Here is a 72,089-nt window from a genome sequence, read left to right on the forward strand (position 1 = left end):
CAACTGTTCTCACCCTAAAATGTGTTTTACGTTTAGCACTCGAGGACAAATAATAGTGAGTAGTTAAAAAGAAAAGAAAGGGCGCTGATATATATAAACAACCACATGCAAGTGTAAGGAAACAATGGAGACATGAAGGCAATAGTGAAGGTCCCTTCTCCTAGAGGATGAGGGACATGAGACACTGTATCATCAACCTCTCCACTTCGTCACATGCACATCACGTTTCCTGCAAATACATACACCCATCCATTTCAACTAATATTCAAGTAAACTTGCAACAAGTCATCTCCTTGTTAATCGCAAGATTACTACATGACACGATGATATATGGGCCAAGTTCCATAAACATCGTAGTTGACAGCACAAGGGTTTGCTATATGACACGTATAATCAAACACAAGAGGCCATTGCATTATGTATATTTGATTCATTTGTTCATGCATTTTCGCAACTTATGAGATGATATATGACCTGATATAATATCAAGATACTATTTGTCTTCAGGCAAAATCCTAGATGATGTTCTCAGAATCAGGTGGCAAGAAGTGTTGTGATAGATGTGTACCAAATGTGTTTGGTGTCAATTATAGGTTACAGAGAGCAATGCTATTATGCTAGAATATCAAGTTGAGAGAAAAAATTGCTATCAAAATAACAGAACTGATACTTATTTTCCAAAAGAAACGTAGGATACTTTCCGGAGATCTTATTGTCTCAAATATAAATTTTCAGTATACAAAATTATCAAGAGCAATCCATAAGAGTATTAGGGAAATAGCATCCATAGATGAGGCACAACAGACACTTGTCACCTAAGCAGCTTCTTTTCTGCGAACTTCAACCGCAAGTATCTTGTTATCGAGGCACACTCAGTCCCAGTTCTGATAGCAAATTTGTGAAACAATTAAGCAAATATTAGATTAAGATGTGATGCACACGAGTCTAGCATACATAAAATTCTTAACACAAAGACATTTAGTTTATGCGGTAAACAATTGGATAAAGCATGGAAATCATACAAGCATATATTGATCAATATAAAACATGAATTGGTCTTTAATGTTGTTCTGCCATGACTAGAACAACATATTCCGGTGACTGAAGAGCTGGAATTGAGTCAATTCTACAAGTCATAATTAAGCTGGAATTGAGTCAATTCTTGGATATATTAACTTTTGTAGTTTAATATAATGAACTGCTATACCAATAGTGGTTTCTCACTTGCATTGGCTATAGTGTATAGAACTGGTAGAAAGACCGGGTTGTTTCCCTTCTCCAAATCTATGGAAATAACATTAGATATGTTTATGATATTTACCTTTACGTAAAGAGTACTGCCATATTTCAGGAGGTAGCCCATTAAGCATGAGTTACCTCTAGGGAAGAAAGGTCGTCACCCACTTCCCCTTATCCTTTACTAAAGAAAACGATGCACATATTCATATATATTATAACTTCACAATGATATATAATTGCTGCCAAATTTCAACTGCAATTATAGCACTAGGGCAGGTCCTCCTAAACTTACCAGGTAAGCACAATAATGCAAGTAGAACAGGAAAACTAGTCACCGCAAAATATTCACTTGTACTCGATAATTCAGAAAATAATTGTGTTGGTAATGCTGAACTACAAAAAACTATATGCTTTCGAATCATGTGTTTTCGAGTAAAAATCTAAGGGCCTGTTTACTTCAATTGTTTTCCAAAAAATTTTTGTAAGAAAATAGAAAAAACTAAAAACATGTTCAAATGCAAAATTTTCAAAACAAAAAACTGGAAAAATAGAAAACACGGTTTTCCCGTGTTTTCCAAATTATAACTACAGATATAAAAGTGTGGAAAACAACATTTTGATGTTTTCTAAACCTAGAAAAGTGAAAAACACCTAACCCACTTCGATGATCGATCCCTATCAAATAAATTTTCAATACTATAATATCATATTTTTAAATTAAAAAGTATAATACATATTTGTAATTAAAAATTTCAAAATAGTTTAATTTAACAATTATTTTGTTAGCTTGTTTAAAATAATAATTATATATATTTTTTAATATTAATATTTACATTATAAGAGAGAACTTAATAATATAATAACTAATAACTTATATGTTAGAAGAATAAAGAAAAGACTCGTGACTAAAACTTAGTTATGAGTTATTTCATTAAAATTTCTTCAAAGTTTTTGTATATAATTATTAATTGGATTATTTAATAAAAGCTACAAATATATTTAGAGTCATATAATTATTAAGTTTCATTATTCAACTTATTCCAGGAGACTGTTTTTATATTTAATTTGTCATATTTAATTATATTTTATCTAAAAAAGTTATTTTAAACATGTTAAAGAAATATGTATATACAATTAAATTGTGAAACTTTAAAATTATTTTACAAGTTACTCTTCAATATATTTACTCAAATTATCTCGTCATTTATTTAATATTTTTAAGAAAATAGAAAACTGACCATATATTATTTTGGCATCTGGAACACATTTTCTCAGTTTTCAACTGTTTTCTTAGAAATGAAAATTTTAGAAAAACGGAAAATAGAAAAGTGGAAAAAAAATTCACAAGTAAACAGCCCCTAAGCGTTATTAATTTCTTTGGCTTCCTAGGTACTATAAAATACTCCCTCCGTCTCACTGGATTGTTTACGTTACTTTTCGACACGCTTTTCAATGCTCGTTTAAAGTATACTTCCATTATATTTTTTTTTAAAATTCTGAAAAAAAGTTTCATGTTTAAACTTTTATTCAAAAAAAAAAAATTTAAGAAAAAATATTATGAAACTATACTTTATTGAAGCCTCGAAATACGTGTAAACAGTGTACGTAAACTATCCAGCGGGACGGAGGGAGTATAAATTATGAATTGGGGTTTACTATTTGGTGAGTTGAGAAATAAAGCCTATTATTCTAATTTTTAGAAGGGAACAAAACATAGAATTAAGGGTGATCGCGGTGCGGGCGGTGCGGTTTTTTGCTAAAGTGGAACCCCTTTCCTCTGCAAGTGGAACAAAAAAGCAGCACGTTGAAGCAGATCAATCTCAATTTTCCCAAGTGATATTTCCTCATTTCGTAAGAAAGGGACCCATAACCCATTTAAGTTGTTAAGACTTATGAGTCAGTTAAGAATATATTAATATTTAAAATATATGTAATCCATGTGAAACAAAGGAACAATTTCTAGCCCACCTATAAATTCTAACTGTATGATATACTATATGGACTAAATTAGTACCCACTACCCTGGTTAATATTTAAGCTTGGAATGTCTGTTGTGTAACTTCAGTGCCAGGTGAGAACTCTTTATGGACAACAGAAACACAAAAATATTCACAGGTACTGTCCCAATAAAGTAATTGATGCTATATCTTATATTAAGGGAATGCTATACCGCTATTACCCTAAAGTGCTACTATATCAGTCATTATTTAACTTGTCTCATCTGCTATCACCAGAATACAGAAAAAGATAGTGAAGATTTTATCATCCAAAGGTAAGTAAACTGCGAGCTGTTTCCCTGTGGTCCTCTCTCTAAATAATACATCCTGAAGCGTTTTCACTTAAAAGTATGTTCTAGCAACAATGTTTACTTCATATTTTCTATCAGACGAGATGACCACTGTACACTGCGCGGCTACACCACCTCGGATTTTACGTAATAAAAGTCTGAAGTTTGAGGAAGTAAAAACTTGTCCTTAAGGTGGCTTGGTCTTCAAATGTTATGGAAATTTCTCATAACAAATATTTTTAGAACCATTTCCTGATAAAACTTGTGAAGGGTTAAATCAGATGATATGGAAACTACTCATACCAAACAGACAAAAGAACCCAATTGCCAATTATTTAAGCAGCACGAACTGGTCAGCTCTACAAGTTTACAAGCTCAGTCAGTTGCAATTGTTCTAAGTATTATATTCAATTTCAGTTAAATAAAGTTTCAACAGACAAAAGTTGAAATCTTAAGGCAGCTCAGAAAGTCTCACCCTCCAAAATCTAGTTCGGTAAGACCCTACATATAAACCCTCCTCCATACTTGTACTAAAGACATGAATCAGGGGAGATGAAGCTCTACATCGAACAAGTCAACAAGAGAACTTCTTTTAAAACTTCACAAAGTGTAGATCTGGTTCTCAAAATGCTATTTTAGTATTTTTTTTGCTCTAATATTTAAAACATGAGAAACCTTAATGTTCAAGTTCAGCTTTCTTTTGTGAAGCTAAGTTTCATTGACTATTCTAAACGAACAAGGTAATTTAGCACTTCCAGTTATACTAATAACAATTAATAATGTAATTTATCATGTTGGTTTCATAGTTTATTTATCTAAGAAGTTTGTCACTTCCATATTAAGCATTGAACATATAACATACAAATTTAAATTGTTACTAAAGTTAAATAAATTGTTGCTTCTTTTTAGTAATAATATTCGCATCTGTTTGACGAGGCTAAAATAAGGCATAAACGTCCTTACTCTTTTATGAATCTTTCTTCAATCACTTATTAGCTTTCTTTGAGACCTACATTTAACTTCTTTCGAAAGAGGAGGGGGTGGGGTACCTAGACCAACTTCTGTAGCATTCTTCTTCATTTGCCTATAAATAATTCCATAAAAAACCTTGTCATCTTTCTTATGTATTAACCAGTGCACACAACTGCCTGGTTGTACTTGTATTATACTATCTATCGAACAGGCCAAACCAAATTTGAGTAAAACAAGTGGAAAGTAAAATGCCCAAGAATTTCAAGAGCACGAGCAATCAAACGACAGCCATAAAAAACTCGAAAACGCAAGCATTGAAACACAAACACAACTAAAGTTCACAACTTTAGAGAGAAAACATAGCAAACAAGCCAATAAAAGTAGTAAGCTTACAGAGATAGATACATTACAAAAATACATCAAACTCCTGGGTTTGCACTGCAAAGCATACCCTGAGACAACGATCTGGACCCCTTGGAATCGATTCCAAGACACGACGTCAATCGAGCTGAAGCAATAGCAGAATGGAGCGGCAACAGAGACTGGAGAGCACCCATTTGAGCTAAAGGCCTGAAAATCAAGAAAAAGTGTTAAAAAACAAATCTTTACAAGAAAATTGAAATGGGGTTGTTGAAAATGAACATTTTTTGCCTTAAAATTGATGGGGAAGAGCGAGGAATGGGAAAAGATGAAAAGGGTATGGAAGAAGAAGGCTTGGAAATGGATTGTTTGAAAAGGGTTGAAACTGGTCTTGAAATTGAACGAAATCGAGATGCCATTTTGGGGGTTTAGGGTTTGGTTGAGATTTTAGATTTGTGAAAAATCAAAATGAAAGAGCTGAAATAAGGGTTTTGGAAGGGGTTTTAGCCTTTTAATTTAGGGGCTGTTTGTGTAGGGAGAAAATGAACTTCAAATTTGGCATCTTTGTTTTTTTTTAAATCTAATATTTGACATTTTATCATTTTGAATTGAAAAACAACTCAAGTTAATATTAAAAAAATACCCTAAATGAATTTTCAATAAACAAGTAAAAAATAGAATAAAGTTCTCTGATTGCATTTATTAATTATAATATTCAAACACATAAAATTTTATAAATTGTAAAAGAAAGCAAATCAAACAAACCCTTCTTATTGCTGATTGTTGTTTCTAAGATTTCATTCCAGGCATCAACAACACTTTGTTGATGTCACTTTGTTGATGTTTGGTTTCTAGTTTCTACAACATGCCATTTGTTTAGCTGTAAAGGCCATTCTTTGGTCAGAGACTATGTATTTTTTAATTTAGCAAAAAAAAAGACTGTATTTTTAGAATTTTATAGATGCATGCTGTGTATATATATGAAGATTCTTGACAAACCAAACTCCAGATATAAAAAGAAGACAAGGATGGAGAAATCTTGGAAAATAAGTGCGTTTCAATTCAAATGTGGCTAATGGCCGGTTCTTAAGTTTTAGTACCCAACTACACATACAAACAGAAGTGATTGATATCTTGGCTACCTATTGATCCTTTACTAGTATCATCTACAGCTGATGAGCATCTAACGAGCCACATGCGAGGGGACTAGTATCAGGATGGAGGAAGAATCCTCCCGCAGATTGAATTATCTTGAAGGTTGCCCAATGAAGTACTCAGAGGAGCTTATAAGAAGGAACACTGCCAGACCAAGGCGGAACCATGATTTAAAAAGCTGTCAGATGTCCTGATACAATGTCATTTACTCATCAAAGCAGATGCTGTACAAAGTCATTTACTCGTCAAAGCAGATGCTGTTTCCCGGTTACTGAATCTACTGCCGACTTAAATCCTGTTTGGCAAGGGAAAATAATTGCTTGAAGTTGGTTAATATGGATTCAACATTAACGATCCTCATGATAATTTCATCTAATTTAACTTTTTTACAGTGATTCATTGACATAAATCATAAGAATTAGCAAAAAAACCAATCACAAGCTAGAATCCCTTTTCCATTTTTTTGACCATTGCCCCTACCGATGACGAGTTACTTCTACAACTTGCAGGGCACAATACATAAAAAGTTCTCCAACTAAAAAAATAATTCTTAAGCAAGTCATCAAAGAAGCAATTTTTGATTCCGATGATTAAAAAGTCAAAAGGTTAAAGAAAATCAAGCTCATAAAAAAATCTGAGGGAGGGAGGGAGGGAGGGAGGGAAAAGAGAAAAGGAGAGAAAGATAACTTTGCCGATTGAATATCCTTTAGTATTATTTTGATGAGAATTTAAGGTATATTCTAGTCAAGCATAATGAAGTTCTTAACCCCTAATTCATATCAGAGAATTTAACTAGGAATATTTGAGTAGTCTGTACATCAGTGATTTAGTGGATCACTGGATCTTGGTCCAACTGTGCACCATCTTAAATATATTTTTCCCCATCCTACAATGCTGACTTGAAACAAGATGATACAATTAGCAAAAAGAAACACAAGCTGAAATACATTTAGTAAAAAAACAAGCTGATTGACAATGCATTAGGATTGAAATGTTTGAACCCGCATCACAATTTACAAAGAATATCTTATAAATCTAATTGTATGCTGGTCCTTTATTAAATTGACCTACATCTAAACTACAGAGTGATGTGAATATATCATAAATATATCAGGAGTATCAAGATTTAAGAAAATTAATTTCAGTGACATCAATAAGTTCCCAAACAACTTAATTAGTCAACACTCATGGACTTTGCCAGCATAAACATTCGTGATTAGAGGGGAAAACTAGTCAAATAAGCAAAGAAAGAAAAAAAATGCAGAGGAACAATATAAGCAAAAAAGACCATGAAAAACATACCTGGTCCAATAGCGAGCACCGTTTTTGACCCAGAAGATACCTGTACAAAGAAGTAACTTTATCATCCTTGAAGTGTGAGAAAATTTTGTTCTCTAGATTAGTTTTTGAAAGGACACCAAACAGACCTACCATGTATAGGATCTAGCGACCTTCAAGGCTTAGGCCAAGAGTAGGCTGGCCAGTTTATTTCTGTTTTTATTGAGTAATAAAATCAAGGCAAATGACATTTAGGTAAAGGAGTCAGAAATCAAAAAAAGAAACTCATTTGGTCAGTGGTCTGTAGATTATCCCTCTGCACTTTAAATTATACCAAGGTACTAGAATGAACAGGGAGCTTACAAATACATCCCAGTTTTCTCTGTAGTCGACATTAAAAATATTTAGATTTTTTAGCTTTAAAAATGTACCTTTTATAAAAAATGCATTTTGTTTCTATATAGCCTAGTCATCCAAGGTAGTTTGTGTTAGCAATTGACAAAGAAATTATAAACACTATAGATATAACATATAACTGGTAACTAGAACCAAAAATTTCAGTGAGAAAATATTGTAGTTTGGAATTGAGACGAAGACATGCAAGATTAGAAGCTTTCTGAATCACATATCTTTGCCCACTTGCCACTGGAAATGGAAGTCCAAGTCTTGTCACTTCACCCTCTATTTTGTTGGCATAACCAAGGCTCAATATAAGATCTCTGGATGTTTGTTTGAAATAGAATGTATAGAAATATTAAAGTTATAGTGCCACTCACCAGACCTCCTAAAATACTCCTAGCCTCAATCTCATTGTATTAGTACCTAGCACGTTACTTGCAAGGTTAGCTGTTCACCCCCCACCTTGTAGAACACTGATCTAAAATGGATCAATTAGAGAAATTCATATTCCTATGAAACACGGATTTAGCACTAGATATAACGTAAACAAAAGCACAGATGCTCAATGGATAATATAACTTCTCAGTAAGAAGTTTTCGTATATTTTTCTGTCTCTAGTGCCCAGAATTCATCACCAACTAAGTCGTAGCCTTTTAGTAGGAACTAGGAAGAGGTGCAAGTTGAAACTCATACATGCTTTCGATTTGAATAAAGTTTGTGATCTTGTAGGACAGACGCATGTGTGGAAAACATCATGTTAATGTATACATGCAAGCCAGTAAGCATCAACAACTTCTTATTCCAAGAAGCTGCATCTATTACTAATATTTTCAAATTTCAAGTGTATATCTAAAAGTATGTGTCCTCATTTTAAATGTCATTCACTAACTGTCAAAGTTCAACACTATTGAGGTCATTTATAAAGTCTATATAACATAGAAAAGATACCTGTGTGCGTCCTGCATCAGCAACCACGTATGTTGGAAGACCAATGTTTTCAGCCATTTCCTTCAGCTTATTCCTATTGATAGTCACAAGCAAACCGATAAGATGGGAGAGAGATTAAATATAATGCATTAGATACATGTCTAGTCAACAAAAGTCACAAAAACAAGATGCTTACATCTCTTGTTGATTCTTGCAAGTTACAACTATTTTTGCTTGCCCACAATGTTCCCATTGTCGTACGAGAGCACGTTGGCTGCATTATTCACAACTCCTTTATCTTAGAAATAAATATGTATATCTAGTACTGTCAGTATCATCAATTAATTTAATATAAACATGATATGAAATCATGACTTGCACATTCAATAGGTGAATTAAGCATTCTGCACAAATGAAGATTGTCCTCAGATCCTTCCCACAACTCCACAAGATGTGTCTATATATTAAATGAGTTGGTAAAGTAAACAGCTATAGTCTGTGGCAGGAAAATAGGCAATGCGCACATAATAAAGAGTAGTTTAAGTTTGTAGTGAAACATAAAAACTATAACTAGTTTTAAGGTAAAGGGAATGGAAGAAGTTAAGATGATTCAAGTTCATACAAGTCTGCCATATCAATATCAACAGAAAGCAAACAGACTAAATTGGAATACAACTGGTTACCTCTGAATAAGCTCCGAGTATAGGCCAGTTGCAGCATCTACAAGTTTCAAATTAAAAAAAAACGTAATGACAAAAAGCATTTTAGCGGAGTTCCATAAGCATTACAGAAAACAACTATTTGATATTTTTATATGTTGAGGATCTTACGAGCACATTGAGACGCAATCTTTCCTGATCCCATCTTCAAATCTTGTCTAACTACTAAAACCTGCAACAATGGTTCCAATATCAACATGGTAGTAAACTTTCTGACAACTACTACCAATCTACGATCAAGTAATTATTCATTTAACAAGTAAGCAACTACCTAAAGCAGCTACAATGGCAACAAAGCAATGGATAGTCTCACTATCATGAAAATTAAATATATCACTCCCAACACTATTAAAATATATAAATAAAATAAACAAAACTTGGCTAGAATATAATGTTAAAATTGTGGACTTCGGTGTTCTTAATTTTCTGTACATTATACACAGCAATACCACACACTTCCATACCGATTAATTTTAACACTTTCAGTTTCCTAGAAAGTCATCTGTCATAATTATATAACTTTAAGGTTTATTGACGCAATTTGTTGATCACCTGCCTTCCAATAAAATCCAATGTTGCCATTTCGATACAAAAACAAAAACACCAACTTTCACACACACAAAAACATACTACAAAGAACAAAAAGATACCATCTTGAGCTCCTCATTCGGGTTCCTCAAGGCCAAAGTTGGCTGCTTTCGGTGTTTCGTAAGCGAAGAACATCCCCCAATTGCATAATCTTTAAGGGGTTTTGCTAAATCAAACAAGAATCCAAATACAAACCCAATTATAAGTCCTGGTATAAAATTCTCTGGCTTGAAATTCACAGCTAACCATTCTTTCCCCCTTCTCTCTCCCTGCACATACACACATACATTCATATATAAACAACAGTTAAAGTTATTACACAGCTAAAATCAAGAAAATTTAAGGCAATTACGCCAGAAACTTTAACTAAGGAGCATGAAAAAAGTTGAAATAAATGAAATTTAAGTGCATTTAGAGGTACCCTTTTTATAAAGAATAGTTAAAGATGTTAAACAGCTAAAATCAATCAAGAAAATTTATTTAGCAAAAAAAAAATCAAGAAAAATTTAAAGCAATCAGGCCATGAATTGAACTAAGGAGCATGAAAAAAGTTGAAAGAAGTGAAATTAATTGTGTTTTAGAGGTACCCTTTTGGATAATTGAGAGGAATTTGCAGGCATTAGTGTAGATTTGCGATTAAAATCGGAAGATTGAAGATGAAAAAAAGAGGAGTGTTGGATGAGGGGAAGGAGATAGTAGACCAGTGAAAAACAGAGTTAGCCAGTTAGGATGAGTAATACGACACCGTTCTGTGTTATAGAATCAACATAGATGGAACACATAGAAAAATATAAAAAAAAAAAATCTATCTATACTGTGTTGTAGTATACTTACTTTAGTACATTTTAGTACATTATATGATAATGGACGAAATATTAAAAATTTTAATATGATACTGAAACTATATACTAAATTTACATAATTAACTTTATATATATATATATATACACTTTTACAAAAAGTAATTTATATAAATTAGTTTTAAAACAAATTTTTTGGTTACATAATAACCAAAATAAAAAATGCACGGATTCATGCGTGCACCATGCATATACATAAAATAATCATAGATCATATTATAATATACCGAACATTGAAAATTTATGAAATAAAGTACAATATACTCTGAAACCTTCAAATAAGGACACAAATACATAGATCCCAAAATAATCCCTAAAATTTACCTCATGCCCTAACAGGACACCATTAATTATTAATTATAGAATGGGTCATTCCGTCTAGGCATACCTTAGAGCATCTTCAATCATATTCACATGTTAGCTAAAAAGTTAGGTGACACAATTATATATATATATATATATTAGCTAAAAAATATAGTAATCCAACCATGATATTTGTTAGCAAAAAATTTAGATATCATCAGCTTTTTGTTAATTTCTGTCTTATTTTAACATAACTTTGCATGTCAATAAACACATATATTCATATTATATTTATATTTAGTATATATATAAGTGTGTGTTCAATTTTTTATTTCATATTTAATATTTTAACTTTATGTTATAATAAGTGTCAAAATATGATTTTCTTATTGACCAATTTTATTAATTATTTTAATAAATATTACATATTTATAAAAATATTAATAAATCTAATCTAATATAATAAAATAAAATATACATATAAAATTTTATTATACATATAAGTATATGTTTTTAACACGTATAAGTGTCTAATTATAATTATATAATTATATATTCAATATTTTTTCATTAAATAAATATTTTATTTTTACTTATATTTAATTAAATATTTAAATTTATTTTAACATGTAAAATTTCCATATATATAAAATAATTAAAAAATACATATAACATACTATTATTGAATTCAGCTAATCAATATAGCATATATCACTGGAACAAATGACCTTACACATTCAACAAATTTTTAGAAGATGATGATTTAGCTAACCATTTTAGCTAATATATTTGGAGATGCTCTAACCACGAATATCATATTTTTGAAATGCATATGAAGAAAGACTTTTTCGACAGAATACCTGTAACATATGTTAGTAATAATTTTCTATCATCTCCTGAAATCATGATCCGTCCATAAAATATGTTTAAAGAATTTCCTCAAAAATATGTCCAAGGAATCTTTCCGAGAACCTGTACAAAGAATCTTCCTCCATTTTTGTCCACCAACCATTAGGACGCACCCTAAATCGATGGCTTGGACTCGTCCTAAATCCGTCTAAAAAAATTTTGAGACATAAATTTATCAAAGACATTTGTCCAAGAAAAGGTCCAAAAGTTACAATTGATGTATATCGAACATTTCAGGGCACACCCTAACTTGTTCAAGGGTTATCGCTAACTCTGTCTGCGAAACCCATTTTCTTGACGTCGGCAATAACTCATTTCCTTGATGGTCCGCCCTTGACCGTCCGACAAAATCTAGTTTCTTGACGTCGGCCTAAGTTGAGTTCTGTTGACACAATTTTAACATGAATATTTTGTTGTATTAAATTTTGCTAATAACATAAACTAAAATTTAAACAAATTCAAAATAAAACATACAACTTTTGAAACAAAATTAGTAAATTAAATAGAACCGTAAAAATAAAAAATTATAATTTACACTCAATTATACTTATATTCGTATTATATAATATGCATAAGTGGGATTTTATCCAAAAAATTTGATAGTTATGGTACTTGTACTACTAATTTAATATGGACTGTTAGATCTTTAAATAAATTGATCATAATCGCTGAATTTAAAATAAAGAAATATTCTACAACCAAAGATAAGTAGGTATTCTAAATTGGATAGAACTTTCTACCCTTTGAATGATTTAAACAAAAAAGAATTAGGTCTTCTAAACTGAATAGAATAACAATGCGAAAATCGTAATTATTTACTTTTTTCAAATTTCAGGTAATATTTTTTTTGGACAAAAAATTTAAACCATCATTGAATTAAACATTACTTCGTGAGATTCATGTGGGCTGTAAAATCGTCAAAATCTGATTTATAGAACTCAAGATACAGTCGAACGAAACTCGTTATTTTTTTTATTTGTTTAAACTTCAATTTGATTTGTTTAACTAATTCTAAATAATAAATATTTGTTAAATAAAATATAAAACATACGTGCAATGCACGCCGAAAACTTAAAAATTTGGTAGTCGGTTATTTGGTACCGTATTTGGGTCAATATAATACACATGATTGATTACTTCTGTATTTATATTATTCATGATACTTTTTCAAAATTTAAATAGAGATATTCGTTCGTCAGTGTAATGACATTGAAATAAGACAAAATAATATATATTATTCATCTTTGTCAAAAAATAAACTTAGACTATTGATCGATGTTTAAATAAATTTAAAATCAAATTAACTATAATCAGTTGAATTTAGTCGAATTTAGTCGGTATAGTGTATTTCGGGCTAAAACAAAATAATTTATACCATGATTTAGCTAAATAAATTATATTATTGAACTTGTAATTCGTCAAGCGGAATAATGGTATCGGGGTAAAACATATAAATATTTGCTATTCATTGAGGCTAAAAATTTATATAATTAATTTATGGCAAATAAAATTAATAATAAAATTAAATTTGACCGGCTAAAATAAATAATATGTCCCATTGATCCGAGTTAGGGTTGTAAATGAGCCGAACTCTTAAGTGTTCATATTTCAACTCGTTAAAAATATATCAACTCGAACTCGAGCTCGTACTTTTATCGAGTCAAAATTTTTGTTCGGGTATCGAGTCATTAAGAAAAAGTTGTTCACGAACAGCTCACGAACTATGTTCAACAAACAACTCGTGAATATTTTTTACGAACATTTGTTTACAAATAGCTCACTTAACGAATTTGTTTTCACGATTCCCGAATTTTTATATGAGTTTCACATAGTTCTTTTTTAAAATAAATAAATAATAATATCAAATCAAATATTTGAAAACCTTACATACCAAACAAGTAAATTTGAGTGTTTATCATTCAAATTTTGATTATATTTTGATCTAGATAAAAACAATGAATACATGCTAAATTAAATAATTATATATATAAATATATATTATAATTTTACTGCAAAATATCAAAAATTATCAATTTAATAAAAAATAGATGGATTAAATAAATTAGTAAATTTATTTTAAGATAAATATTTATATAATTATTCACTAAATTATGTGTCATATTTGTGTTAATAACTTGTTTACGAGTTTATATAACTAGTAATTAATATATTTATTCACGAGTTATATCAACGAGCGTGTTTACGAACATTACTCACCAACTTGTTCATGAATTATATTAACAGACTTGTTCGCAAATATTGTAATCGAAGTTATTCGCGAAATTTCGAGCCAAACTGTGTTGTGCTCAATTTTTGCTCATTTACAAACCGATCTTTAAAATTATGTTCATGTTCGACTCGATTATAGATCGAACCGAACACTAGCTGAACTTTTTTCGAACCCGCACCGAACTGTTCTTGAGCTAAATTTGATCAGTATAATGGATCTCATGATAAATTTATTTAAAATAAAATTATATATGATTCATATGCTACCGAACCTTAATAAAACTTATCGTATAAATTAAAAAATAATTACATTTCATAAATATATATAGAAATAATAATAATACTATATATTTCAGTTATTAATATTATTTTTTTAAAATTTAAATACCTTTAAATAAAAAAATCATATTATATTCATGTACTATATAGTATGCATGAAGGTTATCTTTCCAAAATAGTTATGATCCATGTATTACCAATTAAATATGGGGACTTTGCGAAACGCATTCGCGAGTGCAAAGCTGAGTTAAAACACTTAAGAGGCAAAAGTGATATGCAGGCTATTCGGAATTACAAGGAAACTAGGAAAAAGTTATTTTTGTTAGAGAATGGCCCGACCATTCTCTAACAGTAGGCATCCCGAAAGAGCCCTCCATACCAAGTTAAGCACCTTCGGAGGAGCCTTTATTCTCCAGATCCTCTTCCAGAGGTTGTCATTGTATTCCGTGCGCCATAGACCTTTTTGAACTTGAAGCAATCTATACGCACTCTTCACAGAGTAGTTTCCTGACTCTTCGAGATTCCAGAATAACTTATCCTCTTCTACTCCATTCCTCAATACAATGTTTTTTATATATTGTTAGTCACGGTCATTGAATAAGTCTTCTATGATTTCATTATCCCAAGCTTTATGCTCCATAAGCATTAAACCTGCAACATTGTTGTGCTGTAAAGATTGGGAGATGGTAGTAACATATGGATTTTGGTCATTCACCAACCATGGCTGGTTAAGAATATCATTTTTTGCCCCGATCCTATCAGCCACCTCGGCCCAGCCTTCACTAGATCCTTAGACTCCCATACACTTCTCCATACGAAACTTGGATTACTACCGAGCGCTGAGTCCGGAAAATCGGTAGAGGGAAAGTACCGAGCTTTAAACATTCTGCTTACTAGGCTCTCAGGTTTAATAAGAAATCGCCACCCTTGTTTACCCAGAAGAGCAAGGTTGAAATCTCTCAGATTACGAAATCCCATACCTCTAGCCGTTTTATGATGACTCATTCGATCCCAACTCATCCAGTGGATTCCTTTCTCCTTATTAGGCTGCGAACACCACCAGTAACGCGCCATGCTTTTTTCTATATCCTTTGTTATCTCAATGGGTAATAAGAATACACTCATTGCGTAGCTCGGTAACGTTTGAGCCACCAATTTGATCACAACTTCTTTACCACCTTTTGAAATCAACTTACCATCCCAACTTGCCACCCTTTTGTTAACTTTGTCTTTCAGGAATCCCAAGATAACTGATTTATTCCTACCCATTTTGTATTAGGAAGTCCCAAGTACATGCTTCTTTCATCAGCTTCCACCATCTGTAAAGTCTCACATACTCTAGCACGACATTCAGAACTTGTGTTGTAACTAAAAAACACAGATAACTTCGCTCGGTTAACCTTCTGGCTTGAAGCATTTCCAAACACTTGGAGCATACTTAATACTCTACCCACCTCCTCCTCACTCGCCTTACAATACATATAGTTATCGTCAGCGAATAGCATATGTGTTATACTTGGAGCCTTATTGCACACTTTAATACCACTTATCCACTTGTGTTCTTCATTCCGTCGAATTAAAGCTGATAGGCCATCAACACATAAAATAAATAGATAAGGAGAGAGAGGGTCTCCTTGTCTAATTCCCCGACTTGGATGAATAGGACCCATATTATTTTGACCATGAGTAATTCTATATGAAACTGAAGTAATATATTGGAGAATAAACTGCACCCATCTTTCAGAGAACCCCATTTTCCTTAAAATGGCCCGTAGATAGTCCCACTCCACCCTATCATACGCCTTACGCATATTTAACTTCAGTGCCATACATCCCTCTTTCCCCCTTCTCCTTCTTTAAATAGTGCATAACTTTGTACGAGATCATTACGTTGTCTGATATGAGTCGTCCCGATATAAATGCACTTTGGTTATCTGAAATACATCCCTCAAGAACCTCCTTCATTCGATTAGCAAGAACCTTTGTAATAATCTTAGCCATGACATTACAAAGCGAAATGGGTCTTAAATCTCCCATCTTTGTAGGACTTCGCTTCTTTGGAATTAATACCACATTTGTTTCATTCAAATTGCTCGGCATCCTACCTTGCACAAAGAAATCTTTCACCAGTGACACAATATCCCTTCCAAGAATCGCCCATTGTTTTTGAAAGAAAGCTGGCGTCATACCATCTGGTCCAGGGGACTTTGTCTTGATGCATTTAAAACAGGGCCCCTTTTATTTCCTCCTCTGTAACTTCTTTCAGTAGATCATTATTTTTCTCCTCTGTAATCATCGTTTGGACACAGTCAATCACTTTCTCCCAATCATTATGCTCTGTACTGAATAAGTCCTCATAATACTTGGTGATCAGCTCTGACAAACCATTGCTCCAATCTTTCCACTCTCCTTCATCATTTTGCAGCTTAGTAATCTGGTTTGTTCTGCATCTTGTATTGGCCATAACATGGAAATACTTGCTGTTTTGATCCCCAGATTGTAGCCATAACTGCTTCGATCTCTGCCTTCAAAAGATTTCACGTTGTTCCAGGATTAAAAATTGTTAAGGAACCAGTTACTCTAAAACCTCAAGGTGTTAGAGAATGGCCCTTTCCAGGAACTTATATTATTCTAATACTCCCCCTCACTCGAAAGCCCATTTATGGGTCGAAGAGTGGATCACGGGCGCCCATCTTTGGGGCATAACTTTGCCTTTTGTGTCCCTCATAAATTGTGAGAAATATTGGGGGTGGCAGGGATCGAACCTGAGTCCTCTGCCAGCCTGAGCTCTGATATCATGTTAAGTAACCAGCTCATCTAAAACCTTAAGGTGTTAGAGAATGGTCCTTTTCAGGATTTTATATTCTAACATTCCCCCTCACTCGAGAGCCCATTTATGGGTCGAAGAGTGGATCACGGGCGCCCATTTTTGGGGCATATATTTGTCTTTCGTGTCCCTCATAAATTGTGAGAAATATTGGGGGTGGTAGGGATCGAACCTGAGTCCTCTACCAGCCTGAGCTCTGATACCATGTCAAGGAACCAGTTACTCTAAAACCTCAAGGTGTTAGAGAATGGCCCTTTCCAGGATCTTATATTATTCTAACACCTACCTACAAACAGCATGCTTCAGCAAAAACATGTTCCAGTGGTTGCTTGTTGTCCAGTTTGTAATGGAGAGAATGAGTCAATTATTCATTCCTTAGTTTCATTTCTTGTTGCAGCTCAGTGTTGGCATAAGGCTTTTCCTGAGCTAAGTGCAGTGGTCGCAACCGATTTCTTTTCTTGGCGGGGCCAAGCTTTATCTAAACTTGATGCATGGAAACGTGCAGAGGCTGTAACTCTGCGTTGGACAGTGTGGAAAGCAAGGAACGAAAAATTTTGGAATCAAAGAAAGGCTCGAATCGACGCTGTGGTATCGTCAGCAGCACAATACCTTAAACAGTGGAAAGAAGGCCAGGGTAGGTCTAATATTTTTCTGTCTCAGCCTTTCTTGGCAGGTGATGGTGTTAGTCTCTCGGTAAAACCTCAGGAAGATACAATTAAGGTATCAGTTGATGCAGCAGTGTTTTCGGACTTTTCGGCGTTCGATATAGGTATGGTGGCTAGAAATTCGAGTGGTCATCTAATACAAGCAAAGGCAAAGCTTTTCCAGGAGATGATTACACCTGCATTAGCCGAAGCTATGGCCATCAAAGAGGCTTTAAGTTGGACGAAGCAAGAGCAATGGAAGAAAGTAGTTATTGAATCTGATAGTCTGGTAGCAATTCAGGCAATCAGAGGTCAGGTGCCGATGCGCTCCCTCCTTGGTAAGGTTGTGGAGGACTGTAGGAACCTTGTCAAGGGAGCTAGTACAACTTCGTTATTTTTCGTCAAAAGGTATGCTAATGAGGCTGCTCACTACATTGCGAGAGAGTCTTATTCTTTTCGAGATCGAGTTCTTGTTGGGAGTTCTGTTCCCGTCGAGTTTATGTTTATTTTACAAGTTGATTTAGCTCATTAATAAAATTTCTACACCTTTACGTCAAAAGAAATATAGACCTTTAGATGTTTTTGAGATTATACGTACAAATGTATAGTTATTATCATATTATATCATATGAAAAATTTTAAATAAACAAATTCTGTATTTTAAAGATGCAATTCAATTTATATTTAAAAAATTATAATATTTTTTAAAAAAATCTCTGCATTGCACCGATTGAGCGTGATTCCGTTCTTGTTAGGTCTAATTGTGTAACCTAGTATAAAAAACGGGTTAAATGGCATATTGGTCACTCAACTGACCGAAAACTTGCAGTTGGGTCACCCAACTCAAAAAACTTTCAATTACATCATTTTACTCTTAAAAAATTTCATCCAGTCACTCGCCGTTACATTCCATTAAAAACTTGAGGGAATGCTGACTAAGCTTGGTGACTTGGTTTAAATAAATTTATTGTGGCATGTACAGTCAGCTGATGCGGCATTTTTATCACTCAACTGACCTGAAACTTGCAATTTGGTCATTAAACTGAAAAAAATATCATTTATACCACTGACCATTATGTCCATTAAAAATTGAAAAAAAACCCCGAACAAACATGTCTCCTACAACGACATTAAGGGCCCTCCTATCATATCTATTTACAACAAATACACAGATTATTATCAATGATTTTACTCACAGAAACTAGAGGTGCAAATGGGTCGGGTTGGCCGCGTTAAATACAACCCGACCCAAAGTTTGAAATTTTATAACCAGATCCATAAAAAATAAAAATGCAACCTATCCCTATCATTTGTTCGTCAGTTTGGATCGGTTTGAATTAAGTTGAATGGGTTATTAAAAGTCATTTAAAATAAATAATTGTTAAATAAATGTATTCATGATAAGAGAATATCGTGCAAACATACGAGTCCAAAAATAAAATCACGTTACAAGTTATTATAGAACAATGCTGGGATTTTGAAATAAAATCTCAATAAAATTTTGAGAACAATTTTCAAAATTTTGAAAATTTTGGATTTTTTTGAAATATTTTGAGATTTGTAACGATTTTAATATGGGAAATGAACGACATATTGATACATTTATTTATTACTTTTATATGTTCCAAAAAAATTTAAGAGAGAAAATAGTGGTTGTAGGAGAGCTCTTCGTTCGTTTTTTTTCGATTTTTAATGGATGAAATGATAAGTGACTTGAATGAAAATTTCTTCAGTTTGATGACCAAATTGCAAGTTTTGAGCCAGTTGAGTGACCAAAACGCCGCTTCATCTGACTGTACATGCCACGATAGATTTATTTAAGCCAAGTTACCAAACTTAGTCAGCATTCCGTTAAGTTTTTAACGGAACATAACGGCGAGTGACCTGGATGAAAAGTTTTAAGAGTAAAATGACGTGATTGAAATTTTTTTGAGTTGGATGACCCAACTGCAAGTTTCCGGTCAGTTGAGTGACCCAAACCCCATTTAAACCAGAAAAAACACAACAAAATGTACAGATAATCAATTAAATAATGGACCAGAGTAAGTAGAATAAGAATTGAGTATAGAAAGTAAGTACGTGCCTGTTTGTGAACTCATTCTTGAGCCCCATGCCCCATTTATAATTTAAGCAAGTTTTAGTTTTAAGTGTTATGTTTAACAAACTAAGAGAACATTATGTAATCAACTTCAAGCCAAGAAAGTTAAAAATCCTACCATTTACTAATTTAATTTTTCATTTTTATTCAAAATTTATTTGTCCATCTCATTTTTTTAAAACTGTAATGTATTAGCTTAAAATTGTGTGATATACACAATATTTTTAACAATAAATGATCTTTTCGAATTTAATTTGATGAAATTTTTAAAACATAAAATCTGTTTATTTAAATTTTTTAAATAATGGTTAGTTCTCTTTTGATTATAATTTTTTTATCCCATTTTAATCGTATAATTTTGTTTTATCCACAGATCACCTGACCAAACTAAATCAAATTAATTATTTTTAATTTTGTTTTTTAGTCCAGATCAACAAAATAATTTTATTTTCGCCGAGATAAATAATGTATATTATATAGTTTTAACCCGATGTCATTATCCTTATTTTTAAATATTTTTTCTTTTATTTAATAATCATGTATTAAAATTATTAATTCAATTTTTAATTTACATTTACATTTTATTTATTAAAAAAATAATTTATAAGTATAAAATTATAAATAATTTATACGTAAAACTATCTAAACACCTAAATAACTTATAAATTATAATGTTTATATACATTTTTCAACTTTAAAATATAAATTATATATTTAAAAAACCCAAACAGGCCCTAACTAGGATCAAACTTTCGATTCTCGGCTAAGCCAAAATGGAAGCACATATATGTATGTTGTCAAACTTTCTAATCATATAAGTCAATATATGACCGTGCTCAAACACCCTAACATTCACATTATTAACTTCTCTTCTATATATAATAGGAGAATAAAGGGATAAAACTTCAGATTAAAAAGTCTCATTTAAAAGACTAAACTACCCTAGTTTAATATTTATATAAAACATGTGGTTTGTGGTAATTGAACTTGAAATATTTCATTCACCTATAAAACCTCATACCAGTATTACACGATATTGTCACATGTGTTTTTTATCATACACGTAATATGTAAGTGTGCTAAATGAATATTTTATCTAACTTTAAAGATGATCACTTGAATTTCAAAAAAAATAGATAGTTACTTGAATATTTGTACAGTAAATTTTAATAAATTGAATTCCAGATATAAAGTTAGGCATAGTACCTAAATGGATTATTATTTTATTTATTAATCATCTTTTAGTTTGAAAATATATCTCATATATTTTTAACATATTTTTTATTATAAAGAATAATTAAAATGCACATATATATTTTTTAAAGAAAATATTGAAAATAGAATCTCTTACATATAAATAATATATATTGGTATTACATATTTAGATAAGTTCGAATTATAAGAAGTCAGTTCATTTTAGTTTATTTCGAAATTGAAACCAAAACTTGGCCCATTATTCAAAAAATACTCGAAAAATATTGTCACATTCCACGTTTAGGAAATTTAAATTAAAGACTCTAAGAGAATATCTTACCAATAATATGAAAGTTTTTAATATCTTATGTTAATATATATTAATGTGTTTGAGATTTTTATAAGATCAAGTCAATTGATTATTTGTATTAAAATTATTAACTTCACTGGTATCGCATTATTGTTTTCGGGATTTATCCCGATTTTAAAAATATTCAAAATTTGATATGAGATCTCACGAGACTTGTTAAAACTACAATGATATATTAAAGCGATTTATTTTCCAGTTTTCATTTAAAAAAATAGTTTTTTTAAAAGAATTCTTTTAGATAAGCAATATTCATTGATCAAGATAATATTTTACAAATATTTTGAATTATTTTTAGTATTTTGTGAAAGAGATATGTCCTAAGTTCAATCATGTATGAGGATTTAGGAATAACTTTTATGTAATCTGTTTTGATTTCATTGATATTAATAAAAGACTTGTTTTGTTTTTATTGCGTCCTCTATCTATTTTAAGTGTTTAAATAAGATATACCACAGTTTACAGTGAAGCTTTTTATGGATTGTAATGAGATCATAATAATGAGACCTAAAAGATGATAACTCTAAACTCAAATAGTTCCTGGTCATAGGATTACTAACTGGTAATTAATAATCCGTAAAGATCGGTACATACTATGCTTACTTCATTATGAAGGATGTCTGTTCTCATAGATATTTGTGTGGTGACACTATAGCTAGTATGTAGGTGCTTATTATAGAATAAGTTAACTGAACATGACTCACACAGCTGAACAACTGATGGAGTTCACTCACGTGTCAACAGTTGTTCACATAGTGATAGTTGTACAAGTATACTTAGACTTGAGGTCATCATAGTCATCTTGTGTACACTGAACTATGCTTTGGTTTAGTTCTTAGTCTCTAAGGACAATTATAAGGGTTCTACTGGGTATAGGAATTTGTACACGAAAATAGTGTATGATCAATAAAGGATCTACCCCTTCCAGTGAATGAAGAGAATGTTCAATGCTGATCCACTTATGCTAGTTCAGGAATCTCTGGCCAGAGTGAATGAAATTAGAAAGGAGTTTCTAATTTACATTAAATAGAACTAAGCATAGTGAATGGGAAAGCAAGTGATTAAATAAGATAGGCTTGACACAAGTTTCATGCCTTGTATTTAATCGTGACATTGCAGGGTAGAAGGAATTGATTGTACGGTAACTACTCACTGAATAGGTTCTACGTATTCTAAGCAGTGAATTCGTATTATTCGGATAGTCGCGATATGCTGAGAAGTATCTCTCACGATGTAGAATAAATATGATTAATTAATTAATCATATTTAATAAATTAGAGAATTTATATAAATAATGATAAAATAGTTTTATTATTATTTATTTCTACTACCGGCTTAATATTGAACCTACATGGTCACACCATAAAAGAGAATGATTTAATGGTGGATGAATTAATTAATAGTGGCTGATAGTTATTTATTTATGAAATAAATAATTAATTAGTAAATTTAATAATTGATTAAATGAGATTTAATTGATTATAAATTAATTAAGAAAAGTTCTTAATATTATTAATTAAGAATTTAATTTTTGGAAATTAAATCAAGTGAGAGAATTATTTCTAAAGTGTTTAGAAAAAAGATTAATAATTAAAAAGTGTTTTAATTATTAGTGAGAATAATAAAGGGTTAATAATAATAATATTTTATGGGAAAATTTTCAGCTGAAAATTTTGCCTCTAAATATACTATTATAAACCCTATTTTTGCCTCAACCCAAAAGATTTACAAAACCCTAATTCTTTCCACCTTCTCCTCCTTCTTTACATCGTTTTCTTGGTGGATACCGGTGGAGTGCTTCACACTTGAGGAGCAGCTGCTAAGGATCTCCGCTCGTTGTTCTTGGATCGCTTTTAAAGGTTAGAAATCGATCCCTCAATTTTATTTACGATCTGTATGCATATTATATGGATTTTTTTTTATCGTAGGTAACCCGCAGCCGCAACCTTCGGGTGCGCACTGGGTAAACCCTACGGGCTCACGCAATAGCCTGCAAACCACGTGAATCAAGGTAAACCGCATTTAAGCGACATGCTCTGACTCAGGAGGCATATTATATGGATTTTATATAATTAAAATTGTTTTATCATGCTTCTGTGATAGATAAAATCCTACAATGGTATCAGAGCATAGGTTGTATGCATATAGATCTGTGATAAAAATTTCAGAATTTTATGTGCTTGTATGAATTAATTATGATTTTTACAAGTTATATCATGGATTAATTATGACTGATTAGAAATTGTTTTTCAGAATAATTTTGACTGTAGATCTGGGTTCTAAAAGTGTTGTAGATCGTCTGGGTATTTTTTTCATAATTTTAGGATGTATGGATTAATTATTATGATTTTTTGAAGTTGTTTTAATTAAATTCGTAATTAAATATATGTATATATAGTATATATATATATATATATTTGCTTGCTGCTGGAATAATTAAAGAGGGAGTGTTCTGCTGTACTTGTACTGAGATTGATGGTTGCACGGAGTTCAATGCAAACGGCGGCGGCGGCTGCTTTATAAATAAATAAATAAAAGGTAGAAAACGCTGACAGGCTGTTGGGCACGCGGGATAAGGGTGTCGCGCATTCCGGGAATGCGTTACACCCTGGGGCGCATTCACGGAATGCGTTACACCTTTTAATGGCTTAAAAGGGTTGTAACGCATTACCGGAATGTGTTACAGGGCTTGTAACGCGTTCTTGTAATGCGTTACAGCTCATCTGTTATTTTTAAATTTGATTTCTGGGAGTTTCGTAACTCCGTTTTGGGCGTACAATATATCGTTGGATTCGTTTTTCCGAGATGGATCTAATGGAATTGTCAAATATTATTTATATAATAGTTTTGAACTGTTTATATTCTCGATAGTATTTTAAAGCATGTTTTAATTATTTTAATTGCTTTTAAATGCTAAAATAAATTAGAACATCATTATATCAATGTGTGACATGATAATTGGTTGCATGCTTACTTGTTTATTTATTTTTATATATGAGATATATGCCTATGTTTACCATGCGATGATAGATTTAGGTGAACTTAAATCAATATAAGGCGTGCTCTAGAAAATCTAGAATAGGAATCGTTTTCTGCCTTAATATAAATATTATGAATACGATCATGAGATTCTTGTGTTTATGAAACATGTAATTGAATATGAATTTTCAATATTGAGAGAAATGATGATTCTGTCAACAACAGATTTCTATCTGTAAGAAAGGGTTATTAAGTGACGCCTCTTGACAATGCTCCACCCGATCTGGGAATCATCTGATTATCGATTATTGATTTGAAATATTTAATTTAAAAGGAAGAATCTCTTTATAATATGATTATGATTGTAACGTAATATAAACCCTCTAAAATTAAATAATATCAAGTAGTAATTGGCCAATGACACAACGGGCTTGTGTCGGTCATAGCCTTCCAACATGGTAGAAAGTGGTTCTTATTTTTAAATCATTGTCGTTTCGTGCTACAGCCGAGGGCTTTGATTTCGAAATAAGAAATACTTTTCTATTACATAGAGATGTGTACATTAAATTAGAATCTAAAGGTCGTTACGTGCTACAGCCGTGGGCCGTTGGAGACTGATTCAATTGTACGAAATGTTGGGTTAGACTTGACTTAGAATATTAAATTTGTCGTGCCACAGCCGTGACTCAATTATTCAAGAGGCTAAAGTTATATTAGGGAATAACATAAGATGTAATTGACAAGAGTTGTCTGCCTATTGAACATCACATGACATTTCGTGCTACAGCCGGGGTTGTGTGATGGAATGTAGGATCCCTATTCCCACTAGCATTATGAATGCTTAATTTTCACTTAGGGGTTGAATAAATTTGATAAACTAGTGGGAGACACTTATGAATAAAGACCCGATTCATATAGTGTTTTGAAATGAAATTGAAGATTTGCTAAGTGTTGTTATTTGTTTATCGTTTACAGATTTACTATATTCGTCATGTCTTCTGCACTATCACCCCGGAGCATACTAGATGCGCACAAGTTGACTGGTCCTAATTTAGCTGTTTGCTTTCACTGTAACAAAATGGGGCACTGGAAGAGGAACTGCAAGGTTTACCTTACAGAATTGAAGAAGAAGAAGGGTAGTGAGACTACCGCTTCTGATTCAGGCACGTTCATCATCGAAGTTAATATGTCACTAGGTCAAATTTCTACTTGGGTATTAGATACCGCATGTGGTTCTCATATTTGCAATTCGTTGCAAGGACTAAAGGGAAGTAGGACTCTTGAAAAAGATGAGGTGATTCTACGTATGGGCAATGGAGCAAGGGTTGCGGCCATATCTGTAGGATCATTTAGTTTACATATGCCTACGGACAAGACTATTATTTTGAATAATTGTTATTACGTTCCCTCTATTGTGAGGAATATTATTTCTATTCCTATGTTGGATTTGGATGGTTTTTCATTTATTATTAAGAATAATGAATGTTCTATCCTTAGAGATAATGTTCTTTATGGACGTGGTATTTTAAATAATGGTCTGTATGTATGTGACGTAGAGCATGATTTACTTCAGATTGAACAAACTAATAAAAGAAAATAAGATGATGAAAATCTGACCTATTTATGGCACTGTAGGCTAGATCATATTAGTGAAAATAGACTGCGGACATTGCATAAGGAAGGGTTACTTGACCCTTTGATTTTGAATCATATCTTACATGCGAGTCTTGTCTATTGGGTAAAATGACCAAATCTCCATTTAGTGGACATGGAGAGAGGGCTGCAGATTTGCTAGGATTGGTACACACAGATGTATGTGGACCAATGTCTACGCAAGCCATGGGTGGATATTCATACTTCATTACTTTCATAGATGATAGATCTAGATTCAGATATGTGTATGTTAGGTCACACACACACTGTAGAGGGGGTGAATACAGTGTATAGTACACTCAAATCAAACTTTAAGAACTTAAGTAACAGAAAATAAACTTTATTGAAACAATAAACTATGTTACAGTATGGAACTGTTACCTCTCAGTGATGAACAATATCACGAGAGCTGCTAGGGTTACAATGAATAATCTTCTCGAATATATGATAACACTTATAGTGTAAACCCTATGTCTGTGTTTATATACTACACAGTTACAAGATAATCGCTAATTGATATGGAATATAATTCTGCTTCCTAAAATATATCAATCAGATATCTTTTCTTCCAAGTATTCCATTCTTTACAGAATTCCTTCTTCATGCATATCTCTTCTTATGTTTACCTTGATCTTCTTTCCTTTAATCAGCTACTGTCCTTATCTGATCGTCCTTCAGCACTTAAGTTCTGATATCTATCTTCTGATGATTATCTCCTGATAACATAAGTACTGATATCCTTAAGTCCTGACTTCCAGTATAAGTACTGATCAACAGTTAAGTACTGATTTATCCTCTTCAAGTAAGATCTGAAAGCTAAACATAAAACATATTAGCCATGACATTATCAAATATATCTAACAATCTCCCCCAACTTGTAAATTAGCATAATATACAAGTTTAACAGATATTTTGATGATGTCAAAAACATTAAGTACAAATGCATGAGAATTAGACTAGATAACTACAACTTACAGTCCTTAAAGCTTTACCAATATTCAACTTCTGATAACAACTTCAGTCTGTATAAATATCAGAATTTAAGCAGTTGTAGATCTTCGACTTGGCTTCATTATTTTCTGATCTCTCTGATGTCAGGAGTTGTTCTGAGATAGTTCTTCAACAAACATTTCTCAGCATATCTGAGTTCATCAATCATTCTCCTTTTGACATCTTTAAGCTCTGCAGTATCTTCACCAGTTTGAAAGATTGTAGCTCTGAGATCATTGATCTTTGCTTTTCTCAACTCCTGATCTAGTCTTATGACATAAGCTTTGTCAGACTCCAGATTGAATTCAAGTCCCTTAATACCAAGATATGTTCTGATCTGTGCAGTATTAGGCTTCATATAAACAATATCACCATTGTGATCTCTGTACTTTGGAACATATGTGCTATCAGACTTAACAGAATAAAGTCTTTTCTGTCTCTGAATCTGTTCTTTTAAGTAGTTTGCAGCAGTCCCTGTTATTCTGTCATCCACTTGAAGAAAGAAAAGTACATGCTCCAATTCTTCAAAATACTTCAATGGAATGGTATTTTGTCTTATATGATAAACCCTACCATCTGTCATGAAATACAACATGATGTATTCTTTCAAGTAGGTATGGTAAACCATCTGTACAGATTCCAGTTGATTCAATCTCTCAGGAGTTGCTCCAATACCCGGTTCACTCAAGGAAGTTGGATCATTGGTAGTGTTGTGTACTCTTCTTTCATCAGCACTTCCCAATCCAGTTTTATCTCTTGCTTCCTTTCCAGTGACTACTCTTGCTTCAAAACCACTTGCAGTAGTCTTCAAAGATTGAGTCTATTTTGCTTTAGTGAATCCTGATAGGAGTGTCTTTGATCTATTTTCTGATATCAAGTTAACTTGAGCTATGTCAGAGGTTACTTGCTTCTTCTGAATATCAGAACTTACAATTTCTTGACTCTGAACAACTTGAGCCATGTCAGAGGTTGTTTTAAGAACTTTTCTTGAAGTCAGAGCAAGATCATCCTTTACATCGGTAATTTCTTCTTCCTCAGAAGGTACATAAACCTTGATAGGTTCACCAACCTTTTCTTTACCCTTGGATCTTGGATCTATCTGTGGTTGTGATCTAGCCAATGTTGCTTCAGTATATGTCCTTTCTTTGATCACAATGCCTTTGAGTTTTGGAAGTGACTTTTTACCAGAAGCTTCAGATTTAGATGTGACTTTCTCTGATTTAAGTCTGGCTTCTTCTTCCTTTAAACTTTCAAAGTCCATTCCTGGATTTTCTTGAAGAAATAACCGTCTTGACATTTCCTCATCAAGATCTAAAAGTTCATCAGAACTTAACTTTTTACCAGCAGCATAACTTATTCTTTTCCCAGTATCAGAACTTGTCCTGTGACTAGCTTGTCTTGATGTAAACCTTCTACCTTGACTATGACCGCTACCCATTCCAGAGTATCCTTGGTCTTCATTTCCATCATCCTTTCCTTGCAGTGTCTTGTTAGTTTTGCATTTGGACTTAATTACCTTCTTCCCCTTTTTGGCATCAGCAGGTAGTAGAAGAGAGAGAAGCAATTCCACTGAGGATTGGATTTCAGTTAGTTGTGATTGTTGAGAAGCTTGATTTTTCAGAATTGGATCAATCTGAGCTTGTTGATGATCTTGAGTCTTCTCAATATAAGCAATCATGTCAATGGTAGGTTGGAAGAACTTTTTCTTATCAATTTTCCAAACTTGTTCCTGTTTGATAAAGTTCTCCTGAATCTTGTGTAGCTCTGCATGAGTAGTTGAATGAAGACCTTGTAAATGTTTATTACTCAATGCAGTGACTCTAAGCTGAGTTTTGAAATCATCAGAATTTAACATTTCATCAGCTTTAGTCAAGTGCTCAGCAAGATGTTTTTCAGTTGGAACACATGAAACTGAGTTCCATTCCTTAGTCCACTCCTGACCTGCAGGAGTTTCACTCCAAGGTACTGGTGCTTCCCCGGTAATAAACTGCTTAATCAATTCAGACTTAGGAAGAGTCTGTTGAGGAGTATGTCCGAAAGGACCTGCTGCATCAGTATGTACAACATGAGCAGTTGGAGCAGCATCACCAGTATCTCCATCATGTGCAGCATCAGAACTTACAGAATCAGTATCCTCTGATAAAACAACAGTGTGAGTAGCAATGGAGGCGTCAGCATCCTCTAATTGCTGATCGGATACTAAGTTCTGATCAACAGCCATATCCTGATGCTCACCTAAAGTCTGATCATCAGTATCTAGATGCAGAGAAGGTGTCTTATATAATTCTGGAGTTTGAACAGCATCAGTAACAGGTGTTGGTGAAGGATTTGGTGCTGTTGGAGCTTCTAAGAGAAATACTTCAGACACAACCAAGTGTTGAACATCAATATCAGCACTTGTGCCTGGATCAACAAGAGACACAGATGGTGAGTTAGCCTTGTCAGATACAGCTTCCTGAGATGGAGTTGATGGAGAAGAAGTGACTGGAGCAAATTCCTTGTCTTGTGAGATCAGAGATTCCTGATCCCCTTCCTTAGCTGCTTCCTCTTTATCATCTGAAACTGGCCTTTGTGCCCTCTGTTTCTTGTACTTCTTTGTTGATTTGGATTCCTTGGGAGTTTCAGGAACTGTCATTCGTCTAAGCCTCTTGAGAAGCCTTGAACCCCCAATTTCAGAATCCTTCTGAGAAATCTCTTTCTCAGCTTCAGAAATAATTGCATAATGAGTTATGTTATAAACGTTGTATAATTTGGTAATGTATTGTATGAAAATAATACATGTTTATAACAATCAACTTGTATTTGATATATATTAGATATTGTACAACATCTCTTCTATATAATATAGGAGAACATGGTGATAAAATTCATAAGATTAAAATGTTTCATTAAAATGACTAAACTATCCCTACTTTTGATATTTATATAAAAGATGTGGTTTGTGGCAATCCAATTCAAGATATTTCATTCACCAATCCAATCTCATACCACTACACCATATTGTCACATGTGCTTTTTATCATACACATAATAATATGTAAGTCTAATAAATGGATATTTTATTTAACTTTAAAGATAGTTATTTGAATTCCGCAAAAAAAAGATAGTTACTTAAATATTTATACAGTTAATTTTAAAGAATTGAATTCCAAATATAAAGTTAGACATAGTACATAAATGGATTATTATTTTATTTATTAATCATTTTTTGTTTGAAAATATATCTCATATATTTTTAACATATTTTTTATTATAAAAATAATTAAAATGTACATATATAATTTTAAAAAAATATTGAAAATAGAATTGCTTATATATAAATAATCTATATTGGTATTACATATTTTGATAAGTTAGAATTATAATTAGTCAATGCATTTTAGTTTATTTCAAAATTGAAATCAGAATTTGGCCCATTGTTCAAAAAATACTCGAAATTTGACTACATGACCCGGCCGGAAAACATCGTCACATTCTACGTTTAGTAAATTTAAATTACAAGCCCAACTATGATATCTTACCAATAATGTGAAATTTTTTAATATCTTATGTGAATATAAATTAATGTGTTTGAGATCTTTATAGGATCAAGTCAATTGATTATTTGTATTAAAATTACTAACTTCACTCGTAGCGCATTATTGTTTTTGAGACTTGCCCCGATTTTAAAAATATTCAAAATTTGAAATGAGATCTCACGGGATTTGTTAAAACTACGATGATATATTAAATCGATTTATTTTTCATTTTTCACTTTAAGCTTTTTAAAAAGAATTATTTTATATAAGCAATATTCATTGATCAAGATAATATTGTACAAATATTTTTGAATTATTTTAATATTTTGAATTATTCAAATAAAAGTTATATCTATACTATATAGTGGCATTTGATTCAATAAATTTTATACTATTTAAAGAAAAAATATATATTGTTCAATATTTTGAAGGAATTAACTAGTTCAACTGATATTTATAAAACTTTATCGAATTGAAAAATATTTAATGTTAGGAGAATATTATACAATATTATCAAATTATTATATGAAAAAATATTAGATCGTACTGAAAGAAACTTAAAAATAGTTTAAATAACGATCTAATTCTAATTTTTCCTTCGAATTCTTGAAAAAAAATTCACGAATATCAATAATAAGTTTTTATAATATATAATTTATTTTTATGTTACAACCATGATTGATACTCGGTTGCGTAAAAAATAGATCTGGATTGTTTGTCATTGATAAGGTGAATACCATATATAAATTATTATAATTTATTTATTACATAATTTTAATTTATGAATAATTATAAATGCATGATATTTAAGTAACCAATTATCTTACTAAATGTTAATAATGATTATACATGTACATAAATAATATATTTAGCATATAAATGATTAAAAACATCGTAATTTATTAATAAATGTATCATACGATAATTTACATGCCGACACACAGATATAACCTAATCTTACTTTGTTAACAGTGGTGTAAACAAAAAAAACTAATACTTTTCCATAAATACATAAGTTGAATTTCAAAGCCTAACATTTTTCATTAAAATCAACTTTTATATTAACAGAAGTGTAGGATTGCAAGTCATTTGGACTTTTGTTATGCATATTTTTTTAAATTGAGTAAGTTAATTGTAAATTAGTAGTGGACTCAGTAATAATATAGACCAATGCATATAATTTATTTAAACAAAATTCAAAATTTTTGGTCAACTTGTATTAACATATATGTTAATTTTTAGTTTTTTCTTTGTAAGCATACTAACGACATTGTACAAATTAATTTTAATCGTTTCGTTTTAAAGTACACCGACTACCCTGTTTATATTCATTCGTTAAATACAAATTATACAACACACACAAAATTTATATATATTTTGCTTAATGAGTTATATTAGAAACTTTGTGTAATTTGATAATGTCTTGTATTAACATATTGTATTTTAAGTAAAAAATATTACTTGATATATTCAAGTTAATAATATGATAATTATATTTTTCTAGAATGTGCAGAGACAAACGAACACGCATGTCATGACTCATGTGATGCCTATTTCATACTCATGCATCCAACTAAAATGAAAAAGTAGCATATACGAGACGGTAAATGCTACTAAAACTTAAACAACAAATGTCTAAAACTATTAAAGTTTCACTTCTTCAAAAGTTATAAAAAATAGAAATTGGACGGAGCTAAAGTAAAGTTAATTTTGTATAAAAACAGTGGAAGGATTTACTAGGTTAATAATGTAGTCTTTAATTTTAATATCCTTTTCTCAATTTTTTCCTTTTAAAATTTGGCCTGCCAAACCTGTATTCTCACGAAAATATAAAAGAAATATAATGTGAAAATGTGGTATTTTTGCAATTTTATAATTACAAAAAAAAATTAAAAATTTATAACTCTCTCATAAAATACACTTAAGAGAGCATTTTTCTCATTTTAAAATAAACGAGCCAAAGACAAATTATTCATCTAATAACTGGGATTTGGAGTTTCTATCATGATATCAATTCTATATTTTTACTCGGAAATATATCGTACTATATATTAACATGTTATATTTTAAGCAAAATATTATTAAGTTCATATTGATATATTCAAAGTTAATAAAAAAAAAATTGATTATATTTTTCGAGAATGGGCAGAGACAAACGAACAAACATGTCATTTGATGTCTATTTCAGACTCATGCATGCATGCAACTAAAATAAAAAAGTAGCACAGACAAGACGGTAAATGCTGGTAAAACTTAAACAACCAAATGTCTAAAAGTATTAAAACGTTAATTTTGTACAGAAACACTGGAAGGAATTATGAGGTTAATAAGGACCTTGATAAATGGATATAGACATGGTTGTTGGAGAAAGGATGGAGAAAGGAAATTTTTTCGTAATAATACTTTTTATTGATGAAATATTATACAAGAAATGAATATAGAAATTAGAAAATGTGGTTGAAAAATGAGAATATTTATTTATTAATTCAGTTACTAGGATCCAATATTTTCTTTACTAATGCCATTGAAAATCACAAGGTGGCTGCCTGGCTGTTCAGCAACATCTTATATATGCAAGTTTTCATTCATCTATCTTCAAAAAGGTTAAACAAAGAAATTACACATAAACGAACCGAGAATCTCAAAAAACAGTACAATGGTTGGCAAATAAGTACAAAATCAGCGATAACCTATAGACAAAAAAGAATAAATAATTTCCCACCCACCTAGGCAGGCCTTGGTTTCCATAGTTTCTTAAATATTCTGCTAACTGCAGCAACATCATTTGACAAAACCAAGACCCCCAATATTTACTATACAAACCTCATCTCGGCTCTCCTTCAAAGAAGGGCGGAGGATAATAGAGGAACTGCTTTACGATAAGAGCTATTCAAGATTTAGATTTTCTTCGGCAAATTGTAGGTCTTCTTTAGGAATCTCGAAGCCACTTCATCATTCCTGTAACACAGAACTCGTAAGAGGGTGTTCGGTTCAGTAGGATTCCACTGCCCTGAAGTTGGCGGTAATGGAAGTCTAGATTTTGCAGAAGAACCATAAGTTTCAAGAGTCAGCTGTCTAAAGCGCTCAACAAGGCTCTCTGTATCAGTTCTGTAAAGGGGAAGGACATCCCTCACCGTTGCTGAAAACTTGTTAATTACATCAGTTGGCAACCCATCCCCGTTTGCCCAAAATAATTCTTTCAAGGCCTCAAAATCGTCCTCTATTATTTGAGAATCCTGTCGTGAAAAGGCACGAGATGGTCCTCCAGCAAGTAAAACCAACAAGAAACCATCGAAGGCGGCTTTCATTATGTCAGCAACAATACGTGTACGAACTCTTTCATGCACAATATCTGCTATAGTAGTCAAGTTTTGCTCAAGCTCCTGAAGAAAAAATTCGATCCTTGATGATGATGGTTCTCCAACATACAACCTGTCCCACAGAACGTGACTCAGATCATGAAAGATAATTTTGTAAGCCACTGCTTCAGAAAGCTGTTTAACCCCTTCTAAACAAGCAGCTGGGGTGAGCTCGAACTTTTTGCCCAATCCATTTGAGAAGTCTTCTACATGAGCAGATTCAGAGTTCCGCAAAAGAGTGATGATTCTCTTTTCTAAAACTTCCAACTCTGCTCGTATTCGTTGGAAAGTATTTATACGAACACATATTTGAGGTACCCCAAAACTGGTATCTCCATTGGCAACAGCAGACTGAGAACTCCTCCTCTGAGAGTGAACTGGCTTGTCTTTCTTTTTCCACACATTTTGAAATTTTGTTCCTGCTTCACATCTGGTCAATGCTGGCATAGTGGGTATGTAGGTATTCCTTGATCCTACAGAAAGTAGAGGGAACATAATCAATAAAAATGTCATTTAAGACTTTGATTATTCCATACATCTACTTTGCAATTTACAATAATTACCACATCCAGATTTTGCCTTGGTAATGTAGTACTGAAGGCACCTATCAAGACCAGACATTATGTCAGGTAGTAATGCTGGATGCGAAGGTATAGGAAGTTGAAAGAATGCATCCAGGGTTTCATCAATTATCCGGAGGACTTCAACACCTGATGGAGCAAATCCTTCCTGATTTGCTCTTGGATTCCAGACCTACAAATTTGCCAACATATAAGGTCAGTTGACACCATATATTCACACATGTTTACAAAAACAAGACATCTACACACTTCAATAAAAGAAAATATACAACAACATTCGGCCATTATACAGGCGAACACTTGCAATATAACTAAGAAATGTCTTAGTCTACTTTTGATCTACAAAATTGGCTTTTGCGGAAGAAAAGTAGGCAGTTGCACATACACCGGCATAATAAATACTCAAAACTCAACATGTAATAGGCAATAAATCATTTGTAACTCATCACATGTCAAAAGAAATAGTAAAAAAGGGTGACAAACCTCTTGTTGAAGATTTCTATCAATCCAATCCTTCACTTTATCAAGCCTCGTTTTAATCCAAATTTTCACCATGTTAGCTATGGCAGTATCAGCTTCATAAGGTGGCATCTCACGAATAATTGCCTTCCCACCATCCTCACTGTCCACAGAATCTTCAACTGCAATTAGCACTAGATCTTTCTCCAGTTTATCTGCAGCTCTCAATACCTGTACGGCATCAGGTGTCAACTCTGTGATACTAGAAATGAATTGCTTGAGCTCATTGCCGTAGCAAACATGAAGGGTAGCAACAGCAACGCCTGCCGCAAAAGGGTGCCACATCTTCAGTATAGGACTGAAAACATCTTTCTCTTTGATTGCCAGCTCACCAACATCCTTCGCAAGAATGGCAAGAACAGGAAGAGGATTAGGCTGATTTCTTGATGCTCTCCTGCTTGAATCCGCTTGCTCCATTCTCTGCAATTGATCAATTATATTTTACACACAGGTAATTATAATCCTTAACAGAATTCACAGTTCATCACTAAACTGTCCTATCAAAATGAGAACTTTAAGCAGGAATATGACAATTATATTTGTGTCCAAGTAGCTTTAACTTTGGTACGTATTTGCCCGGACAGAAAAAGTGCATTGTAATGTCAATTCTTTCAAATTGCATTATTAAAAAATTAACAAGCTTCTCAAAAGTAATTAGAAAATTTTGTTTTCTTTTTTTTTCTATTGAACTGACAGTTCTACATCTACATTAGCCTCACCATAAGTAGCGACTAGCGGGGACACAAATTTTGAATAGAGCGGAGGATATGCATTTGCCTGGTAAAGGTATAGTGAACTACACAAAGAGTTTTAATTAAACAATCCATACTTAATTGTTCTAAGTTTTTATATTACTTGTTTTTCTCAAATAATATATATGACGAGATTAATAAGATATATCTATTATTTCAGGAATGAGGAATATAATGATACAGAATTTCAACCATTCACATCATTTTAAAGAGAAAGCAACTTGCCTGGGCGAAGGCAGTGCGTAGAGATGACCTTATATAAGTGTCAATTCTGTTCCGAGCCACATCAACTTCAGTCTTCCTCCTCCTGCGATACTCATTAGATATATCTTCAACTAGAACTTTTGCTGCTGATACACCCAGAGAGACGATGCTTTGCATGGAACTAATATTTCCAGCATCGAAAGTGTCATGATATGCGAGGAGCCTCTTCTCGGCCCAACCCAATATTGAACTCAATATAGAACTTAAAATCTTTGAATAAGTTGGATCCTTTGTTGCTTTTGCATCTTTTGCAACTTCTGCAAGCTGACTATCAGCGGCATATAGAAGATCATTTTCTACTTGTCCAGTTGAAACATAACGGTTAAATAGGACCCAGGAAAAGCAAAGGTTGTGAAGCATTTGGTTCAACCCAAGGATTGGCCAAGTTTTCTTTATAAGCTCCATAGGCTCATCAACTTCTTCTAAGATAGATGTTTCATCATTAGCATCAAAACAGGCTTCGAGAAGTATCTCATACAGACGAAGATTTAATGGGAACCCATCTGCCCAGTGACAGGACTCTGCCAAGGATCCCTCGGATGATCTACTAGCAAGAGACATCACAGCATTACGGAGGATTTGCATCGATTCATTATTCCTCCCAGTTTCCAGTGGCTTATCTAAGGCACCATGAATTAATTGCCGCAACCTCTGTGAAGCAGCATTAGACTTTTCTATTGGCAGGTAAGGGTGTAAAAGGAGACCCGCCTCCAGAATTTTCAGGTTTCTCCTCTGCCAGGAATGGTATTCTTCTTGACTAGGAAAATCAGACGATTTGAACTGCTGTAGTAGCTCCAGTGGTAGAACCATTGACTCCAAACGCTTACCAACCTAGAACAATATGTAATGGAGAACATGATCAACACAAAAAATGCTATTCTAAACCTGATAAAACCTAATTTAAGACATCTCTGCTAGTAATCAGTTTCAGCAGATATTATACCTCCAGAATATGGTAAAATATTTTTCAAAAGAGATCAGTATAACCAAGAGAATCTGATATAACACAAAATTTCCCAATCTCACCGTCATATTAATATATGATGTAATTCGTCATGGTGCTCATACACAGACAAAGATAAAGTTAACATTTTGACAGTGCAACATATTCAAACCTCTGAAATAACCGTAAGGCGACACGAAAGGAAAAACAATCAACGTCATCAAAAGATCACATTTAAGACCACTAAAAAAGGAAGAAAAAATAGTACCACTAACTACAATAAACAACCCAAGAATAATCCACAAAATAGTCCAAAGTACCGAAGCAATGTACAACTCAAAATCCAATAACTACAATCAACGTCACCAAAAGATTACATTTTAGACCACTGGAAACAAAGAAAAAAACAGCATCGACCGTGCAATCCAAAAATAATTGACAATATAGTCCAAAGAAGTTGAGCAACGCACAATCCAAGTTCTCCAAATAACTCGTGTCCAAATCAATGTGTCCAAATCAATCTTTACGACTTCCTAACCTAACTATAAATTCAGACAATCATAATTCTATATTCACATAAAACCAAATAAAAAAGTATCTTAAGACACAAAGTGAAGAACAAAATCACATCAACCTGTTTTAGTGAATATTATATATACAATAGTAAAGATTCACCAAACATTACTAACCATCATCAAAAGATGTAATTTTGATAACATTAAAAGCAACAGTAGATCAAACACATGGAAATTAAATTACACTCACATTTTAAACAACAAACATTATCAGTTATCATATAAAAATACCTACTTTCGGTAACTTTCGGAGCAACACTAGATCAAACATATCCAAATAAACATTACAAACACATTATAAAGACAAATATAACACATATAATTACATAGCTAACATTACTAATTAACATAAAAACACCTAAATTTCGATAAAATTTCGTAGCAACACTAGATCGAACATATCAAAATTAAATCATACACACGCATTACATAATCAATAATCATTAAAAGACCTAATTTTGATTATATATTAGACCTGTCCAGCAGCGATTCGCAACAAAGCTCGTCGAATTCTCGAATCATTATTCTCCGTAACTCTCATTTGAGCTCTCATCAACTCTCCGACAGTCAAAGGTCGTTTACTCTTAACCGGCGGAGACGGCGACCCGGCCGACCCGGTACTCAAACCCGACCCCGAGCTAGATCGGAGCCCTAACGCCTTCTTCATCTTCGACGCCGCCGTCGACGTAATCGATCGCTGCGACGGCGAGCTCGACATCGACGGCGAGTTCGACAACCGGTCGGAATTGCTCGCCGGAATGTAAGTCAGCGGCTTTCCGGTGGAGGTTCGGCACGCGGCGACGAAGATCTCGTAGGCGGTGTCGCGGAGGTCGGTGGATGAGAGAGACGGCGACAAATCGCCGAACGGCGACGGGAGAGAGGCGGCGCCGGCGCCGGAGAAGCGGGAGCTGGCGGTCGTAGAGAGAGAGTCGCGTTTAGAGAGAGAGCTTCTGTCTCGAAAGAGAGAAGCCATTGTAGAGAGAGAAAGTGAATAGAGAGAGAGATGGAGATAGCAGTAGTGAGTAAAGTTGTATGTATAGGTGTGTGTATAGTTTTAATTGTGTTTTGTATAAGAGCAGTGTATAATACTAGTAGTAGCTGCTGCTGGTTTTTTACTTTTTGGCAATTTATTCTTGTTTTTTTCGTTAATTGTTTTTTATAAATTCGAAAAATATTTTTATTAGTTTAGTTTATTCAAGAAAAAAAGGTTTTGTTTTTTTTATCGTAGATAACCCGCAGTCACTACCCTTCGGGTGCGCACGGGGTAAACTTTACGGGTTCACGTAATAGCCTGCAAACTACGTGAACCAAGGTAAACCGCAATTAAACGACAGGTTCTGGCTCATGAGGCATAATCATAAATTCTCCTTCCGTGGGATTCGAACCTGTGATCAAGAGGTTTTGTTTGCTAGAAAAGAAATATTTTTGGGGTTTCGCTATCAAGAAACTGCATGAATTACATAATTAATACTATTACGCTTAGATATAAATTTTTATTCTGTATTATATAATCTCATTATAAGTGATTATTAAAAGTTTCTTAGTAATTAATTGTAAAATATTAAAAAATATATTATACTCTGAGATATATTTCAAATATATTTCATTTATCGAATTTATTCAATTTTTAATATTTTTGATTAAAGGGCAAATTTATATTTTTTTGCATAAATTAATAATTGGTCATTAAAGATTTATAATACATCTTTTGACAAGTTTTTATATATCAAAATAACAATAACATCAATGAATTGTATTCAATATAATGAATTATAATTTCAATTAGCTTAAACAATATAAATTAATAAACCTGCCAATTGTATAATTATATCGGTTTTAGATCAGATCAATTTGCATTAGAATATGTTTGGAGACGATTCATATTAAATTTGATATAATTTGGTTATGATTTAGTTTATATTAAAATCGGATAAAATTCGAATTAAAATCGGATAACATTAGATTAAGATATTTCTGAATCATAACTTATTCATTTTTCCCTTTTGTTAGACTTAATAAAATATTTTTATTAAAGTTAGTATTTTTAATATGATATAATATATTTTTACTAAAAATAATGATTAAATAATAATATTATCATGAACATAATATTGTTTTAAGTATGAATTTGCTTAATTGGTCATATTCTATTCGAATAATATATTATTTGATTTTGATCGGTTTCAAGTTATAATCAAATCTAGTATTTCAAATCATTTTGCATTCACGTATTTTTTTTTATCGTAGCTACCCGCAGCCGCTATCCTTCGGATGCGCACTGGGTAAATCTTACGGATTAACGCAATAACCTGCAAATTACGTTAACCAAGATAAACCGCATTTAAGCGACGTGCTATGACTCAGGAACCATTCGCATAATTTCCAGATCGATTTAATTGGTTTTTGGATAATTACCTAGTTATATATTTCAAATTTCAAATTGGATATCAATTTAATAAATTTTGGTTCAATTTTTCGGATCTAAGCGCAATTTATCAACTCTATAAACGAATAACGAATACTTTCTTAAACAAATAACAAATACATTAACATATAAAAAACACATTATTAATTGCCTACACTAACGTTTTTTCTTTATAATTTTATACTTTTGACATGAAATTATTACTTTAGCATTTTAGCATTTGTCCATATTAATGACATTCGAAAACAAGATTTTATGAAGCGTTCAATTCAATTATATTATTCTGATATTTAAAATTTGAGAGATGTGGAATTTATATTTGAAAATAGCTAGAAATATGTTAACGTCGATTTAGTTGAATTAGTAAAGGTAAGGGTGCAAGATAATTACAAAGCAGGGAAGTACAAAAATGTTTAGAAGTGAGCTGGGACAGAAGGGATGTGATGTGGATTGTGACAATCGATTGTGTTCTGTGTATATGTTTCCGTTTCGATCATTTTTTTATTTTCGCTCCGTTTCCGTGTAGATAGATGATGAGTACATAAAATGTTTCGTGTACCCGTTTCGTTTCGTGTTAGAAACGAAAATTTCGTTTCGTGTTTCATTTTTGAATAATAGTACACGAAAAAATTTCATTTCGTTCATAGTTTACCTTGTTTAGACAAGAAACACGAAAGTAAACAACATGACACGAATGGTCAGGTCTAATAATAACAACATTGTTTGTCTATTTTTTAGATGACATTTATGAAAATCATTTGTTTATTTTTGAATTCTATTAAGTCTTAAGTATCTCTGGAAAATAAATATCCAAATAGCGGGCCAACTGTACAGAGATAAATATCTAATTTCAACCAGCCAAATAATTCAATATTAGATAAATAAATATCTAATACTCCCTCGGTCCCTTCCAATTATTTACGTTTATGATGAAGTGTCCGACACGCATTTTAAAGTGCATAAAAAGTATATTTATATAACTTATTTTTACAATTTTATTTTTCTGAATAAAAGTTGAATGTTTTAATTTTTAATCAGAAAAACAAAATTATAAAAAAAATTACACAACTATACATTATATACACCTATGCCGGATACTCTCTAAAAAAATGTAAGTGAATAAATAAACCGGAACAGAGAGAATATAATTAATTATAGTGTAAGCTGTATACTGCCTTACAATAAGGGGATGTACTCTCCGGTCTCTACAGAGTTCAGAGCCATGTGGCCATCCTTGGCTATTAATTTATTTATTTATTAATATTTGAAGATAAAAATTCATGATCCTAGGTTAGGAAAATTATTACTCCCGGCTGAATGTTTATATTTGGGTTGAACACAAAGTTTAAGAGAAATGATAAAATATTAAAAAAAAGTTAAAAAAGTGAGTAAAATAGTGTGACCGATTAATATTATAGGTATAAAGTGGGTATAATGGATAGAAATAGTGGATGTAGTTATTTTAAAAATTATAAAAACTTTACTATTTTTGAAATTTTTTGAAATGTAAACAATTGGAAGGGACATTCAAAAAAGAAAGTGTAAATAAATGGGAGGGATAGAGGGAGTAAAAATTTATATGTTAGTTGGTTCACACTATATATGTATTAGATAAATAATACACAAAATTTTCAATCTATGTAATAAAATAATATTTTTTTGACAAAAATCAATTTAGTTGGGAATTTTAATTTACATAACTAAGAGCGACTTCTTAAAATCGGAACTAATTAATTGAGATAAATATTTGTGATTTATGGATAAATTAGTAATCTATAAACAATTTTTTAAAATCGGACAATTTCTACCTGCTATCAATTTAATTATTATTTATATAGTAAAATAATGGATTGTGTATTAGTCAAAACAAACATCTCTGCATTAGCACATTTTCTTTATTTTTCATGAGATTGAGAAATTCTTCTTTATTTCTAAGAGAAAAATGTGTATGCCACTTAACTTAATTTGACCTTATTAATATCAATCAACTAATACTCCCTCCGTTCCTGCCAAATATTATCGTTTCTCGTTTCTGAGAGAGTGTCTGATACATATTTTAAGATGAATAGAAAGTATAATTATATAACTTTTTTAAAAAAATTTCTTTTTCTGAATAAAAGTTTAAACATTCTACTTTATTTAGAAAAAAGAATTTTTTTTTAAAAAAATTATAGAACTCTATTTTATATTCATCTTAAAATGCGTTTCGGACACTCTTTAACGATAACAATTGGCTGAGACCGTGGAGTATGATTTTTACTCATGTAGAAAATTAATTGAACATGTATTCAACAAAATACAGTGTTTAGGGTCTGTTGACAGCAACACATGAGCTAATCATATATTTTGTATACTGTAATGCATATAATATAAATAATCTACTTTCACAATGTTTGGGGTCAATCAAAATCATCAATTTGAGTGTTCATGAAGCAATCTCCAAACTCCTTTTCATTCTTTTTATGGTAGTTGGTTTGATCAATAAGAGGACGAAGCCATCAATGTAATTCTTTTCATTAGATAATATCATTTAATTGTTTCTTCTTGCTTGTCTAGTATTTAATTGAATTTTTTTTATAAACAAACAAAACCAATATTTTTTTTGATTATTTTTTCCGGAAATGGCAGCCATGTAATGTAGATTGTTTTGGCCCCTGCTTGATCGCATAACAAATGCTATGTTTATATACTATTGCAAGAGCTGGCGGTGTGTGTTCAAATATCAAAAAAGAAGGCAAGGAACTAGAATGTTTCAACGAAGAGAAGTATAAGTTTCTCAATTTGTGTCACCGGTTACTAGTCACATAGAGTCATACTCTCTCCGTCCTTTTAATTTGTTATCAAAAGGAATGAACACGAAAATTAAGAAATATGTATAAGGTAGTGAAAAAGAGAAAGAAAAGTGGGTGAAGTGGTGAGACCTATTGATTTTTAATGTATAAAAAGGAGATAGTGGGGTAAAAATAGTGTGAAAGGGGTGAAAAAGTGGAATAATGGTGGGACCCATCGACTGTTTTTGATAAGTTTTGAAATGTAAAAAATAAATGGGACATCCAAAAAGAACTGTAAAGAAATGAAAAGGACGGAGGGAGTAGTACGTACCAGCACAATACAATGATTTTAGGTTCCAATCATGTAATTACAGCGTTGAAATATGGTCCTAGCCTAGTATCAAATTTAAGGAGCTTGTTGTGGCCAAGGAATATCGAGCGCATCATCAAAAAAATTTCTGAAATGGGGAATCTTGATTACATGGAGAACTTTTATAATAACATCTCCGATAGCGGTATCCGTTGAGGTGTCGATCATTATTAATCATTATTAATTTACCTAAAATATTAATTCTTTAACTTATCTATTATTCACGTCAAATTTGACGTACAACTCCCTCAAGGGCTTAAATGGTTTTCACATAACTCAAATAAAATCAACACTAGATAAATATATTAAATATAATTGAAAAAATAATATTTATATTTACATTTTTTACAAGAATTAAATTTTAGCTATACTGAGGGGGTGCCGAGAGGGTGCCAAAAGTTGGCCACTCCTCTGGCACTTTTCAAGCACCTTTGACATTAGAATATGTTAGCATCCAATAATATCATGCCACAGTATTGGAGTTGCTCTAAGGTACTTGAGAATGACGAGTCCCTGTTTTATTAGCGTGAATGTCATTTGTTCAGGCTATCCACTCTACTCATATATTGATGAGGCTATTTATTTGAATACTGTTTCAAAAAAATTACCCTGCATAAACAAACAAGTGAAAGTTGTCAAAGAGGCTGTGAGGAACTGTCGCAGTAAGATATGATATCAGCATATTGGCATTAAAGTTAATGTCAGCAAAGGGTTGGTGGTTGAGCTCTTATTCGTTCGCGGGAGGTCAAGAGTTAGATTCTTGGCGTGTGAGTTAAAAAAGGAAAAAAAGCAGTAAAAGTAATGAGTAATGATGACTTCATAATTCCCCATGTGAGTTGTGGATACTGTTTTAATTTTTTTGATACGCTAAATACAAAATTACAGATCTCAGTCCTCAAGTGTATGATAAGGTCGGCGACTCGAAAAAATTTTATGGTCTAATTGCAGGAGCTTGATGGCGGTAATGCAATATATCAATGTATGTGATGTGGGAGGATTTTGATGACATGGATCGAAAAAAGCACAAGCAAAAGAACTGCATGATCATGCTACTAGGACTACATTGTCACACTATGGAAGAGGAATGATAGACATGATCATGCTTTGGGATGGCATGATCGTGTCAAATCAATAGTTGCTATTTGGCGGAGGGTGTAGAGTTTATGTATGACCATGCTAAATACTGCCTGATCATGCTGTCTTTTAATAGATAGTTTATTTTTGATTAGAAATTGGTTTATTTTTTTATTTAGGATTTTATATCCCTACCTATATAAACATCATCAGTATGTACTGGATTAAATCTTTTTATTGAAATTAAACCTTAAAATTTTTATCTTGCTTGTGGATTAAAGAAACTCTTGTGAATTCAAGGTTTTAAAGAATTTCTCGTGTAATAGTCCTTACGAGGATTCATGCTTGCTTCATCTTACGCTTCTGTGCTGCGTCAGTTGGCATCAGAGCAGGCTTTATCCTATCATTTCGTTACTTGATTCATTATGAGAGGACCAATTACAAAAAAAGATCTTGCAGAGGTTATGGTGGCTTTTTCCGCGACTCTCAAGACTTTGACTGACAGAAAACTAAGTTCACGAACAACAAGAATAACCTTAATCAACAAAGTCATGGAGAAAGAGAAGATCATAATCAAGTCCCTCGAGGCGGGAAATATCATGTTGGTGAGAATTCTAGCTTAAAGACGAATACAGATAATCAGTATAATAATGATTATACAGAAGAGGCTGATTTTTCATTATTTTATAGATCTCTTGGAGTTGATGAATTCAAAAATTGATATATTGATGTTGATAATTTTTTTGATTTTATGGGTGTTCCTGGAAATAAGAAAGTTAAGATGGTGGCAGTTCGATTGAAGAGTATTGCTTCTATATGGTGGGATAAACTTATTATACAGAGAGGGAAACAAATGAAACGACTCGCTAAAATATGACGGATGATGAAAGTATTGATGATTGAGAAATTTTTATCGGAGGGATATGAGTCTAAGGTACATATTGATCGTAAACAAGAGAATAATTCGTCTCAATATCGTCAATCATCTCATGTCAATAATGTGTTTGATGAATATCCTCAACCAAAACATGATAGTTTGTTGGACAATCATGATATACAGAAAAGAGCATGGTTATTTTAATACAGAATTTTCTTTGAAAGATTTAAAAAGTGTGGACATAGTTGAAGAAGGGTGCGAGATAATGGGTTCTGAAAATTGTATGTCTACGGATTGTGATGAAATTGATGTGATTAAAGAACACGATAATAACGAGGAAGGAAAAGAAAGCAACAAAGTAAGTCTTAATGGTGTTTATAAAGAAGAGAACAAGAACAATGTTGAACTACATGTTAAAGGCGTGCATAATTCATCTTTGAACATATATAAATTGGTGGATGATTTGCAGCATCAAAGCTTACTGCATAAGATATGCAAGGTGAGTCCCCAAACTTTTAAGATTGTGATGGATTGTAAATATCAAGATAACTTTAGTTTGGAAGATATGGTTAATGAAATCAAATTGACTCCACAAATTTCACGTAGCACCATATAATGTTGTTTGGGATCATCCATTGGTTGACACCTAGAGTAATAAAGATTTTGTTATTGACATTGTTAGTTTGAAGTACAAGGACGTTGGTAATTTTTATGTAAATTCATGTGAGTTAGTATTGGGACTATTTCTGTACGATTTGAATTGGTGTCACAAAAGATGTGGTGAGTCAACTAACTTCAAAATTGATAAGATGGAATATATCTTATCTTTATTTGAGGATAAAGGTGTTTTGAAATCATCATATGAATGCACAGTGTTTCTTAATACAAGACATAAGTTTTGTGATGTCGATTCCAAATTTGTGCTCACAATGGTTTATCATGGTTGGGCGAGCTAGTTTTAGTGATGCCTTTATGCTTAAAAGTTATTTTGGTAGAGGATGCGTAATATAAAGTTCCAACAAAGTCTTTCCCTTTTAAAAGTACCATCATGGCGAAATAAACAGCAAGTTGATCCATCAACAATGTGCCCTTGACCAGCTCTTAAAGATTTTCTTTGGATCATTTCCAGTTCATAGGTTTTTGGAATACTATATAAAACCTCCAGTGTCAATCTGCTTAAGTCTCTCCCTTCTTTTATAGCTGAAATCTTCTTTTCTAGATGGTCAGGAAGGGTGAGCAAAAACTTCAAGTTAACTTCCTCAGTCTCATAGTATTTGTCATGAAGTTGCAAGTCATTAATCAGCTTGTTGAATCTTTCAAAGACATTAGTTATACTTTCTTTAGGTTTAGCCATGAAACCCTCTTACTGAGACACCAGTATTCTCCTTTGGTTGGATCTAACTTCCTCTGTACCTTCACACAAAATCTCCATTTTCTCCCAGATCTGCTTGGCTGTGTCACAGTTGAAAATGTTATTATACATGACATTGTCAAGTGACTCTATCAGAATTAGTTGCAGACCACTGTCAAGAGAAACTTTTTCCTTCTCAATGTCTGTGTATTTTGAAAGATCTTTTGGACCATTGTAAGCCGGGATGACCATGTCTCCTTTTGTAGACTCTTCAATCCTTTCCATATGAATAAAAGGTCAATTCTTCAGAATCTGGATGTACAAGGGGTTGGCCATCCTTAGAAACAGTATCATCTTCTTTTTCCATAATGTGTAGTTAGTCTTATCAAAGGCTGGTATCTTTATACTGCTAATCTTCTGTGTATTCATTATTCCAAGATCTTTAATCTGTTTGCTTTCAGATTTTGCTCTGATACCACTTGTTAATGAATACAACACATAGGGGGTGAATGTATTTTGGATATTTTTAAGGCTTTTTGAATATTTGTTTCTTGGTTAACAAAGCAGATTAGAAATGCAGTAATATTATGTTAGCTGAAATAAAACAGTGCACACAATATTTCAAAACTCACTTAATTTTGTATTAAAATCAAGCTAGTGTTTTGCTACAAATCTTGGGTTCTTTGTAAGTTAAGAACTCAGCTTCTTCCCTGAGAGGGTTACAAGAAAAACAATATCTTTTTGATACAATATTTAAAATAAAAGGACCAGTGTTTACTTTATTGATTAGTAAACACAGGTTTACACAGCATGCAATAAGATGTACTAAACCCTACTTTAAGTTATTTCTAAAGCTTTCCATTTCTGGCTTAGTGTATCTTTGCAAATCGTGTATGTCTATGACTTTCATTTGTCAGTTAATCTTGGCCTTTGATCTTGCACTCTTCAAGCAGCTTTTATAGACTTTTCAATCTAAGTGATTAGATCGTTTGCTGATTGATAATCTTGAATCTTTAACTTTTCTGCAATCTGTGCTTGAGGTTCATATCGAGCTCTCCAGTTTGATCTATAGAGAACTGACATCTCGATAAGTATAATGGCTTATCGAGATCTCTTAGTTCTCTACAAGTGTTTTGACTTGTCGAGGTCTCTAAGTTCTCTATTAGTGAACTTGGCTTGTCGAAGTTTCCAAATTTCTGCATGTATAAATAACTTGTCAAAATCTCTGAGATCTCTATAAGCATTTTGACTTGTCGATATCTCTGAGATCTCTAATGAGAGAATTGACTTGTCGATATCTCCAATCTTCATATCTTCATTTTGACTTGTCGATATCTCTGAGTTCTCTAATGTAGAAATAACTTGTCGATATCTCAGAGATCTCTATATACATTTTGACTTGTAGATATCTTTGAGATCTCTAATGATAGTTTGACTTTTCGATATCTCCAATCTTCATGTCTTTATTTGGCTTGTCGATATCTCTTAAACTTCTCTATAAGCCATTCTGGAGTTCTCGAATGACTTCTCTATATGCCTTGATCTGTGACTTGTAGATATCTTGACTTAAAACAGATTTATTCAACTCCAAGCGTCTTCAAAATTTCTTTGAGGCATAATCTTCTTGATCTTCTTTCAGCGTTTATTCTGAGGCTTGAGACTGTTTACAGAAAAATACTCCAGTCTAATCTTTGACATTTTAATAGACCCAAGTAATACAGTAGAAAAATACAAATTTAGATTATCATACAACTAATTCTGAGGGCTGTCAATTTGACTTAGTCTTGTTATTATACAGGCATGTCTTGCACAACAAGAAGGCTAAAAGATTTCAACAAGGACTTAAGTCATGGATTCGGTGTCAAGTGGCTCTTCTCGAGATAAGAACGTCTGCTGTGGTGGTACAGAAAGCAATTATTGTGGAAGGAGAAAGAGAAGCAACTAAAAGAGAAAATGAGGGAGAGAATAGGAAGTTTGAGGATTCAGATCAAGATCAAGGAATTTCAGAGTTAGGGGAAATTTTGGGAAGAATGTGAGCAATGCAAGTCAGAAATTCCAGAAGTTTAAGCTTGGGAATGGAAATCAAAAGAATCGCTTTCAGAAAACTGGGCAATCAATGAAGGATAATAGACCACCAATTCAAGAATGCAAAGTGTGTGGAAAGAGAAATCTTGAAAAGTGTAACAAGCTCAATGTGACATGTTTTAAGTGCGACCAAAAAGGTCATTACTCATCAGAATGTACGAGTGTTGCGGGGAAACCAGAGATGACCTATTTCAAGTGCGGAAAGGTTGGCCATATGGTAAGGAATTGTAAAGAATCTGTCCAGAAAGACAATGTACTTAGGATTGTTGGACCACCGCCTCCACCAACACCATCAGTTCAACCAAGAGCACAAACATTCAATATAACCATGAAAGATGCAGTACAAGATGCGGATGTGGTAGCAGGTACGCTTGCTATAAATTCAGTAGAAGTTAAAGTGTTAATGGATTCTGGAGCTATTAAATCTTTTATATCTGAAAATATTATTGACAAATTAAAGTGTGTTGCGTGCACTCTAGAATCTAGTTTGATTATTGAAGTAGAAATCAGGAAAGAGTTACTGCCAATAAGATTTGTCCTAACTGCGATATTGTTATAGAAGGTCGGCACTTTTCTGCTGACTTAATACCTTTTAAGTTAGGAGAATTCGATGTCATACTCGGAATGGATTACTTAGAAAACCATGATGCACAGATTGAATGTAGAAGTAAGAAAGTGAAATTGAGGTCCAAGGATGGTATTGAGGTGATATTTAAACGGAAGAAGCAATATAGGAAATTCCTAACGGTGATTCAGACAAGAAGATTATTACAACATAAATGCGAAGCTTATTTGGCTCATATAAATGATGTTGAGAAAGAACTCCTTAAGATTGAAGATATTCCCGTGGTTAAAGAATTCCCGAACGTATTTCCCGATGAATTACCTGGACTACCTCCGGATCGATAGATTGAATTCACGATTGATTTGGCTCCAGGAACAGAACCAGTTTCAAAAGCTCCCTATCGAATGGCGCCCGTTGAGATGAAGGAACTAGCGACACAGTTGCAAGAATGGTTAGATAAAGGAGTTATTCGACCCAGTGTGTCCCCGTGGGGTGCACCAGTGCTGTTTGTAAAAAAAGAAAGATAGAAATATGAGATTATGTATCGATTATCGCGAACTCAATAAGTTGACTATCTAAAATAAGTACCCTCTACCGTAAATTGATGACTTGTTTGATAAGCTGAAAGGAGCTAAGTATTTCTCGAAGTTCGATTTAAGATCGGGATATCATCAATTGAAAATTAAGACAGATGATATACCCAAAATGGCGTTCCGAATGAGATATCGACATTATGAGTTCTTGATAATGGCGTTTGGATTGACGTATGCGCCAACTGCTTTTATGGATCTTATGAATCGAGTGTTTAAGAGATATTTTGACAAGTTTGTAATAGTATTCATCGACGATATTCTGATTTACTCCAAGTTGGAAGCAGAACATATGGAACATTTGAGGATTGCTCTGGAAATTTTGAGAAAAGAAAAGTTGTACATGAAATTTTTGAAATGTGAATTTTGGTTAAAAGAAGTTCAGTTTCTTGGGCATGTAGTTAACAATGAAGGCAGTAAAGTGGATCCTGCAAAGATTGAAGCTGTGATAAATTGGAAAAGACCACAGACTCCAACGGAAGTAAGAAGCTTCCTAGGTTTGGTTGGATATTATCGACGATTCGTGCAAGATTTTTCTAAGATAGCAGTTCCATTGACTAAGTTGACAAGGAAAAATGAGAAAGTTGTTTGGACGGATAAGTGTGAAGAAAGTATTCAGGAGTTAAAGAAATGGTTAGTCTCTGCACCAGTATTGGTTCTACCTGATGAGAAGGGCGAGTTTGTAATTTACAGCGATGCTTCGTATAAAGGATTAGGTTGCGTATTGATGCAGCACGGGACGATGATAGCATATGCCTCTCATTAGTTAAGGCCTCATGAATAGAAATATCCTACGTAGAATTTAGAATTGTCAGCAATTTTGTTTGCCCTTAGAATTTGGAGATACTATCTGTATGGAGAAAAGTGCAAAATTTATACGGACCACAAGATCTTGAAGTACATCTTTACACAGAAAGAATTGAATATGAAACTGAGGAGATGGTTGGAATTGATCAAGGACTACGACTGCATGATAAGTTATCATCCAGGAAAAGTGAATGTTGTAGCAGATGCGTTAAGCCGCAAGGAAAAGTTAAATATGTTAACTTCGTCCGCAGAGTTAATCAAAGAATTCAAGAAAGTGAAAATAGAGATATAAGTTCCCGAGTTAACAAATGAAGTGATTTATACAATGGCCTTTCAGCCAAGGATTCTGGAAAAGTGTTAGAAGCAGTTGATGATATCAAACAGAAACTATCAGAAGTTTATTTCAGAACTTACATATCAACGGATGCTGATGACAACATCAATGGATGATGAAATATCAACGGATGATGATTTCAATGGATGATGATGTCAACGGATAATGAAATCAGTATTTGTCACATCAGTTGATCTTCGAGTAGGAAAAGGAAACATGAATTTCAAGGCGGTGAATGACTTTATCTCAGAAGCAATAGTATAGGTTTCCTTGTTGTTAATAGAATAGGATTCCTTATACACTGGTAGTTGTGCTCTATATAAAGTACATATTAGGTTCATGCTATAAGCATTGCGACATTGTTATATCTTTCGCATAACCTAGCAGCTCTCAAGGATATTTGTTCATCCTTTCGAGAGAGAACTTGTGTAATAAGTTTTTATAAGATCAATATAAAAACTGTTGATTCTGTTGAAGCTTTGTCGAGTTGATTATATTAACTATATTCACCCCCCCTCTACAGTTAATTAAGGGCCTAACAATTGGTATCAGAGCCTGTTGTTAACGTACAAACAGTTTAAGATCTGAAGATTAATCAACCATGTTCGACAAAGGAGAAGAAGAAACACAGAATCTAGATCCGAAGCCATAACCCCCGGCCACATCACAGATAAGCAGCAACATGAGTAGGTATGAAGCAATCAAAGCGCCCATCCTGAAAGTGCATGAATATCCAATCTGGAAAGTCAGGATGGCCATGTGCTTGGAAGCCATTGATCCCGAATATCTAAACAGGATCTATGATGGTCCTCACAAACCAATAAAAGTAGCTGTTTCGCTTGCAGGAGAACTAGAGAAGATGATAGACAAAGACGGGAAGGACTATACTCCTGAAGATATCTCGTCTATCATGAAGGATGCTAAGGTTATAAATATCCTGCACAGCAGTCTTGATAGTGTTATGTCCAATAGAGTCATTGGATGTAAAATAACAAAAGAGATATGGGATACTTTAGAAGTAAAATGTCAACGTATAACTACTATCAAGAAGAACAGGAGGACAGTACTTACTCAAGAATATGAGCACTTTGAGTCAAGGGACAATGAATCCCTAACTGAGATATATGACAGATTTCAGAAGTTGTTGAATGACTTATCCCTTGTCAATAAAGAATATGATTTGGAGGACTCAAACTTGAAGTTCCTACTTGCTCTTCCTGAAAAGTGGGACTTTAAAGTCACATCAATCAGGGATAACTATCAACTTAACATCACACTTCTAGATGAGATCTGTGGAGTTCTGAAAACTCACGAACTAGAGATGGAGCAAAGGAGGAAGAAGAAAGGATTAAAAGCTAGACCAGTTGCATTCAAAGTTGAAGAGAAGCCAAAGAAGAAAGCTAGGAGGAAAAGCTACTCCAAAGGGAAAGCCATGATTGCTAAGTCGGATACTGAATCATCAAATTCTGATGATGACTCAAATCATGATACTGAATCAGATACTGATAATGATCACAACAACAAATATGGATCAAATACTGATACTGATAGTGATCACAACAACAGATATGATCTACAAAAACTTCAAGAAAGGGAGAAAATTTTCCAGAAAAGGTTCCAGTTCCTCAAACTTTGATAAGAGGGACAACATAAGAGATACTGATTGGAAGGAAGCTAGATCTGGAAAACCTGACAAGTCAAAAGAGAGATGTTACAAATGTGATGGACTTGGACACTTTGCAGCTGACTGCAGAAAACCCAGAGCTGAGAAGAAATAAGCTTTGATCTCAAAGAAGAGAAACTGAGATGATTCATCAGACTCGGATGATGGGATCAACTATGCTCTCATGGAAAATGCTAACGCTGAGACCGACAATGATGAATTAAAGGTTCCTCAGTCTACTCTTGCATTTGATACTGATGGTATTTATGAATTAAGATTATTTCTTAAGACTCTGCATGTTAGTTTTAGGGATCAAACCTTAGAGAACAATAAAATCAAGAGTGAAAACTCTGTGCTTAAGAAAATGGATGATTACCTAGAAATTGAGTTATTTTCCATGCTAAAAATTCAAAAAGAAAGAGATAATATTGTTTATGTTAAAGAAAAATTATTAGAAAAATATGCTTATCTAGAAAAGGAGCTATCTAAAGAGAGAGAAGTCATTAAACTCTGGACTAACTCAGGAAATCTTAGAAAATGTCTATTGGGGATCAGGACTAGGATATTCAGCTAGATCTAATTCTGATAAGAAAAGTGGAGAAGATACTGAGAAAACATAACCAATAAAAACTAATAGTCAGGTCAAATTAAAAAAGGTTCAAATAAAGACCATTCAGTTTAATCCTAGTGCTAATTCTGTTAAGTCAATTCATGAGGAAGGTACTACCTCAGCACCTAGATCAAACTTAATTACTGAAAAGAGTGAACAAGATCACATAAACTCATTAAATATTGGTTCAATGACTTAGAAATAGCTTAAGCAAAAGCCGAAGGATCTACACATAAAAGATAAGAGGAAAAGGTCTAGTAAAAATAGGAATGGCAAGGTAGGTGTTTATAAGAATGGAAATTATGTAACCCCACCTAATGCACCTAGAAATACCTGTTCAAACCGTGGTAGCACTAATTATCTTTCTAATTCCTGCAGGAAGAATAAAGAGATAAAAGTCGTTCCTTCTAAATCAGAGTTTAGGAATAGAACAGCTAGATATAAACCACATAATCCTTGTTTTCATTGTGGCAGTGTTTGACGCTCTATTTATACATGTAAAGAGTATCACAGTTTGTATTATGATTTTTATAAACTGAAACCCTCTTTAGTTAAAGCAAAATCTGTTTCTGCATGTATAAATAATGATAGTAAGAATGTTAACATAAATTCTGATATGAAGTCTTCTGCTGCATATGTTAACAAAATTAAAAAGGCCAAAGGATCCAAGCAAGTACGGGTCCTTAAAAACACTAACTGATTCAAATTACTGATTGCAGGGTGACAGGAGGAATGCTCTAGTCTTGGAGTGTGATTGCTCAGGACATATGACTGGTTATAAATCCCTGCTATCAGAATTTAATGAGAAGGTTGGCCCAAACGTTTCTTATGGAGATGGCAACTTAGAAAAAATCTTGGAATATGGCAAAATCAAAATTGAAAATGTCATCATTGAAAATGTAGCTCTAGTTGAAGGACTCAAGCATAATCTGATTAGTGTGAGTCAAATCTGTGACAGAGGTTACCATGTCAACTTTTACAAAGAACATTGTGAAATTGTTAGTAAGTCTGATGGAAAGATCACATTGAATGGTGTGAGACATGGTGGTTTATATGAAGCCGGGGTCTCCACAAGAATTGATAATTAAGAAGTTTGTCTAATGAGTAGTGCATCTGTGGAAGACAGCTGGAACTGGCATAAAAGACTTTCTCACCTCAACTTCAATAATATCAATGAACTTGTGAGGAAAGATCTTGTAAGAGGATTGGCCAATGCAGTGTTTACTCCTGATGGCTTATGTGATTCATGCCAGAAAGCCAAACAAAGGAAGACATCTTTTAAGAGTAAAACTGAATCCTCAATTCTTGAACCATATCATCTACTTCATGTTGATCTCTTTGGTCCGGTGAATGTTATGTCTATTGGCAAGAAGAGGTATGCACTTGTGATTGTTGATGAATATACAAGATACACATGGGTGTATTTTCTGCACACCAAGGATGAAACTCCATCCATTCTTCTTGATCATGTGGGGGAGCTGGAAAAAGGGTCAATATACAAAGTGAAGATCATCAGAAGTGATAATGGAACTGAATTCAAGAATAGCTCTATGGAAGAGTTCTGCAAACTCAAGGGGATAAAACAAGAGTTTTCTGCTCCTGGAATTCCACAACAAAATGGAGTTGTTGAAAGAAAGAATAGAACTCGGATAGAAGCTGCAAGAACCATGCTAGAAGAAGCAAGATTGCCTACCTACTTCTGGGCTGAGGCTGTGCAAACTGCTTGCTTTACACAAAATGTAACATTGATCAACAAGCATGGAAAGACACCATTTTCCATTGTGAAAGGGAAGAAGACAAATTTGAAATACTTTCATATATTTGGTTGTAAGTGTTTTGTTCTCAAAACTCATCTGGAGCAGCTTACCAAGTTTGACTTTAAAGTTGATGAATGAATCTTTGTGGGATATCCATTATCTATAAAAGCCTTCAGAGTTTACAATCTGAGAACAAAAACAGTCATAGAGTCTATACATGTATCTTTTGATGACAAGAAGATAACATGTCTAGAAGATGCTGATGACCATGACAAGTTGAGATTTGAAAATGAAGTACCTTATGCTGAACTTCTAAATCTTGACTCTGATTCAATAAATCCTGATATCACTCGAAGCTCTGAGGTTCCACAGGATAGTGGAAATTTTTCTGACAGAGAAGCATATGTTGACGGGTAGCAACATGATTCAAATTCAGAGACTACTACAAGTGATTCAACTCAAGAAACATCAGTAGAAAGATTATCATACTAATCTTCCTCAAACTCTAATGAGTCAAATACTGATAACAATGGGGACATTGATTCAGGGGGAGCATCAGGAAACAATAGTGGTACTACTCAAGGAAATAACAGAGAATTCATGGATCAAGGGGGAGGTTCTTCTTCTAGGAGTCAACTTCCATCTGTAAGAAAATGGTCTAAGTCACACACACCTGACTTAATCATTGGAAACCATGACAGTGGTGTAAGAACAAGAAAAGCCACTCAAAATGAATGTCTCTACCATTCTTTTCTATCATCTGGAATTTGTACAATGTTCACCTCTTCTTTGTTTTCTCTGTCACGCCTTGGCCTCCTGCATTCAGCAACGTAATGTCCTAGAATGTTACAATTAAAACATCTTATTCTACTTTTGTCATGCCCAACTCGACCACTATCTCTCCCTCGAGTTCTCTGTTCTGTTCCACTCCTGCTCGAGCGTTTGATCCACTCGTCTCTAGTGAGTAATAGTTTTCCCTCTTCCCTTTCTCTCTTCAACCACTCTTCCTCGGTAAAAGTAGTTGCTGGCTACCACTTCCTTCGACTTGTCCTCGTAGCCTCTCTTTATGGGCCTTCAATGATCTCATCATCTCTTCAACTGTCATTGTGTCCAAGTTACCGAACTGCTCAATCGTGGATGCTATTTGTAAGAATTTTTGGGGTACGGCTCTTAATAGTTTCTTAACTACATACGCCTCTGTTACAACTTCTTCGAGTGCATGTATATTTGTCACCAGTGCTGTGATCTTCAAGTAGAAGTCATTCAATGAGTCTGAGTCCTTCATGTTCATGGACTCAAATTCAGTTTTGAGCGTTTGAATTTTTGCATTCTTCACACGATCTGCCCTCTGGTACATCACCTTTATTCCCTCCCAAACCTCTTGTACAGTCTCCTTCTCTGCAACTGACAAGAGAATATCTTCGAGAATACTTTGATAGATCGCTGCCATAACAATCTTGTTTGTCTTAACATCGATTGCTGCCTTAGGATCTGTGGGCACCACTGCATCCCAAACACCATAGGCTTACATAAACACTTTCATCTTTAAAGCCCATGCCGTATAGTTCGTTCTCATTAGCATGGGATAACTCAAGCTAACGGCTCCTTCTTTGTTCTTCCCTGAATCCATTGTTGTTGCCCTGGGCATATACTTGGGCATTAACTATTGGACTTGTGCTCTGATACCAGATTGTAGGACAATCTAATATGTTTGCAAACTGAATAAACCAAATGAGATGCTCTGAACTCACACTTTTTATTACAGCAAAACAGTACAATATAAAGGAAAAACTTGCAAAGAAAGTGGTTAAAAACTAGGAAGAAAATAAACTATTCTGCTAATCAAATCTCTACTTCTATGTTTATTCTTCTGATTTGCTGCAATCAAGTAACTACCTTGAGCACCATTCCACAGGTTTCTAAATTAAATCAACTGCATATTTAAATAAATCTTATTAAAGTTTAGATTAAACCCAACACTTTTTTTCAGTTTAATTTTCTTATAAGCTCTGTTTTTTGGGGTTACATTATATTTTTCTTATATAGATTGCTTATTTTTCTATTTGTGAATGTATGTAGAAAGTGATCAAAAATTGTACAAAAGAGATGGAGAGAAAATGAACACTCTTTAAAATGAAACAACCATCCTCTCTGCATATGTTACATTATTGCAGATAAAACTAAGACAACCATGTATTGCATATGTTACTTGGTAAGTTACAATTTGCCTTTTATTTTATGATCCATGTCGGAGGACTCAGCTCTTTATATCTAAGTTGAATTGGTAAGATAAGGAGCACTTTAGATTCTTTATCCGCAAAATCAACTTGTAAATGTTCAAGTCTCAACATAAATAAGAGAGAACATGTTGCGCTATTCATGGTAACTACTATCAAATGTGAGCATTCTGAGTTTATCTTGCGTTATTCGATCAATTTTAATGGTCTTTTCATGCTGCATTTTTTAATAAATATGTTCTTTATTTGCTTTAGCCTAATTAATGATAAGAACGCACAAAATTAAACTTAATGCAAATAATTTACTCAGAATGTACCATTCTGGGCAGTTTGACCACCTCTGACTAAAAATTGAATAACTTTCCGGAGAAAATAAATTTTTTCGATTTATAAAATTTGTTGTAAACTAGACTTTGATACCTTCGCAATGGTATATCATATTACACCTAGAACTTCCCAGATTAAAACAATTTATTCGTCAAAATGGACTGCAAAGTATTCTCAGAATTCTGGGCAGTTTGACCATCTCTAACTAAAAATGGGATAACTTCTTGTAGAAAATGATTTTTTTATCCGTAATTTTTCTAAAAAACTAGATTTTCTTACCTTTCTAATGATATATCATACCACACGTAGAACCTCCTACATCAAAATAGTTTATTCGTCAAAGTGGACTGCAAAATATTCTCAAAATCCTGATATTCTGTATTTATGACAATGATAACATTGTGGTATATTTTCTGCAAAATTTTACATTTAAGGTTGTTACTCTTCGTAGTTGGTAGGTCTTTGAACTTTATCTTGTCAATCTAGAATATATTATTTTGAGTAGAATTTGAATGGAACTGCTTTTCTTGGTTGGGGAACCTATTTAACTTGAATTAAGTTGTCCTCATGTGTTGATGTCTTAGATCAAATATAAAATATATTACATTTATCTTAAACATTTTTTAATGTTTAAGGAAAAAAGAGAGAGTTTCTAATTTTTCATTATATTTATTTGATTTTATAAGAAGAGAACCCTAACCACATAATTTAATAGGGACCATATGATGTCTTGGTCTGATCAGAATTGTCATGATGTTAGGTCACACACACTGTAGATTGGGGTTAAATACAGTGTCTAGCAAAATCAAATCGAATTAAGAACACAAGTATGAAACACATAATAATCTTATTAATAAAACAGTATTACAATGAACCGTTCTCTCTCAGTGATGAACAAATATCACAAGAGCTGCTAGGGTTACAATGAATAATATTCTCAATTTTGATAACACTTATAGTGTAAACCCTATGTTGTGTTTATATAGATACACAGTTACGAGATAATCTTCTAATTGATATCGAATATGATTCTGCATCCTAAAATATATCAACTAGTTATCGTTTCTTCCAAGTATTCTATTCTTCATAGAATTCTTCTTCATGCATATCTTTTCTTGTTTTAGTCTCGATCTTTTTTCCTTTCAATCAGCCGCCTTCCTTATCTGAAAGTCTCCTTAAAATATGATATTATCTCCTGATAAATATCTTCTGATATCTTAAGTTCTGATAACTTAAGTTCTGATATCTTAAGTCCTGACTTCAGTATAAGTACTGATTGCCAGTTAAGTCCTGATTTGTCCTGTTAGTTAAGATCTGAAAACTAAACACAAATCATCATTAGACATGACATCACAAATATATCTAACAATCTCCCCCAACTTGTAAATTAGCATAATATACAAGTTCAATAGATATTTGATGATGTCAAAAACATTAAGTACAAATGCATGAGAATTTGACTAGATAACTACAACTTACAGTCCTTACAGCTTTACCATCCTTAAAGTCTGATATCAGCTCCAGTCTGTATATCCTTCAGAATTTAAGCAGTTGTAGATATTTGACTTGGCTTCAGTGAATGATCTCTTTAATATCAAGAGTTGTTCTGAGATAGTTCTTCAACGGACTTCTCTCAGCATATTCAAGTTCATTCTGTATCCTCCTTTTTGCATCTTTAAGTTCAACTGTATCTTCACCTATTTGGAAGATAGCAGCCCCGAGATCATTTATTTTTGCTTTCCTTATATCCTGATCTAGTCTGATGATATAGGCTTTATCAGACTCTAGATTGAATTCAAGTCCCTTAATACCAGAAAATGTAGTGATGATTATTGCAGTATTAGGCTTCATTTCAACAATATCACCATTGTGATCTCTGTACTTAGGGAAGTATGGCCTGTCAGACTTTACAGAGTAAAGTTTCTTCTGCCTTTGAATATCAGATTTTAAATAACTGGCAGCACCATTTGTTGATCTGTTCTTCACTTGAAGTAGGAATAAAACATGTTCCAGTTCTTCAAAATACTTCAATCTAATAGCATTCTTCCTGATCTGGAATACCCTCCCATCTGTCATAAAATATAACATTACATCTTCTTTCAAAACAGAGTGGTAAACCATTTGTACAGATTCAAGTTGATTCAATCTTTCAGGAGTTGCTCCTACTCTCGGTTCACTTAAGGAAGTTGGATCATTGGTAGTGTTGTGTATTCTCTTTTCTTTAGAACTACCAAATCCTGATTTGTCTCTAGCTTCCTTTCCTCTAATAACTCTTGCATCAAAACCACTTGATGTAGTCTTCAAAAGTTGAGTAGATTGTTGAGCTTTGGTAAAACCAGGTAGTCGCATCCTTGAAGGTTTAACATGAGCAATGTCAGAGGTTTCCTTTTCTTTATCTTCTGATATCAAGCCAACTTGAGCTATGTCAGAGGTTGCTTGCTTCATTGTAATATCAGATTTTACTAAGTCCCGGTCTTGAACAACATGAGCTCTGTCAGAGGTTGTTTGAATATCCTTCTTCTTCAAAATCAGACTAGTATCTTCATCAGATTTTTTTTGCTTCCAGATCCATGATTGGCATATATACCTTTACAGGTTCATCAATTTTTGCTTTGCCCTTGGATCTAGGATCAACTTCCACCTGTGATTTGGACTTGGCCTTAAATGCCTCAATATCTGTCCTCTCTTTGATCACAATGCCCTTAGACTTAGGTGGCTTCTTTTCCATGACTTGAGCTTTAGACTTTGACTTGACATTTTCTGCTTTAAGTCCGGCTTCTTCTTCCTTCAGACTTTCAATATCCATGACTGGATTGTCCTTTAGGAATAGTCTTTTGGAAATCTCTTCATCAAGTTCCAGAGTTTGTTCACTAGAACTTATTCTTTTACCAGTATCAGAACTTATTCTTCTCTCAGCATCAGAACTTGTTCTTTGACTTGTAGTTCCAGCTTTGCTTAATGAAAAACCTTTGCCTTGACCATGACCTCTACCCCTTTCAGAGTTTCCCTGGTCTTCATTATCATCATCCCTACCCTTTAGTGGTTGATCAATTTTGCATTTGGACTTAATCACTTTCTCCCCCTTTTTGGCATCATTTGGTAGAAGCAGGGAGACAAGCAATTCCACAGAGTTTTGGATTTCATTGAGTTGGTTTTGTTGAGCAGCTTGATTCTTCAAAATATCAGATATTTGAGCTTGCTGCCGTTCTTTAGTCTTTTCAATATTCCCAATACGGTCAAAGGCTGGCTTGAAAAATCTGTTCTTTTCCAATTTGACATTCATATCTTGCTGAATAAGTGATTCTTGAATTTTATTCACTTTGGCTTGAGTTATTGAGTGTTGACCTTGAAGGTGTCTGGTACTCAATTCAGTAACTCTGACTTGTGCTTTGAAGTCATCATTCATTAGCATCTCATTAGCTTTAGTCAAGTGTTCTACAAGAATGTTTGCAGCAGGAACAAAATCAACTTTGTTCCACTCCTTGGTCCACTCTTTCCCTCTTTGAGTTTCACTCCAAGGTACTGGTGCATCCTCTCTAACGAACTTCTTGATTAAATCAGCTTTGCATATAGTTTGTTGAGGTGCATGTCCAGATGGACCAGCTGCATCAGTATTTACATTTGTAGCAGCTTCACCAGTATTGTCAGCATGTGCAGCATCAGAACTTACAGAGTCTGCAGAATCAGCTTCCTCTGATAAAATGAGAGTATGAGAAACTATAGAGGTTTCAAAATCATCCTCTAAGTGTTGATCTACCTCTAAATTCTGATCAACATCCAAATTATGATGCTCACTTAATATCTGATCTTCATCATCCAGATTCAGAATTGGTGTTGTTGGAACATCTGCATTGAAGTCAGCGTCTAGAAGTGGTGTTGTTGGTGGAGTAACTTGAGTGGGTGGAGCTTCCAAGTACAGAACATCAGGTACAACCAAGTTGTGAATATCTATTTCATCACTTGTACCTGGATCTTCAGCATGTACGGGATCATTAATAGGAGACACAAGAGGTGTAGGCACTTGCTCTGGAATATCCTCTTGTTCTTGAATATGAGACTTGTGAGCTGATTCAGCAGTGGGAAGTAATTCAATTACTATAGGTTCTGTTGAGATCAGAGATTCCCGACCCCCTTCCTTAGCTGCTGCCACCATTCCTTCTTCAGAGTTTGATGATTCACTTACAGCCCTCCTGGCTCTTTGTTTTTTAAGTCTCTTAGCTGAAGTAGAGACTCTGAGAGCTACATCATCAGAATTTTGCTTTCTAAGTTTTTTTAAGGGCCTAGAACTCCCAGTTTCCATTCCTTTCTGAGGAGACACTTCCCCAGCTGCTTCAGCATCAGGTTCTGATGGTTGAACCTGTGCCTCATTGTGTGACTCGTCTCTCAGAATAATTATCCTTCTCTTCTGCTGAGACTGAGGTACTATCTTAGTCCTCTTGGGTTTTGAAGATGAAGGCTTCACTGGATGTGCTGAAGGTTATGGTTGAGTTTGAGGTTGGTGAGAGATGGTATGTTCTGATGGCTGTTGTGTTGGTTGTGATGAGTTAGTGGGTTGGACATCAGGATAGACAGATGTATAGGTTTCTGGATCAGCATTTACCAAGACTTGTTTTACTGATTGAGGGATCTGTAAAGGTCTCAGCACCTTTTTCTTGATATCAGAATTTAACAGGTCATTAAAGGCTCTTTTTGCAAGTTTAAAGGGTGAAATATGGTCACTGAACAATTGGGATTCATTAGCACAACAATAACTATATATAAGCTGACAAAATCTAGAAAAATATACTACATTCCTATCTTCTGTCATCCTATCCCTTATAAAACCTAGTACAACACTTGCATAATCAAAATAAGTTTGATTTATAAGAGCATACCCGGTTTGCTGACTCAAAATGGGAATAACATCAAAGTTGGAGCATTTATTTGTGAATGCTTTGGTGATACAGTCAAAGAAATAACTCCATTCCTTTATGATATATGATCTTTTCAATTGACTTAGCTTGCCTAAACTTTTCTCATATCCCAGACTGGCCATAAGCTGCTGTAAAACAGGATCCTCCACTGTTGAGAATGTACAATCTTCAGGTAAGTGGAGAGCTTTACGAACATTCGATTTGGTGACCACATACTCAACATCTCCTGATGTGAAAATTATGCTTGGAGAACCAGCAACACCACCATCATCATATAACCAAGTTCGCCAGAACGTCAACACTTGTTTTCCAGAAACAGATTGGGGTTCAGTCAGAGCATACCCAATCTCACTATTAGATAAGAAATCTTGTACAAAGTGCAGATCTGATGGAGCATTCAAGATTGCAGAATAGTTAATTGGTACGAACTTGGCTCCATCAATAATAAAATCCGTGGGCGCCATCAGAAATAAGTGAGAAATTAGTGTGCCTGAAAGGTGTTTGATGAAATGTCTGTATAGAAAACCGTCAGAAAATGTGAGAGAATAAGAAAAAGAGAGAGAGAGAGTGAATAGAATAGAAATGTGAATAAAAGATTTGAAAATCTTTTATCTCTTTTACTTAGACAACCCACGTGACAACAGTTATTGAGAAGTGGAACAGACCTTACACCTGTCAGCCATGCAGCAGTTAAGACAAAAGTTAATGGGCACGGTAAATAAGTAATGATTACTATGCACGTTCAGTTTTTAAAAAAAAACTGTTCCCACTAAACAAATGATTACTACTTTATCTCACATAGTCCAATATTCTGAAAAATATAACCGTTTAAGTATTGACTTAAACGTAAACCAAGTAAATAAATACTGCCACGTCAGCATCAGAACTTGATTATTATCAGAATTTAAAAGTCATCAGAATATGGCTTCTTAACTCAAAGAGTGAATGTTTATTTCTGTAATTCTTCACACAAATACTGATATGGTTACAACATAACTTAATCATTAGAACTTCCATCAGAACTTGTCCTCAGAATTTATGCAACCGACACCTAAACTGTTCATCTAAAATAACATTGATCTCCACAGTAATTTTCATCATTCATATGGAGTGTAAGTGTGTGCATTAAGCTAAATATCAGATAAAGAGTAAAGTCTGATTCACTTCAGTACATCTTAGAAATAAGGCATAACTAAGAACTTTGCTCAAAATCTGTCATTAGTCTGAAGTCCACTACAGAATGAGTTCATGCATAAGTCCACCTCAACTGTTCTGTGCTCATTTTATGCATCTTTTGAAATTCCTTTTTTTTACAGTGGCTTCTCAGTGTAAGTGAGTCATAACTACTTATCAGAATTTATGCTATTATCAGAGTATTTCTCTAGTAATCAGAGAATGTGAAAAGTCACCAAGAAAATTTTATTTTGCTTTTCTAATGCATATTACTTAATACCAGCAATGCACTTGGGTCTTCCCTTCCACATATATTTTTCTCTAGATCTCAAAGGAGTACTTGATTTTTATTTCTTTTTTTTTCTTTTGATAAGTGAGGCTTATCAGCACTTAGTACATCCATAAGATTTACCAACATCAGAACTTAACAGATAAGAAGCATCATTCTAGTTTTTGACTTAGTAATAAGATACACAAAGTAAACATAACTAAGCTCAATATCAGAATTTGCTTTGTTAAGAGAGTTCCACATAAACAATTACTTCAAACATGGGATCTTTAGTATATTAAAGAGTACTAGGTCATCATCTAGCACAGTTATCTTCATTGGATTGAATAGTCACAGAAACATTCATATCACTATCAGAGTTTAGAAATTCATATCAGACAACAATCAGCACTTAAGGAAATTTCAATTTAAGCACAAACTACATAGTAATATCTGTAAATACTGATCATAAAGTCTGATGTATCGGAACATAAACTAAGCAGATTTAGAGAAAGACATGAAACCATTCCAAGTTCATTTACCAATCTTGTAAAAGTAGCTTCACATAGTGGTTTTGTGAAGATATCTGCTAGTTGTTGATCTGTTGGAACAAAATGCAATTCCACTGTACCTTCCATCCCATGTTCCCTTACGAAGTGGTACCTTATGCTGATGTGCTTTGTCATTGAGTGTTGAACTGGATTACCTGTCATAGCAATAGCACTTTGATTATCACAGTAAATAGGGATTTTAGAAAATTCTAACCCATAATCCAGTAACTGATTCTTCATCCAAAAAATCTACGCACAACAGCTTCCTGCAGCAATGTACTATGCCTCTGTAGTTGATTTGGAAATTGACTTTTGTTTCTTGCTAAACCAAGAAACTAATCTGCCTCCTAGAAATTGGCAGCTTCCACTTGTGCTTTTCCTGTCAATTTTGCACCCTGCAAAATCTGCATCTGAGTAACCTATTAGCTTAAAGTCTGATTCCCTAGGATACAACAATCCTAGATCAGTTGTACCCTTAAGGTACTTAAAAAATCTTTTCATAGCTGTTAAGTGAGGTTCTTTTGGATCTGCTTGAAATCTTGCACAAAGACAGGTAGCATACATGATATCAGGTCTACTTGTAGTTAGATAGAGTAATGAGCCAATCATACCTCTGTAATCAGTAATATCTACTGATATACTATATTCTTATCCAATTTTGTTGCAGTGGCCATAGGAGTGGATGCACTTGAACAGTCTTGCATTCCAAATTTCTTCAACAAATTTCTGGTGTACTTAGATTGACAAATAAAAGTTCCTTCTTCATTCTGCTTGACGTGAAGGCCCAGAAAGTAGCTAATTTCTCCTATCATACTCATTTGATATCTTGACTGCATTAGCTTGGCAAACCTTTTACAAAGTCTGTCATTTGTAGAACCAAAAATGATATCATCAACATATATATGCACCAAAAGTAAGTCCTTTCCATGGTTGAGATAAAATAAGGTTTTATCAATAGTCCCTCTGTTATATCCACTTTCCAGAAGAAACTTAGCTAATGTCTCATACCATGCTCTAGGAGCTTGCTTAAGGCCATAAAGTGCTTTATCAAGTCTGTAGACATGATGAGGAAATTTTGAATCTACAAAACCTGAAGGTTGTTCAATATATACTTCTTCTTCCAATTCTCCATTAAGAAAAGCACTTGTCACATCCATTTGAAAGACTTTAAACTTTTTGTGAGCAGCATAAGCCAAAAATATCCTTATGGCTTCCAATCTAGCAACTGGTGCAAATGTTTCATCATAATCAATTCCCTCATGTTGAGAGTATCCTTTTGTAACCAGCCTTGCTTTATTCCTTGTAATTATGCCATCACTATCAGTTTTGTTTCTGAACACCCATTTTGTACCAACAACAGATCTGTTCTTTGGTCTTGGCACTAGGGTCTAGACTTTATTTCTTTCAAATTCATTTAACTCTTTCTGCATTGTTTGTACCCAATCAGTATCTTGAAGAGCTTCTTCCACTTTCTTTGGTTCAGTCTGAGAAAGAAAAGAGTGATAGAGACATTCATTTGATGTTGCTGTTCTAGTTCTTATACCTGCTTCAGGATCTCCAATAATCAAGTCAGGTGTATGTGCTTTAGTCCACTTCCTTGCAGATGGAAGATTATCTCTAGAACTGGATGCTCCCCCATGATCCATGCTGTCTTCATAAACATATTCTGATGCTCCCCCTGAAATTATGCTCTCTGAGTTGGATCCTTCAGAATTTGAGTTTCCAGAATTATCAGAACTTGGCCCATCAGAAATTGATGAATCAGAACTCGAAGAGCCTGTTCTAGGTTCCGATGCTTCTTAGGATGTGGTTGTATCTTCAATTATGCTCCCCCTGCACAGGTGCATTTTCCTTTAGCGTAGTTACCACAGTTTCAATAATATCAGAGTTTAACCCATCAGAGTTTGCAGTATCAGGATTTAGACTGTCAGGATTTAGAGAATCAGATGTTAAAAACTACATTCTCAAATCTCAGCTGATCATGATCATTGAAATCTTCAAGTCCTGTAATCTTCTGATCATCAAAAGAGACATTGATAGATTACATGACAACCCTTGTTCTTAAATTATAGACTCTGAAGGCTTTTGTGGAAAGTGGATATCCAACAAAAATTCCTTCATCAACTTTTAGATCAAATTTGGATAGATGTCCAGGATGAGTCTTAAGAACAAAACACTTGCATCCAAATACATGAAAATACTTCAGATTTGGCTTCTTTTTCTTCACCATCTCATATGGTGTCTTTCCATGCTTGTTGATAAGTGTTGCATTCTGAGTAAAACAAGCAGTCTGCACAGCTTCAGCCCAAAAGTAGGTTGGTAACTTTGCTTCATCAGGCATAGTTCGTGCAGCTTCAATAAGAGTTCTATTCTTTTTTTCAACAACTCCATTTTGCTATGGAGTTCCAGGAGCAGAAAATTCCTGCTTTATTCCATGGTCTTTGTAGAACCCTTACATAATCAAATTCTTGAACTCAGTGTCATTATCACTTCTTAAAATTTTCACAGAGTCTTTGACCAATTTATCCAGTTGTTTGACATGATCAATCAAGATAGATGCAATTTCACTTTTTGTGTGCAAGAAATACACCCATGTGTATATGGTAGACTCATCTACTATGACCATAGCATATTTCTTCTTTGCAATAGACATGACATTCACTGGACCAAATAGATCAACATGTAGTAGGTGATAAGGCTCAAGAATTGAAGATTCAATCTTGCTCTTGAAAGAAGATTTTCTTTATTTTGCCTTTTGATAGGAATCACAAAGGCCATCAGGAGCAAATACTGATTTTGGCAGTCCTCTCACAAGATCTTTCATGACTAGTTCATTTATATTATTGAAATTTAAATGAAAGAGTTTCTTGTGCCAATCCCAGCTTTCTTCAATTGATGCTCTACTTAAAGATTGCAGAACCATCAGAACTTGTTAAAAGCTTGGCTTCATAAATGTTACCGTGCCTGTATCCTTTCAGAACAACTTTGCCTGTAGATTTGCTTACAACTTCACAGTGTTCTTCAAAGAAATCCACATGATAACCTCTGTCACAGATTTGACTAACACTCAGCAGATTGTGTTTAAGTCCTGAGACTAGAGCTACTTTTTCAATGATGACATTCTCAAGTTTGATATTGCCATATCCCAGAGTTTTTCCCATGTTGCCATCTCCATAAGAAACACCTGGGCCAGCTTTCTCCACAAAGTCTGATAGCAGGGCTTTATTTCCAGTCATATGTCCTGAACATCCACTGTCCAGAACTAGGATGTTTTTCCTGTTTCCCTGAAATCACAAAACCACTAATGATTAGTTTTAAGGACCCAGATTTGCTTGGATCCTTTGGCCTTATTAAGTTTGTTAATATTTGCAGGGGATTTAACATCAGAGATTATGTTAACATTTTTCTTATCAGAATTTACAGTATCAGACTTTGCATCAGAACTTACACTAGAAGGAATAATGCTAACTTTTTTTAAAGAAGGTTTTATTTGATAATAATCATAGTACAAACTATGATATTCCTTACAAGTATAAATGGAGTGCCATAAACTACCACAATGAAAACAAGGATTTTGTGGCTTAAACCTAACAGACTAATTCTTAACTCCTGTCTTAGAAGATAAGGAGTTTATATTCTTATTCTTCCTGCAAAAAGAAGCCAGATGGTTAGAATTTTCACAGTTATAGCATTTCCTTTTAGGAGCATTAGGAACAGGCATAAAATTATTGCTTTTATTCATACCTTCCTTTTCATTCCTATTTTTCCTAGGCGGTTTTACCTTGTTTACATTCTTGACATCTTTCAGCTTATACTTAAGCTGCTTCTTTGTCATTAAGCCTATGTTAACTTCAATTGTCTTATCATGTTTCAATTTGTCAGAAGTTGACTCTGCCTTAACTTCTGTCTCAGTATCTTTCATCTTTTCAAAATCAGACTTTACAGTTTTAGCTACAAACTTAACAGGATTTAACTTTGTCTCAGTAGTCTGTTTAACAATAACTGGCTTAATTTGTTCAGTTCCTGTTTCACTTTTATCATCTATATAACCTAAGCCCTCTTTCCAGTTTCCACTACTTAACAAATTCTGAGTTGTTCTTCCAGAGTTAGTCCAAGTCCTGATAATCTCTCTTTCCTTTTCTAACTCAATTTTTAGAGATTGATTCAATTTTAACACTTCATCTCTAACATAAAAAGCATCATCTCTTTCTTTCTGAGTTTGATGGAACATAACTAACTCATTTTCTAAATAGTCATTCCTTTTCTTAAAAGCCAAATTTTCAGAAGTTAACCTATCACATGTTAAAGTTTGATCTCTATAACTAATGAACATGGTTTTAAGATATCTTCTCAACTCAGTTTATCATCAGTATGAAAAGCATAAGTTGTTTGAGGTACCTTTAACTCAGCAGCTTCAGAACTGCTATCAGCATTTTCCATCAAAGCATTGTTCACCTCACTTTCAGAATCTGAAGTGTCTGTCCAACTTTTTTTCTTTGTGACAAGTGCCTTGCCTTTGTCACCTTTTCCTTTCTTGCAGTCAGGAGATATGTGGCCTTTCTCACCATAATTGTAGCATTTAACATTTAAGTAATCTCCTCTGTCAGACTTTCCAGCTTTGCCTTCAGATTTTCTGAATCCCTTCTTATTAGAACTTCCACTTTTCCTGGAAAACTTCTTTCCCCTTCTGAATTTCCTGTAAGCTATCTTTGTGATACCCTTCACCATAAGAGCACACAATTTCATCATCTCTTCATCAGCATCCATCTCAAATAGACTTTCGGTTTCTGAATCCTCATCACTATCAGAACATGATGACTCAGTATCAGACATTGTTATGAGAGCCTTTCCTTTGCCTTTCTTTGAGACAGCCACTTTAGGGGATTCTTCCTCAGCCTTAAGAGCAATTGTCCTTGACTTTCTCCCATGCCTCTTGCTTCTTTGATCCATCTCAAGTTCATGAGTTTTGAGCATACCATAAATTTCATCAAGAGTAGTTTCATCAAGAGCATAGTTGTCTCTTATAGTAGTTGCCTTCAAATCCCAACTTTCAGGAAGAGCTAAAAGGAATTTAAGATTAGTATCTTCAAGATCATATTCCTTATCCACCAGTGACAAATCATTCAAGAGTTTGACAAATCTGTCATATAAACCAGTTAATGACTCATCAGGTTTCGAGTCAAAGTGCTCAAACTCTTGAGTGAGTATAGTCCTCCTGTTCTTCTTAATTGCATCAGTTCCCTGACATCTTATCTCCAAGGCATCCCATATCTCCTTTACAGTCTTGCAGTTAATTACCCTGTTTAACATGACATTATCAATGGCACTATGCAGCAAATGTCTTACCTTTGCATCCTTTGTAATAGATGAGATATCTTCAGCTGTATATTCACTTTTCTCCTTTGGTATAGTCTGTGTTGGTTGATCTGTAACTACAACAGAGAGCTTAGTTGGCTTATGTGGTCCTTCATTAATTCTGTCAAGGTATTCTGGATCTGTAGCTTCCAGAAACATAGACATCCTCACCTTCCATATGAGATACTCAGAAGGTTTCAGTATGGGAACCCTAATAGTCTCATATCGATTATGGATTTGAGTCTTTGGAGTTTCTTCAGTTTTGGTGGGCTTGGTTGGAGTTTGTGTTTCTTCAGACATGATTATTTTTGGATCTATACTGTATATGTGTTAACAGATTGCTCTGATACCACTTGTTAGGTCACACACACTGTAGAAGGGGGTTGAATACAGTGTCTAGCACCATCGAATCGAATTAAGAACACAAGTATGAAATACATAATAATCTTATTAATAAAACAGTATTACAATGGAACCGTTCTCTCTCAGTGATGAACAAATATCACGAGAATTACTAGGGTTACAATGAATAATATTCTCGATTTTGATAACACTTATAGTGTAAACCCTATGCTGTGTTTATATAGACACACAGTTACAAGATAATCTTCTAATTGATATTGAATATGATTCTGCATCCTAAAATATATCAACTAGTTATCTTTTCTTCCAAGTATTCTATTCTTCATAGAATTCTTCTTCATGCATATCTTTTCTTATTTTAGTCTCGATCTTCTTTCCTTTCAATCAACTGCCTTCCTTATCTGAAAGTCTCTTTAAGTTCTGATATTATCTCCTGATAAATATCTTAAGTTCTGATATCTTAAGTCCTGACTTCAGTATAAGTACTGATTTCCAGTTAAGTCCTGATTTGTCCTGTTAGTTAAGATCTGAAAACTAAACACAAATTATCATTAGACATGACATCACAAATATATCTAACACATGAAATTTAGAAGTTAAATCACTAACATACATTAAACAGAATTGAAACTCAGTGCCAATTTTTTTAAATTTTTTGAGCATAGGAATTTGCCTCCTCGTTGAATTGTCACTCATTGCAATTTTCAGAATTACTTGCTAAGGAATTTTTTTAACGCGTCAGAACGAGTTTTGATACTTATGTGTATGTTGGTTACGGGTGTAGGTCCGCAAATAGAGTTTGGAAACATGAGCTTCATTTTTTAAAGGTGTTGTGCAAGAATGACCTATCATAAATGATCCATGCGAACATAGACGAAGCGACTGACAAGGCTTATAATTTTTATTTTTGTAGTTAAAGTTATTGAGTTGTGCTTTGATGTAAAAGAATTGTTACATAGTTTTGTCTTTTAGAAATCAAACATCCTTGTACTAAATTATTTGATGGGTTAGTAATAGAAACAAACATGTCTTGCCAATTTATTTTTAGAAATGCATTGCTATATCGTCTAAAATAATTGCTATTGGTTCTTATTTTCGGTATTAAAAGCATTGCTATATCTTATAAATTGTTGCCATTTGTTCCCTTTTACTATTAAAAGCGTTGCTATAGCCAAAAAATTGTTGTCATTTGTTCTTATTGTGGGTACTAAAAGCATTGCTATTGGTCTAATTGTGTTGCCAGTTATAGTTGAATTTGTTGTCATTAGCTACCTATTGCAATGGTTTACAGAATAATAAAACATAAAATGAGCATTGCAATAGGCTATTGCAATGACTTAAAAATGTTGTTATAGAGACAAAACCATTGTCATATGTGATTTTTTGCAATGACTATTGGTGTTGCCATAAGAACTGTATTCGTTGTTACATCAACCTATTGTAACGCGACCTAAGTTAACGCCAGTTTTTGACAAAAACATTGCAATAGACTCAACTGCAAGGGTTTTAGGCTCTGAAGCAACATTTTCAAGTCGTTACCGTATCCAATCTATGGTGTATTATATGACAGCATAAAATCTAATAGAAACTTTTGCATCCTTTGTTAGCACGAAGGAAAAGATGTTAAAGAAACTGAATCATAATTTGGTTCCCATATTCTGAATTTATTTTCAATTTCCAACTTTTTTCAATTTTTTGGTAATTTATTTTGGTTTGATTCCAAAGTTTAGTTCAGTTTAAGTTTTTTAACTTTTTCCGATTTTCGGGTAGTCTTCAATTATTTAATTTATTTTGATCAATCTTAAATAAAATAAAAAATTATATTTTCTTTTAAAGTGCGAGCAAATGAAAATTGA

General features: G+C 33.4%; 4 protein-coding genes across 9 annotated transcripts; 1 reads left to right on the forward strand and 3 right to left on the reverse strand.

Moving 5' to 3' along the window:
- Positions 1–643: 643 nt before the first annotated feature.
- LOC141682888 (protein NONRESPONDING TO OXYLIPINS 2, mitochondrial-like) lies at positions 644–5,411 on the reverse strand. Of its 4 annotated transcripts, none has more exons than XM_074487578.1 (3): positions 5,150–5,411; positions 4,950–5,068; positions 644–884 (listed from the first exon to the last, which is right to left on the reverse strand). In XM_074487578.1, exons 1-3 carry the CDS (start codon positions 5,275–5,277, stop codon positions 859–861), a joined length of 273 nt encoding a protein of 90 aa, XP_074343679.1. In that variant the 5' UTR covers positions 5,278–5,411; the 3' UTR covers positions 644–858. The 4 variants fall into 4 exon arrangements, with proteins under 4 accessions (XP_074343679.1, XP_074343677.1, XP_074343678.1 ...); XM_074487576.1 differs by having other exon boundaries at positions 4,909–5,068; XM_074487577.1 differs by having other exon boundaries at positions 4,904–5,068.
- Positions 5,412–5,889: 478 nt separating this feature from the next.
- Positions 5,890–10,693, reverse strand: LOC141686652 (uncharacterized). 3 transcript variants are annotated; one of them, XR_012560763.1, is made up of 10 exons: positions 10,512–10,693; positions 9,987–10,193; positions 9,448–9,508; positions 9,301–9,337; positions 8,814–8,891; positions 8,639–8,711; positions 8,068–8,168; positions 7,445–7,972; positions 7,316–7,355; positions 5,890–6,308 (listed from the first exon to the last, which is right to left on the reverse strand). XR_012560763.1 is itself a non-coding variant. In XM_074491692.1 (8 exons), the coding sequence occupies exons 1-8, from the start codon at positions 10,542–10,544 to the stop codon at positions 6,259–6,261; spliced, it is 579 nt and encodes a 192-aa protein (XP_074347793.1). In that variant the 5' UTR covers positions 10,545–10,687; the 3' UTR covers positions 5,890–6,258. The 3 variants fall into 3 exon arrangements, 1 of the variants encoding a protein (XP_074347793.1); XR_012560762.1 differs by having other exon boundaries at positions 7,445–8,168; XM_074491692.1 differs by lacking the exons at positions 7,445–7,972; positions 8,068–8,168 and having other exon boundaries at positions 10,512–10,687.
- Positions 10,694–17,628: 6,935 nt separating this feature from the next.
- Positions 17,629–18,507, forward strand: LOC141686486 (uncharacterized). The gene has a single exon (XM_074491519.1). The coding sequence runs from the start codon at positions 17,629–17,631 to the stop codon at positions 18,505–18,507; it is 879 nt and encodes a 292-aa protein (XP_074347620.1).
- Positions 18,508–33,368: 14,861 nt separating this feature from the next.
- LOC141683092 (protein unc-13 homolog) lies at positions 33,369–38,828 on the reverse strand. Its single transcript, XM_074487790.1, has 5 exons — positions 38,243–38,828; positions 36,211–37,080; positions 35,198–35,653; positions 34,697–34,886; positions 33,369–34,606 (listed from the first exon to the last, which is right to left on the reverse strand). The coding sequence occupies exons 1-5, from the start codon at positions 38,738–38,740 to the stop codon at positions 33,672–33,674; spliced, it is 2,949 nt and encodes a 982-aa protein (XP_074343891.1). The 5' UTR covers positions 38,741–38,828; the 3' UTR covers positions 33,369–33,671.
- Between the last annotated feature and the right edge of the window lie 33,261 nt (positions 38,829–72,089).

This window comes from Apium graveolens, chromosome 9, assembly GCF_009905375.1.
Source record: "Apium graveolens cultivar Ventura chromosome 9, ASM990537v1, whole genome shotgun sequence".
Classification (NCBI taxonomy): Eukaryota; Viridiplantae; Streptophyta; class Magnoliopsida; order Apiales; family Apiaceae; genus Apium; species Apium graveolens.

Excerpts from the sequence above, each read along its gene's own strand:
- LOC141682888 (XM_074487576.1), bottom strand. The coding sequence starts at position 5,277 with ATGGCATCTCGATTTCGTTCAATTTCAAGACCAGTTTCAACCCTTTTC. Across the intron at positions 5,069-5,149 it reads TCTTCCCCATCAATTTTAAG|GCCTTTAGCTCAAATGGGTG; the intron begins GCAAAAAATGTT and ends CTTGATTTTCAG.
- LOC141686652 (XM_074491692.1), bottom strand. The coding sequence starts at position 10,544 with ATGCCTGCAAATTCCTCTCAATTATCCAAAAGG. Across the intron at positions 8,892-9,300 it reads TACTCGGAGCTTATTCAGAG|CCAACGTGCTCTCGTACGAC; the intron begins GTAACCAGTTGT and ends TGAATAATGCAG. Across the intron at positions 7,356-8,638 it reads CTGATGCAGGACGCACACAG|GTATCTTCTGGGTCAAAAAC; the intron begins GTATCTTTTCTA and ends TTCTTTGTACAG.
- LOC141683092 (XM_074487790.1), bottom strand. The coding sequence starts at position 38,740 with ATGGCTTCTCTCTTTCGAGACAGAAGCTCTCTCTCTAAACGCGACTCT. Across the intron at positions 37,081-38,242 it reads TGCGAATCGCTGCTGGACAG|GTTGGTAAGCGTTTGGAGTC; the intron begins GTCTAATATATA and ends ATATTGTTCTAG. Across the intron at positions 35,654-36,210 it reads TACGCACTGCCTTCGCCCAG|AGAATGGAGCAAGCGGATTC; the intron begins GCAAGTTGCTTT and ends GATCAATTGCAG.
- LOC141686486 (XM_074491519.1), top strand. The coding sequence starts at position 17,629 with ATGCTTCAGCAAAAACATGTTCCAGTGGTTGCTTGTTGTCCAGTTTGT.